Source organism: Gavia stellata, chromosome 1, assembly GCF_030936135.1.
Source record: "Gavia stellata isolate bGavSte3 chromosome 1, bGavSte3.hap2, whole genome shotgun sequence".
NCBI classification, from domain to species: Eukaryota; Metazoa; Chordata; class Aves; order Gaviiformes; family Gaviidae; genus Gavia; species Gavia stellata.
The window spans coordinates 125,205,397-125,267,324 of NC_082594.1; the positions used below are offsets into that span (position 1 = coordinate 125,205,397).

A 61,928-nucleotide genomic window follows, 5' to 3' on the forward strand; every position below is an offset into this window, starting at 1 on the left:
CCCCTCCCCATTTTTTCACCTGCAGCAAAAACCTCGTGTGAAAGCGGCAACATATTTGTCACTGATCTACGTCGCTATTCAACTGTGGCTCCATTGCGGAGAGTAAATTATAACCCATGGAGGTGAGATCAGGGGAGCCACACCAAGACAGGCATTTCCTCCAAGCTGGCAAACTCCTAAACTGTCAATACTAAAGTGAATGTGTTGAATACCTACTTGTGTCAGGTCATCGTTTTCTAAATCTCCCTTAGACTCCCTGAAGCCGCTGGCTAAGTAGCTCCCTGCTCCCCAGCATCTCATTTTTACTGCGCAGAGAGAAAGAGAAAACAAAACGTAACCCAAGTATCACAATCAGTGTCTCTCACTTTCTATCCAAAGCCTTTCGTCACGTGCCATCTTCTTAGTTAAACGTCTTTTATTTTAGCATGCCCCTGAAAGCCCCTAATAAGACAGGCAAGATTAAAAAAAACCATGAAAAATTAAAATCAGGAGGATGCTGCTCTTGATCTTACCCACAAAAACTATGGCCTAGCTTTGCTTTTACTCAGCCTGGAGCGAGATCTCCACCCGCAGTGCAGCTCAGCCTACCTAGGTTCAAAAATTTTCAGCTCTGTTTGCTCTACTAAGCACCAAAGTTTGTTCTGAAACTCGATACCGTATCTGACAACGCTGTATGTACTTTACACAGCATTAACAATGGGGCTGGGCACACACGCGCATCCGCACACACACAAAGCAACGACCTTGCAAAAATACACCTGAGGGCACCAGTTTATTCACAGGAAAATCATCTCTTTCCATTTGGAGCATTCAAAGTTTCACTTGAAACAACTGTGAGAACATCTTCAAAATACAGCTGGCACTTTAAAGGCATATAAAACTTACGACAAATGGCAAATAAGTGTTTACCAATACCAAAAACAGATGCTGAGCTTCGTATGTTCTTAAAAAATCAGACTCCACTTAAAAGTTAAGGTACTTATACCACCTCCCAGGGCATTGTTAAAAAGGAAAGCGTGGCACAGGAAACAAGAGGTACCACGCGCTAATTATTAAACACCAAAGTTGTGATTCTGTATTATTATCACCAATACAGTCACTGGAAATGTCATTTAGTAATATCTTTCAGGCACTCTCGGATTCGTATTTAGTGCAATAGTTTGTGACCGTCCTTCTTAAGTCCTATCTCTGTACTTCCCTTAATTATTACAGCGAAGGAAAAAATACTTTCCCAACAGAAAACAAACAAACAAAAAACCCTAAAAGTCAGAGCCAGAGCTTTCAGCTGCTGCACGTTGTCCTGCCCGCTTTGCGCGTACTTTGGTACCTTAAAGCTGGGTCTTTCTGATGGTGCAGCGTTTTGAGGGGGGTGGCCGAGAAAACGCAGGAGCATCTTTGCTGTAAGATGCTGCTGTCTTGAAATTCAGCAGGCTGCTGGAAAACAGGGCAGAGGAAGAAGGGATGAGACCATCTGACTTTGCAATTGATACAGGAAGAAAATTGATGGGAGGCACTGGGTACCTATACAGTTACAGCGTTACCAGGCATTGAAATAAAGCCGGCAGTACTCTGGGATTCAAAATCGGCAGCTTTGCTGCTGCTGGTGTGATTAAAAAAAAAACAAACTGGGTGGCTTTTAAAGTGAAGTTTCAAGTGCAGAGATTTCACCTTCAGGCATGGCAAAAATGGAAAAAGAAAATCTTAATAGCAGCTCACTCTCAGAAAAGGTCACAGTATTTGGAGTTAGTATTATTGCTTTGAAAAAAGTCCCAAGGCAAGTCTTTGGTATTGCAAAACGCCTGTGAGAACGCATGCCCGGACAGAACAGGCACTGTGATCTGTGGGCGTTACTGAAATGCGCTACATACAGATATTCTTGCCTGCGTGAAGTTAGTGTAAAAGCGACAGCTGTCCTCAAGGCGGAGTAGCAGAAATGACCGCGTGAAGCGGGTGACGAAGCAGGGCTGCTGTACACAGAATCCGAACGAAACGTCTCAGCGGGGGGGAGAAAATGAATCACTTGGGTCACTGCTCATTATCAAAGAGAAAAGCTACTGGCCTGCAAGCTGTGCTTCCAAAAAAAGAAACTAGTACCACGTAGTTTATCAATGGTATCAGCTCTTGGCTCAGTCCTGAGCGAACAGGTCTGGGACAGTAACCTTGGCATATGCGGACTCGACATCCCTGCAGGAGCACAGAAGTGGGGGAAAATCCATCCCTGGGAGTACTGCTTAATTTCAAAAATAAGTCAGTCATACAAAGGGGGAGGCTTATTAGGAAGAAATAAAAAGGAGCAGCCGATAAGGATAAATGCTTGTGGACAGCGTATTAAACGTATTGAGAATATCAAACATCATAAAAAAATAATCTTAGGGAGACAAAAGCTGGTGTAGTAAAAAAAATAATAATAAAGGAGTCTATCTTAAGTAAAAGAGTTTGGTGAGGACACCACTTGCTTGCCATAAAGCCTTTTTTGCAATTATTTTTGGGGGATTCTAACCACAGCAGAACAAACCCCCCCCCCAAAAAAAAAAAGCAGAAAACCTCCTGGGAAAAAGTTAGGAGAAGGAATCACCTTAGATTAGCAGGAAGAATATTTCCGGAGAGGAAATAAAGCAGAGAAGGTAACACCCTCAGAAGTCCAGCTCCCCACCCACCTCCTGCCACTGCGGCTGGGGCGGAGAAGCCGAAGGAAGCAGCCTGCAACATCACAGGAACCAGGCACCGCGAGGAGAGGGCAAATTCAACAGCTCTCCTGGAGAAAATCCCCTCCGTCAGCGTACTGCGTGACAGTACGCGGATGTGGCTGGATCTGTGCTGGCAGCCCATGGGACAGCTGGGGGACCCGGCTCTGGGAGCGACCGCGGGATTCAAGAGGGAAGAGAGCCCTCCACTTCTGCCCGGCTCTGCTCTCAACAGGGTCCGAGATCTACCACGGAATTCTACGCAGAGAGAGCTCGGACAACACTGCGACCTTTGCAAAAGGCCTTACCTCGGCATTTTTTTCATGTGGAATTGCCGTTGTCAGTAGTCTAAATCACTGCAGGTCTGAGGCTGCAGAGTCACATACAAACCTTTTTAATTAACTGAAATCATCATGAGAAATAAATGCCGATAGAGACCAAGACAGTAGTGTCACTGTTTTCTGATGCAAACCCCCACCTGTTTGTATTCAGGTTTTTAAGCAAAGATCTCCTCAAAGCCTCAGAAATGTGCATGTTTAAAAAAAAAAAGAAAAGAAAAGAAAAAAGGAAATGCAAATAACTGAGTAGGAGCCCTTCTGCCACCTGGTGAAGAAATTCCAGTTTCCTCCATTTCCACCACCACAGTCACCTGCTGCAGTGCCCCAGGACCTGCCGCGCTCCCCTCTCCCCCACGCTCCGACCTGCCGCCCTGCGCAGGGCTGGACAAGGGGCCACCCCCTGCAGCAGCTGGGCCCAAGGGACACCCATCCAGCTGGCAGGACACGGTGGCACAGCCTGTCCCTTGCTGGGGACACATCCGGGTCCTTCCCTGCCCCCTACCACAGCTTTTTGTGACAACCGGAGTTATTTCAGAGATGCCTCATTTGCCTGAGACAGACCAAAGCTCAGGAGTCATTCGGCTGTGGTTCCCCTCCAAATCGCACTGCCCTCACTAATTCCCCCATGGCAGAGCCAAGGAGCTGAAAAGGGAGAGGAGAACTACGGGAACGTGGGGTTTTTTTTAAATACCTATTGCACTCTGCAAGAGAAATAGGAAAAAAGAAAGATGACTCTTTGGTCACTTCAATGCTTATTCCTCTACATTGCTGCAGCAACGAAATTGCGTTCAGTATTCTTGTAATCCTCAGCTTCTGAAAACACAAATACTGTGCTCTTGGCCGGCTAGAGGTTTGTTTTCTGATTGTAATTGTTTGCACTGCTCCTAAACATACTAAAACTCTCTATAAAATTTTATTAAAAAGCAGCAAAGGTTTTTCTACCAACTTTAAAGACTTTTTTTTTTTTTTGACATGGACTTCTTTGTGGTTTCTTTAGGTGTCATTGATCAAGATAACAACAAGATCTTAAAACAAATCTGCCACAATTAAAAAAAAAAATATATATATACAACCCCCCATGAGAGAATTGGAACAGCATATTACTTGTTCTTCTTTGACCATTGTCAAGGGCATTCCCAGGCAGATTTAACTTATTCAGCAGGCTTGTCTGAGACAAACCAATACAGCAAACAAACGTCCCATTAAATGTTTCAATTAAAATCCCGAGTACGTTCCCACTGCTAAATTATTTAGTTCAGCCACATCCTTTAAACCTAAATGTCAAGACAGGAGAGGTAAACAGAAGCCAAGTGATAATTCAGCTGAGGTACATCTTGGATATGCCCTAGCACATTCTACTGCCAAAAATGGGAACATTCATTGCTCATATTGACGCATCTCAAAGGCGGAAACGCGTTACAGCATCAGAGAAAGGAGACTGCGCTGGTTTGGAAAAATACACCTCGATTCTTGGGGTGCGAACAGAAAGATACATGGGATCCTGTCCTGGAGATGTAGGAATCCAACAACCGTTGGCTCTAAATTTAAACTCAGGCGTAAACATCTCTGTCCCAGCCCACGCTTCTGCTGTGGTCTGGGGGAAGCAGCGGACACGCAGGTAGTTAGGACAACTCTTCCGTCTTCATACTGCCTCTTTTCTAAGTCAAGTCACCAACTGTAAGATTTATTGGACACACAGCATGGGGAGTATGGTTTTCCATAAATGGGGTACAATATGAGCATTGTCAATACCAACATCTCCACAAATCAGATGAAAGGGTCTTCGCCTTCGGCAAAAGGCAGACAGCAGTTCAGAGTTGATGGCCAAGTGCAGAAGCTGTGGCTTCTTTGCTGAAGATGGACATTCCCTCCTCAGCAGTAGGGCAGACCAAAACCTGTACACTCTCTATGTTCCTCCTTCTCCCAGACACACAGTAATGACGTATAGACATTTTTTTAAAGCTGTTTTCATACTGCAGGAGAAACATTCAAGACTTTACAGCCGTCTACTAATTAAACACTGGTCGTCTCAGTCTCTTGACAGCATAACTCTTTTGGAGGACAACATCAGAAACAAAAGTATTCCAGAGAAGTAATCATTTGGAAAGAGTTCTTGCTGATAAATAAATGATGTGCATCACATTTTTATATATCCCTGATACTTCCAGCGGGAAGTTTCATGGTTTTCCCATTATTAAACAGTTTCACAGAAATTCAGTTAACTCTGTTTGCAATAGTCCATTACCCTCAGGCTTAGAAAAAGCTTCTGCCTTGGGGAGGTTTCTGTGCTCCTTTTAAACAGTAAACAGTTATGCTGCACTTAAAAAATAAAAATGTCATACAAAAAATAAAAATTTTTCATATCTTGAAAATAGTGATTGTTCTTGGTATTTTCCATTCAGCTTTCACGTCAAATTGACCACAAAATTCTTGTCTATAAGCTTCTTCAAAAATTTCTGCTCAGCGTTGATGTTGTGGTATTCATTCTAAAAAGAGATGTGAGGGAATAATAAAAAAAAATTAAAATATTACCAGAAGCATCACTTCATTTTTTTTCCTTTTAATTACCTGTGATACTTGGAAGATGCTAAGAGTAGGAAAGCTCTGGGGAAAAGATTTCTTAGAGAAGGCTGTAGCACAGTCTCCCAAGAAAATAGGTGAGTGACTCCATTGCTCAAAACTAGATTAGATTTTCCATTAGGAGAGAAACCAAAAGGGATGATCCTTCAGTGGCAAGAGTGGGTGAGACGTGGTCTCACGGAAGTCCTTCCATTACTAACTCTCCCAACTCCTCCCCACGCTTGGAGGGAACAGCTGCATAACCACATTTACAGCACAGTCAGAAAATGACTAATTCTCAAAGCTCATTGCAGGTTCTTGAAAAGCACACGTCAGGCATTTGTAAATCGGATGCATCCTGCCGATTAGTTTCAACAAGCCAAAACCAACCCATCTTCTCTGCTGTATCCAGATCCTGGATACACAAGAGGCCACGGAGGTTAGCGGAAGACAGCACAAGGGAAGTTAAGTTTACTGACAGTCTTAGACACTGAATCCACTGAATTAAAATGAATACAAACACTGCATAAAAGGTTATACATATATAGTATAATATTTACAACTTAATGCCACTAAAGAATTAATGATAAGGTTTTTGTTTAGTTGTTTGGGTTTTAAAGTTTTGAGATTTTAGTAAACTTACGGATGTCTATTCAACTAGTGATCAACCTTACCCAAGCTTGGTATACATTGCAAAAAAGCACCTGCAGAGAGGAGCCTCAAAATGAAGGTGAGTTCGGTGTCAAAGGAAAATTAATTGCAGAGCAGCAGGCACCTAGGATTCCTCAGAGAGACATGAGAGGCTCCTATGCGCATTGCCCCATCCTTTCTTTTCAGGAAAGGGAGGAGGAGAGAAAACGGTCCCGGCGTGCACTGGGCGTGCACATGGAAGAAAAAAAACCTGTTCACATTGAGGTAAAGGGCTGATATGGAGTTGCTGGGAGTACAGAGCTGAAGACAAGAGAGACAGAGACATGAAAGAAAACAGAGGCATGAGCGTAGCAAAGCAGGAGGGACGAGAAGGCATCCTTGATGTTTGCCAGCCTCCTGCTGCTCCCTCTCCTGGTGAGCTGTGTCTTCCCCCTCCTGGAAGCAGTTCCTTCTCTTCCTACCCACCCCCAAGAGCTGCTTTTCTTTTCTACTTTCTATTTCTGAAATTCAGCTCTTTTCCTAACTGCAAGTTTGCAAGTCTTAACTCCTTCCATTTCCCTTTGCTCTTCTTTCTGTTTTTTAAGAAGTTTGGCAACTATGACAAATGGTGCAAGTAGGTGTCAAGGAAAAAGAATGAGAACAGAAACAACGCTATTCACGTTCTGACAGTGCTAGCAAATAGCCTCTACAAACAAGAGCTGCGCAGCCTAAGGATAACGCCAGCAAAACAAAACAGAACATAGAAATGGATGCATCTCGTGCAGATGTTGCAGAATATGGCGTAGCACAAGGGACACAAATACCATTATCCACATTTTTCAGAAACAAAAGCAGAGATTAAGAGATTCAAGCAATGTTAACCCATGAGCAGCTGAACCAGGAGAAGATGGGAGGCCTTTCTGACCTGCAGTCCACCCTTCTGTCTATATTGAATTGTCTTCCCCAGTTACCAGCTTTCTCTCAGCGTAAACAAGTGTTTGTTACCTGCATCATCTGAGACATTGTGTCGTTGCCGTAGTAGTGCAAGGAACTGTTTCTGTCAGTGAAATCGTACTTGAAGCCTGCCAGGTGAACCTCATGGCATATGTGAAATGCTAGTGTAATGGCAATCAGTCCCGTTGTTGGATGCTTGGGTTTCTAAAACGAAACAGAAAGAGCACGCATACATAAATAACTGGCAGCTTGACGGGAACAGCAAACCTAAGAAGGAAGACAGCAGAAATCAGGCAACCTGGCTCTTCTACGGATGTTTGGGTTTGTAGTTTGATCCCCTCGTGCCCCACAGGGAGTAAGGTACTGGCTGCAGGTTTTCCATGACCGGGGTGTCTGCCACGTTGGCCTTCCCTGGGATTCTCCAGCTTCTAGTGAGGGCTGAGCCCATACTGTAGCCCTTCCCTCCACACAGACATCAGGAAGGTCTCCCCATCCCTCTGCTCAGCAACCTACTTTCATGAAACTGGTCAGACTTCAATATATTGGAGACCATTTCAGCCCATCAACTTTGACTGAATTAGCAGATGTGTTCAGAAGTTTCTAGATGATGGCAAGCCAGACAAACAGAACAACATAACATGCCTCAAATCTTCATAACACCAAACTAAAAAAGCATGAATGCTACTGCTACATAAATTTGGCTGCATTTGAACTTTTCCAAAGCAGGGAAAGTCCAGAAGAACATTGGCTTTAGACCTTCCCCCACTATTTCCATTAGAAGAAAAGAAACTGTAGATAAAATTGCTTATTTCTCCCTACAGTGAGACAGCTCAGAAGCAAATGCAATGTAAAATATCAAGAGCGGGTCATAAACAGGTTTTAACTGTGCAAAATTAAGAGCACCTAACTGAAAATCAGCATTTCTTGCAAGAGCGTAGAACAACTTATTGCAACCATCTGTCCTATCTTGTGATCGAGTACGTGACACTTTTAGCAGCAGCAGTGGCTAAAATGATCTGGGGAAGTAAATGAGGCAAGGTTTGTAGAGAAAGGTGAATTCTTTCATTAGACCAACAGATGAAGCCGAGGGGAGAAAGTGTCCCCAGATATGGACAAACCTTTCAGGCACTGACGCCCTTCTTAGCTAAAACAACAATTTTCTCAGAGACCAAATGAGCTATGCGCTTTCGGTAGCTGCAATCAAACCTCAAACTGAGCACAAAATCATGTGCTTTTTTGAACTCTTACCCAAGGCTCAGTTCATTTGCCTCTGAAAATGAAGCAGACAAACCTGTACTGGATAACTCTGTGCAAAGAGAAGGCAGATGCACTCGATGATACAGAAAAATATTTCTTTGTGTCGTTATGACAGAAGAACAAATCCCCAGGAAAAAGTTACTAACATCAGCTCTGTAAGCCTAATTAAAATCACAGAATTGAACTACCACCTTTTACGTAGAATTCTTTGTACCTTTACACAACTCCTGGAGTAATCCAGAAATAACATCAACTTAAACACACACCACTGCCCAGGGCTCTTGCCAGTTAGCAAAATAACTTTCTGCCCTGGGGGCCCCGCTATCATAAACTTACCGATGACTCTTGCAATGTCCATACTAAGCAGAACCCCAAAATTATGGTAGGAATGCTACATGTCAGGATTAGTGCTATTTGGAAGTATCAGGAATATCACAGGTTGCAACTAGCTGTGTTTACCTTTGGCTATCATAAAGTTCACCTCAAAAGAATATACTAAAGAAAGCAACACTACTTTTAAAAAGTATTGTCACGCTGGCGCCCTAGCAATACCCAGATATCCTCAGCCTGTAAAGAAATTTGTTCAACCAGTCATGTTTAATGGGAATAGGCTCAGCCCTGGAATGACTCTGCAACACTTTCTGCCTTAAGTGCCGCTGGGGCAGCAGATCTGATTTTACATTTGTTCTTCCCGGCTCTGCTAACACTGCCACAGTTGCTAAGAAAGAAACAAATGCTTGCTGGACTACGTACAAATGCACGCAAAGGGAACATGAGATTGGCTTAATGGAAAAGGCAGAGACAGTTGGGAAAGCAACAGTGGTCTTCAGCATCTCCTGCAGCAGAGGGGGCTGAAGCACAGGACAGCAAAGGCAGCACCAGCCCTCCCCAGGGACACACTACGGGACAGAGGGCCCCAAAGTGGGTCCTGCAAAAGGCTGCCCTGCCAGTGGGAGCACCCAAGGCACGACCTGCAGCTTAACCAAGCTGTGCCAGAGCCACTGCCGGCTCCCAGCCATGGCCCGCCTCCGAGATGGGAAGAAAAGTGAGGAAAAGCATGCCTGAGCTTGACCATTGCTGCCGCCGGGGACAAGGGGCTGCAAAACCCCCAGGATGGAGCAAGCGGGATGTGGAGGGGGTGGAAAGGGGCTGGAAGCACGGACGCGCTCTGCCCCAGCTCTGGGCAGGGGCTCCCAGCGAGCAGAGGAGCAGAGGGCGTGCATGCTACCCAAAGCATCCGAGGGGCCTGTGCCTCAGTACCAGCTCCAGGTCACCGCGCACATCTCTCTGACTCACTGGCAGCACTCATCTTAATTTTACTCCCACTAAGAAGGGAGCACAAGAAGAAACGGGAGGGATTTCTGAAGCCATGGAGGCCAGGGATGTTCTGTGGCCCTTTAGAAAATAGTTAGGTGCCCAACTACTATGCTGCTTTCTTCCCACCCTCGGCTGATGAGCTGAAATGCCACGAAGCCCCAGCTAGCATGCAGCCAAACTGGGTATTCCAGTTTGAGAGTTAATAAGGGAGGAAAAAGCCACTAGGTAGGCTCAAAAAAAAAAAAGAAAGAAATTTAAAAAAGGAAAAAAAAAAAAAGGCACAAAAAACCCCCAAAGCAAAAAACCTCAACTCCCTCAAATATTAAAAAGATTAAACCAGAAAAAAGTTGTGGTAGATACTCCACAGCGACAGCCTGTCAAACATTTCCACATGTGGCTGATCCTGATGAAGCAGCTCTCTGCAAGGATGTGACTCCAGGGACCCGTACTTGTGCTGAACAGCATGTGGTCAGCCCCGACTGCGCAAGGGAGGTCTCCAGCTTAAAGCCTTACCTTTCATCAGAAACATTCTTCAGTTATAAACTGACAGTTAAAATGTATTTTTATGTCCAAATTGTCGGTTAACTCAATACAATGCTTGGCATCAAATCAGTAAGCACAAGGATGCTGCTAGACATATGTCATTAGCATGGGGCTGGAGTATCGTCTATGCTTCCTAGTCCCTACCCACCCCCAGCTGCGTGAAACTGCAGCAGTGTTAGAATTACTGGGTTGTTGGGGTTTTGGGGGCTTTTGTTTGTTTGGTACGGGGGTTTTTTGTGTTTTGTTTTTGGTGGGGGGTTTTGTTGGGGTTTTTTTGGTTTGTTGTTTTGTGGTGGCTTTTTTTTTTTTTTTTTTTTTTAAGAAAAACTATAAAAAACCCTACATTTAATAATTCAAAGCTCTTTAGTATTTCCAGAGGGTCTCTGGATCTGCCATGTTCCAATGCCTGTCTGCTTTCCCAAATTTTGTAAAAGGCATTATATCTGTTTGCAAAAGCGGTCTCATTTAACACTAATTATAGAATGCATAAAAAGAGATTTTTGGCATACAAGGCTACCCACTCTCTTTCTGGATTCCATTTTCCCATCTTTTTTGAGGACCGCCTAAATGCAAACTAATGCAATGTGAACCTAAAAGATGTTCTAACATAGTCCACTATAATAAAGAGATAATTACCTCTGAGTACACATTTGGTTGCACAAAACTAAAAGGCACAGAAGAAAAAAGCCTACCTCCTTTTTGGGAAACCTTGTTGGGAAACGGAGCCATTCATAAGCTGTTTTTCTGGTGATGCTGGGATCAAGAATCCTGATTTGACTAGCTTTGTATATCATGTTCAGAGCCGGTTTCTTCCAAAAGCCTTTAGCGCTCTGTAACAGGCAAGAAAATACACATTTTTAACAGCTATAAACAGTTGATTTTGGTTTTGTAGCAACTCTAACCAGAATAAAATCCAAGGGCAGGAGGTTGAGGAAGAAGAAGAGGAGCGTTGAACCTCCCAAAGTTCAACAAAAACACGTGCCAAATCATACTCCTGCAACAGGACAGCCCACTGCAGCAGCAGAGGCTGGGGCTGGCTGGAAAACAGCTTTGCAGAAAGGCCCCTGATGGATAACACGCACCGTCAGCGTGCCCCGGAGGCAGTCAAGGCTCATTGTGTGCTTGGCCACATTAATAAGAGCATAGAGAACAGGTAGACAGAAGTTATCATTCTCAAGTACTTTGTCCTGCGCCTTTCTGCCGTCTCACAAATGCTGTTTTGGGCTCCCCCCTGTGCAAAAGAGTGTCGAACTGGGGCAAGCTCAGCAGAAGGCCACTAAAGCAGCCAAGGGGCCAGAGTGCACAACAAGCAAGAAGCGCCTGAGAAGGCTGGGTTTGTTCAGCCCATCTTCAACTATCTGGTAGAGGTTCACAAAAAGAGACAGGACAAGACTCTTCTTGGAAGGACACAGTGAAAGGATGAGGAGAAATTCCTTCCTGTGAGGGTAGTGCAGTACTGAAACAGACTGTAAAAATATCCTTGGAAATACTCAAAACTTACCTGGATGATGCCCTGAGAACCTGGTATGGCTTTGAACTTGGCCCTGCTCTCTTTCAACTGGGTTTTGTACTAAAGACCTCCAGAAGAGAGGTCCCTTCCAACATTATTCTGCTATTCCAGCAAGTGTACAGGATAAAATTATCTGGGAAATGGCTGGAGCATGCATGTCAGAATATAAAACAGTGCTAGGAAGAGGATAAAAAGGTATTTCCAAGAGGACAACTGCTTTGGGGTGAGGAACTGATCTGAGGAACATGGGTGAGAAAGAGGACAGAATGAGGAATTTGTTACGAGGAAAGGCTGAGGTACTTGGGTCTTTTTAGTCTGGAGAAGACTGAGGGGGCGGATCTTATCAATGCTTATAAATAATTAAGGGATGGGTGCCAGGAGGATGGGGCCAGCCTTATTTCAGTGGTGCCCAGTGACAGGACAAGAGGTAACAGGCACAAACTTAGTCATAGGAAGTTCCGTCAAAACACGAGGAGGAACTTCTTTCCTTTGAGGGTGGCAGAGCACTGGAACGAGCTGCCCAGAGAGGCCGTGGAGTCTCCTTCTCTGGAGATACTCAAAACTCGCCTGGATGCATTCCTGTGCGATGTACTCTAGGTGAACCTGCTCTGGTGGGGTGGTTGGACTAGATGATCTCCAGAGGTCCCTTCCAACCCCTATCATTCTGTGACTCTGTGACAGAAGCATTTATGGGAAAGCGATAGTGAGCAGACTGACTGGGACATCCAGTGCTCCCCCCAGGTAGGGGGACTAAGGTTAAAAGCAGAACAGATATTTCACAAGAGGTGTGTGGCAAGCTGAGCCAAAGTGCATGAATAATTAAACTCACTATTTTCTGACCACCTAGTATCTCCCAAAGCCACTTCAAGTCACGGGGTTTGAAGACGATGAGAACAACAGTCGTGTTAGGGTCATAGTGGATTGGATCTGAGAAGATGGATTCCGGGTAAGAAAGGCGGAAAGTCGTCCTCCTCCCAACATCCTCTTCATACCCTATAACAGGGCCATTATTCATTCTGCAGAGGACAGAGACACAGAGATAACAATGACTACCCCACCCACATCCTTACTGTGTGGTGGCTGGCACACACATTAGTCTGCGGTAATCTGCAGGCAGCGTGTCCGGGTACAGGAGGGTTTAGTGGCCCAGCATTTACTTATCACATTACGTTGTAGATGAGCAATTATCATGTGCACTCACCCTCTAACTCAGAGGGATCAAGCACGTACGGGAACTTGGCCAAGGTGGTTTAGAATACAATCACCCAATTGCTTATCGTGCGTCACTTGAGCAGAAGGCCTTCTGATTTGGCTCAACCACAGAAACTGGAGAAGACTAAAGAGAGTATCTGGCTTGGAGAATTACCCACTGCTCCATTCATACTACTAGATGATCCGAGTCATGCAGGAGGCAATTCAAGGATGCTTTAATATCCTTCCCTGTCTATAGCATACAGGAACAGGGATTATGACTGTACCTGTTGCCGATACATCTTTATGTTTGCTTTTTTTGTTTGTGTGAGGTTTGGAGGGGGTGTCTTTTCTTTTTTTTTTTTTTTTTAAATATTACTTGCACAGCTGCCACTGCCTTGGGATATAACAGATTAGTAAGCAGTGAGGAGGTGGATAGGTGTCTCTGCTCTGCGGTGTTAGAGGGGCTATGTTTAAGTCTCCATCTTGCAGTTTTTTGCTTGGTGGGTGTGTTGCATATTCTTTGGAGAATTCAGGCAGTCTCTATATACTCCATTCCTGCCAACGTGACTGACTGCTCAGAACAGGAGGCATGCTGCTTAGGAGCAGATGTTTGCAAAACAAGGTATGCGGACAAGGGACTATTTCAAAGTTTTATCAGAAGTTGTCATTAAATACAGAATGCAAACACCACCTCTTCGTTCATTCACAGTAAACAAATGCGTACTATATTTCTGAAACTGTTTTGAATTTAGAGGTGTTTTTAAATGTGTGACACCAGTCTACACAAAGGTTTCCATTTTAAGAAGAGCAGACAGATCTACAAGGAGCCCCAATACTTGAAATAGCTTAAAAATAATCCATGGAGCTTCCTTGCATCATTATACTAAAGTGAAAATAAGTGCAAGGTGGGGTTTTTTTGTAAAGCACAAAGTCATCAGGCAAGTAAAGTTTCCTAAGAATGGGGATATTACCTGGATCACTTTCTATAGTCTTAAGTTTATAAGAGGAGCTACAACTGAAGAATTGCATGTATTCATTTCCACCTTATCAGTACGTTTTCAAATGCATGTCAAACTCCAGGCTTTGTATACAACTTTTTACAGTAATGCTTGAAGACTGAAACACTATTACTAAAATGAGCATTAGGATTGATGGCAAAGTAACAAAAAAGAGATTTTGTCCAATGTTCAACACAACGCTGAAGGAAACAAACTGAAATGGCAGCTCAGAGATTTTAGTGAAAGAGAGTTCAGGCACACTGTCTGACAGGGTACCTACAGAAAGAAGGGCTGTTTAATGAGTTATCATCTTAGTTCCTGCAAAGGAGAAACTGATTTATCTTTTTCTTAATATGCAGAAAATTCTGTTATAATTAGCCAAATAGTACATTTTCAGTTTGCTTGGCATTTGAGCTTCCCCCTGTGCCCCAGCCTTGCCCGTTCCTCTGAGCACTTCCCCAGTTTCCCTAGTTCAGACGCCTCCTTCTTCAGACCCCAGCATCCTCTGGTAGGTTGAGGCATCTCATAAAATTCCAATATGAACTAACATGCTTGAGAGAAAGAGGCAGACATCAACATCATCCTCCAGCTGACACGTGCCTCGAGATGGACTTCCCAGCATAAATGTTACATTTCATCCACCCTGAGCAATGCACATGCCGGCACAGGGGTAAGAAGTGTGGTGTAGAAGGTAAGAGGCAGGGCTGCCGGGGATGCTGGCTCCCAGAAAGGGGCACACACAGAGCTCTGGGCTGTCACATGCTTGGACCCATCCTTGATGGCAGCATCTTGCACATGGGTGCCTGTACACAAGGCAGACTGACGACCCAGTGATCCTTCCTCCCGTGTATAAGTCTGTGTAATAGAACACTGACCCATTTTTTTCCTAAAATTTTTTAAATGAAGGCTGTGACAGAATAAGTAAAACAGGAAGTTTTATACATTTTCATTCGTATAATAACTGAACTCCAAAGCTACGGGCTGACAGCAAAAGTTTGTTAATTTTTTGCATGTAGACTAAATGAAAAGGAGATACCATTTACCTTATTATCACGTCGTATGAGTCAATTTTCTCCCCTAACGTCTTATTTCGAAGTACTCCTCCATTACCAACCACAACACACCGTCGACAGTCGATGCTGTGGAACAAATAGAACTTTTAATATGCACGGCTTCCCTTGCTTCGTGTTGTTATTAATGATATGTTTGCATTTAGCTGGCTTATTTACTAACGGAGGTCCTGTATCTTTTACACTCCTTGGCCCCTACAGAGCAGTCTCAATTCTGTATCGCACGCTAAGGCTGCTTTCAAAAAATGCAGTTGCATTATTTCAGGGACTGCCAAAGTCAGGAAATGGCTTCTCTCATGCACAACTGTTTTTATACATGTCCTTCTTCTAGTGGTTTGCTGTTTAAGATCATCTAACCAGTCGGTGATATGTGTGCCATTAGATAAACGATCTTCCACAAAGCTTCAAACTTGTCCCAGTCCGGGAGTATACCAACCAGGATAGAGTATGTCTGGAAAAACTAACTCAAACTAAGGTCCTTCTGCAATTTTGTACAACTCCACAACTCTAGAGATCTCCAGCATAAAGCAGCAAGATTTATGTTCACCATTTACCTTACAGGCCTCCAAATTGTACATGTGAAAAACCTTAGCCCAATGACACATGCGATGGCTTTTCAAATGAATGTAATCATGTTGATTTTTCTCCCTCTACTTCGAAAGTGCTGTCTGAATATGTTTAAACATGTGATGAAGTGCATGCTGTCACGACACAGCAAGAGGGATATGCTTGACTAAAAGTTGCATTCTCATATGACTAGATTCAAATTAGACAGCATTATGAAGTATATAAAACACTGTGAACTACAAATCAGATCTTATGCTACATTCAGTCAAAACAGTAATTCCTTTTGACTTCAGAATATATTCAGACTCAAAAAGCACCCAAAAAAGGTATTATGCAAATGCTAAACTTATGAAAGTAAATTCTAATGGTAAGATTTTCCAAGTTACCGCACGTTTTCTAAGTGTATCTTTTGCTCTCTACTGTCTTATTTCCATGCTAGTAAAATACGTGCTTTGCTAAAAAAAAAAAAAAACAACCCACAACAAAAAACCCCACCAAAACCACAAACAACAAACATAAACAAAAACCCCAGGCTTGCTGGTTTTTTACTCAAGACATTTTGCCTCTTTAGAGAAGGTTTATATCCAATGTATACGATTGCAAACTCCTCCTTACAGAGCAAGCACAGAATTTTTTGTTGTAAAAATGCTTCTTTATTTAAAGCAACAGCTGTCCAACTTGGTTGCTGCAGGAGCAATGACAAAAGAAAAATTACGGTATTTTCTTCAGACACAAACAGGCTCACAGCTTACTGACGATGAGACACCTCCCAACATCCCACTCCCATGGTTCTTCAAATACAGAAAAGGCTCTATGCCGTTTCTTACTGCCAGGCACCCCAGGACTGTGTCCCAAAGAATATTATAATCTGTAATAAATGCCCAGTGTGGCACTTTATGCAGACTAATTAACATCTTTCTCCTCAGATAGCCCAACCTGTTTTTTCAGCTGAGGAGAGTATTATTCAACATCAATGCAAACACCCTGTTCCAGCCGAGACTGACCGACATCTCAACGTACTAAGCAGTTCCCTATACGCCCTACAGAACTGTTAACACAGTTACGCTATACTGCACGTGGGCTAGGGAAAAGAAACTGAGCCTCAAGGCAATGCTGAAAACCTGAAGCTCACAGGAAAGGTGAAATAAGTGCCAACCGTAAAAACCACTGTATTTCAGAAGAAATGCTGGGATGGCACCTTCTCACCTGCTGCTCTAAGGCCACAACTGCAGAGGGAGTTGCCTTTAAAAATTTATAAAAATAGTGCTGCTAAACACGGCTCTCAGGGTGGGGTGACACGGAAAAAGCTGGCACACTTTTCTCTAGTGTTTCCTGAGCAGCTTAGCAGAAGCCAAGCATTCATAAAAAGATTTCCAGCTAATGCCACAAGTCCATGTGACTTGGTACCTCGGAAATCAGAGGGGTGAAAACCTGTTACACCATCCTTTCCTCAGTAACCCCCACCCACAAAACCCTTCCCTCTCTACTCCAGGACTGCTTCAGCCCCTTCATTTTCAAATGAGTTTTTCAATCTAGTTTTAAGATATCCTGAGAAAGCAAGCTGATGAACATACACCTCTCACAAAGTTTACAGTGGGAGGAAGGAAGCAGAGGTTAGTTACCTTTTTCCTGAATTACGCTCTGTTACTTGCAGCTATATCATAGAGCTCAAAGCAAGATCCTGGGCTACAGAGAAGCAACAGTGAGGAGAAACAGGAAGGAAAAAGGAAAACTGGACAAAAACATGATCAGTAAGTGACGAAGGCGGAATGAGGGAGAGGGGAAAAAAAGTGCAGAATTAGCATATGGTTGTATCGCATTTTCCTGTCACTTACAGCATGCCACTGTAAATCACTGAAAGTTTCAATCATCTCAAACCTCTGAATTCAGTGGTTACGTGAGTTACGTGGCTGCAGCTCACCACCACAATGCAAATCCTCAACTGCTACTCATACTCCAACTCCTGGTGGTACCTCCTGGCTAAAGCATCCATCCCCAATGCTTGGTGGACACCCTGGTTTGGCAGTGACTGACGCACCATGCACGAACTCTTCAGGCCTTAATAAAAAGCCAGAGAAACTGCTCCTAATCATGCTGAATATTTTCTTTTATAGTCTCTGACTACTTGGTGTGAGTTCACAAAAACTATGTCAACTCCATTACAAGTGGTTTGTATTATTCTGACCATGATAAGAAGCCAAAAAGTTACTTCGAAGAGGCACTGCTTGTTCTGTCCCTTGTAGAGACTTTCTTATTAAATACTTTGCAATTTTTGACAGAGGCTATTATTTAAGAGGCTTTTTCACTATGTCAATCCCTAGCTATTGAAATAATGCCTCCACTCTGGTAAAAAAGTGAAGAGATTTTTGGTTTCTCCTCTTTGCGCTGTGCAGTTGTGATGTAGCAGGACACACTCAGGGCAGGGAGGGTAAAATAAAACATGACTTTAGAGCTGGGCAACTGAGGTTCGCGCAGCTACAGAAGCTGGGTAGCTGCTAAGTCAAATCCAAACACTCCTCCTTCTTACTAAGGGATGCAGACCAGATCTTGTTCATGGCTAAGAATTGACTAATACTACTTGGATGGAAAACGGAGTGAAATTTAAGTTTTATTAAGTTTTCAAACTTCAGTGCCCTCAATAACATGCATACTCAAATAAAGCTACCAGCTGCCTTCAAATAACCAATAAAGCATCTAACATTGGTATGTGAACTTCTGAAATGGATAAAGTCAACAAGTAGATCAAATACTCCTGATGAACTGTACATTAATACAGTCCTAAATACAGCCAAATGAATTAGAAAAAACAGCTTTTAATCTGTGTCAAGCTCAGGAAGTCAAAGTAGGCCAACTCAAACAGGAAGTCTGGCACAAATGTGCTGTTTCTGAATTGTCTCCCCCCCTTAGCCTCCCCCCCCCCCAGTATTCAAGTGTCTCCAGTTATGATCATAGGTCTATGTCCACAGTAGCACAGATTCCATTAACAATAAGCACGGAGGGAAATGGTCCATGCTAGAGTGAAAAAACAGAACATAATATCATAGGAAACTGACATACGAAATGGAGATAAAGAATACATAGCAAGGCTGAACTGTATTCAAAGATATTTAAGTTCAATAAATTGACCTGCACCTACTGTAGACCACAGAAATCAACACGTTGACTTTCAGCAGACTGGTAATCCCAGATATTTTACCAACCCCACTTCTTAAAGTTCCTTTTTCATAATGTTTTCATATTAAAAAAAAAACCCCAAACACTCATTCTTTGTCCAAGTCAATAAATTGGCAAGAAGAGAAATAAATTCAGATGTCCTTAAACAACATCAGGCGTGCTACAAGTGAAGTGTAACAGACTGAAATGTCCAGAGGTCAGGCTTACAACCACCAGCACAATATTGATGAAAGTGAAAAATATTAAGACCGCAGCTACAACAATTACTATAGCAATGGTTTGAGTGACTAAAGGATTGCATTTAGGTGTTAGAGATCTACTTAAGAGTATAAATGGATGCTGATGCAAATCACATGGTAACTGATCTCCAACATCTAAATGCAATCCCTTTAGTCACTCAACCCGTTGCCCTATTCATGTGGTGTACAAGAGCCTCTTAATCTCAAGGCCAGGCATTAGTTTACATGTTTTGTTTATATGGTGAAATGCTAAAAGAAACATTTTCCTAGTCTATAAAAGAAAAATATTGTTTAAATGGAAATGTAGCCTTCAAAGGTCAAAAGGCTTGCATCCTCCACATTCCACCGAAATACCATTTCTCTGGAAAAGGAAAAAGAAGATCTCAACCTCAACTCCTTTAACACACACCCCCGTAGTCAGTTGAGGAATGCAAATTATTTCCTTGGAGGTTATTTGGTAAAAGCAGGATGCAGAGGTCACATTTTGTTGACTCAGGATTGTGTAAATGCATTTCTAACAATTTACTGCTGTTGAGCTTAGAGTCCTGAGAGTGCCTAGTGAGCAATTATAAGAAAAGGGGTAGAGCGGGTGATGGGAGGTTACTCTGTGGATATACCCCTAGCCAGGAACACCCTTCTCCTACGGGCTATTCCGCTGAAGTCAGTGACACTGTTCACTTCCACACAGTTTTGGAGATCTAGACCTTTACACAGTGAGAATTCCACGGAAGTTTGGAAAACGCACTGTTTGGAAAAAATCCTTTGTAGCTCACTATGTACAGTTTTACCTACGTCGCACACAAATACAGCTATATGAGCACCATACATTTGGTGCTCATACAGCCTAATATTTGTTAAAATACTTTATAGCAGGTTCCCCCACTCTGCCCCAAGAAAAGTTTATCGGAAAACCCGGTTTTCATTCTGCCAAGAAGGCTGAATTAGGCAGCAGCATTACAGAGCTGCCTAATAATTCTGAATTACTGGAGAATGTTGTTAGGATTAATTCCCGAAGTGTTCCACATTTAAAAGCCACTGTATCTCAGTTAAATGTATATATAAAAGCTCTTCCTTACTACAGTGATTCATGCCTTAACAGTGCCATACACAAAACCTGATGGATCTCGAAAGAATATATTGTATGAAGTCACTGTACATTTGATTTGTTTATACTGCCTATTAAATAGTAATATTTCTCATTTCGCTTCAGTACTACTGTAGTATATTACTCTTATTAAAATGAAGCATACTTCCCAGAAACACTAAACATATCTATATCTCAAAGAGTCTACTTTCAAAGGATAAGTACCAATTACCTTACTTTTGATCTCTAGGACAGACACTTCCATTTCAAAGGTACGATGCTGTACTGCAAGTGTCTCTACTTTACAGCCAAAACGATTATAGTGCTGAACTTGTGATTTCAGGAAATTTCTAATACAACATTTGGCATTCTCCTTCAAACTCCAGACAAAAGACTGGCCTTTGCCAGCCAATTCTGTATTAATTTCCCCAATTATCACACTCCTGATAGAAAATAGGGGGGGTTTCCTCCCACCCCCCCCAAGAGTAAACCTGAACATCCTAGAAATAGATACTAAACACAGGGAAAGGAAAGAGTACAGTAGGCGAAGAAAAGGAAAACTGGGTATTAAAGCCAAGATAATTCTGAGGCTTGAACACCAATTATTTTGTTCATATTCCACGCAAGTTTAATTAAAATGCGATCCCGGCATTGGCTTGAAGCAACAATCTTCTGTTTGATCTCCTTGATTAAAAAACAAAACCAAGTACAGCCAACCTCAGCATTATTTGCATTCAAGCCTATTAAGAAGTCTGCATGTTAACATGATACATTGCAGGTTGTCAGCCCGTTTGCTAGACTGCAAATCTAATAAGTCATTTGCATCACTTGGTAAACACAAGATCTTAGTGTACTTGCCAACTCTACAACACTACCTCCAAAAAATCCCTGAAGAACCCAAACCAAAACAAACCCCAACAACAAGACGACACACGCACAGAAAGACCCTCCAAAACTAAACAAAAAATCCCGGTAGAAGTGGCTTCTAACCAAAAGATTTAAACAGGGCAATCTAACGCATGGGAAGCAAGTTATCTAAGGCATGCTCCACTCCATGCCACACCCTGGTTACTCCCAAAACACAGCCAGGAAAGGCTTTTCCTGGCTGCGTCTCCCTCATTCAGAGGAAAAGGAAGCTAAGCATACATACGAAAAAGGGTGTGTAGCAGGCCAGCGGATGCAGTGGCACAGGGATATGTGAAGATTTCTTTTGCGTAGGAACAGGCATTGCTTTGCATCTGCTTATCTCAAACATTCTCTAGCTTACGCTAATAATGACTTTGAAAGAGGAAATCACAGTCAATTTTTAAGGGGTGGTTTCACTTTCCTCAAGTACAAAAAGATACTACAGAAAGATGGGACTGCATTCAGCTAGCACATCCCTAACACACTTATAGAAAGAAATCTGTAAGTTTAAGCTCCCTCATAGAAAAAGTATTCTTGAATGCTGGTGCTACGTATGTTTAAAACCAAACATTTAAATGTTGGAATCAGTTATATCTTGCTTGTTCTCAGTCAGATTTGCATCCTGGCTAACTTGAACAATTTCAGGATAATGCCACTGACATTCCTTTTCAGATAAATATTAAATACGCAATGAACAGAAACAGTAGCAAATAAACCATCTCACCTGTCACCTTCATTGGAAAGTCCACAGTTCTGCAGTCTTGAAAGGGCTAAACGAAAGAATTGCTCTAGAAAGCAAATATAAAGAAGATTAATGAAAATGTTCAGTGGTTTCCAATATAAAAATAAGCATGCCACCCTGACTACAGCATTTTCAGACACTAGTTTTTACACACTGTGCATAAACTCAAAATAAGAACAGGAGTAATTTAGGGCCACAGGTCAATCGATGCCAAAGGAATTCAGGTTTATCAGAGCTCCTCCCTAGCAAGCTTTTCCTGCCCCAACACTCTCCTGTTGGAAAACAGCATGGGATTTGTATCAAAAAAATCTTAGTTACAGTAAATAAGCACTGGAAGAGTTTCCAAGATCTGCATCCTAATTGACTTTTGTTTTTCTTCTACTCACCTTCAGCTGAAGCAGAAGCAGCCTTGACCCAAGAGGAGGGGCCGCACAGCCAGGGACAGTAACAGCATTACATGTCTTGGGAGAAGACGCCAAACCAGCCTGCGCTCACCGGCAAAGCTGGGCACAGGCACCTTCCCAGCCCTCCCTCGGTGGGCAGGCAGCTGCTGGACACTCAACGTGCCTCTAAGTGAGAGGGGGCCTCAACTTGTTCCCAAACATACTTTTCCTCGCTGCAACCCCAGAGGTGTGGGAAAACACACCATCCTTGTTACACTGATGGAGGGCAAATCGAGAGTCTAAAGCCCAGATCCGCAGGGTACTAGGACGGTACGGTGTTCAGTGTTAAAATCTCTGAGACCTGAGATTTTACAACCCTTTCCAAAAGGGTGACTAAGACCCTTAGGGTGTCTGGCCCTGTTTCCTCTGCCCTGACCAACGCGGGCAGCAGGCATGAGCAGGCAAACACTTCGCACAGGTACAGCAGCCATGCAACAGCAGGAATACCCCCTGCAGCCCCAGCGACACCTTCCTCGGTGGGAGAAGCTAGCCCAGTAAAAGGAAAATTTTGCTGATGTAACTGCCCCAACCTGGAGAATTCTGCCTCAGTAGGACTCTGGATCCCAATCGGCTTAGGTGTGTTGATCGAACGCCATCACACTGACGCAGCTAATATTTCACCTAGCAAAGCACTAGCTAAATATCTTTAGCACTCCAGCCTACATACAATGAAAGGAAGCTGAATAAGCTCTACTCCTCCTCACTCCCACCTTTTTGGAGCTTCTCTGCTAAGAGGGGCCACCCCAACACAGTGTTTTATTTGTTAAAAACAGGAAGGTGCCAGGTCAGAGGGAGTAAATGAAACCATTAAGTCACTGCTAGATACCCCCAAAAAGGACTGGCATCGGTGAACAGGAAAGACCAGGGCCGGAGATTCAGGTGGCTTTACACGCCATTAGGTATTTCTGTTTAAAAACAAGGTATGTGGGAAACACAAACCTGCTCTCTTTATTCCATAAGGCAGTTCAAACTTATCGCTCCCGTGGAACTCCGCCACTCTGACAAAATCATTAGCACACAGGAACGGGTATATTTTGTCAACACTAATGAAGGGAAAAAGAAAGAAGTTTCAAAAATCCACATGATGTATTTGAATAAGTCAATAATTCATGCAATTGCTTTTAAAAAAGCTTTCTTTATTCCACTTCAAGTATTATTAATTTTTAAAAGAAAACTCATGAACACAGGGGAAAACAGCAAGTGACAGAAAAGGGGAAGATTTTATAATGGAAAATATAGGTAGAGAGTCAGATAAAATAATTTCTCTCCTACTATAAGTTATATAGAGTCATTAAAATCACATGACTTAAAGCTTACACCATGACACAGCATATTTAAGAGAATATGTAACCCAGGAAGACAATTAATAACTTCAGGTTTGAAAAGTACGTAACAGAGGCAGCATGGAAAATTAAGAGTTATTATTATATATGCCAATTTAATAAATAAGAATGGGATTTGAAACAAAGTGTTTTAACTTGAAAATACCATCTCGCAAAGACATCAGCTTATTTGAGATGTGTGCCATTCCAAACAAGCGGCACTTCATGGCTGTGTTGACATCAGTAAGTAGTTTGGGGCAACAGGAGTATATCCATACAGTAAAAAAGTATGGAGTTCTCATGTTCACATTAAACACGTCTTGGGTTTTTTTGACTCCGGACTAACTCTAGTAGGCTCCCACAGATTGAACAGCCCCTAGCAGCTGCAGCACATCAGGTGTGCTCCTGCAGTGCATCATCTGGCTTAGCCACAAGCCAGATGTCTGAAGGGAGCCCAGTGCACATATGCCAGGGCCACCCTGTGATGAGAAGCGTGGCATGTGGGGTTCACAAGGAAGTTTGCCTCAAAAGTGCATTCCTCCTGCAAACTAGAACATGATGGCATCACACCCTATAAGCGTCAGGACAGAAAGAATGGGTCACTTCTTTCTTCAAAAGGCAGTAACCACAGACAAGGGTCATCTCATGGCAGATATGGTAGTAAGAGTCCCTTCCCTGCTAAGTCAAGCCAAATGAATCAACAATAGACCCAATCCTGTCACACACTACCATGCCCTTGGCTTCACCTTGGAGTTAAGTCAACACGCATTCACTGAATTAGCTGACTTTGTAGCGATCCTGCATACTAGGTCTTATATTAAAATATTAACACAGAAGTATACACAGTGAGAAAACCTGGTGTTGATCATAAATACCCACAGCCAGCACATGACTTGGTTCTCCATTAAGAGTATTAATAGCTTTTAAAAAAAACCCTCCCTCTGTTTCATAAATCAAGTATCTCACTCTAAGCTCTACGTATTCAGAAGATACTAACAGTAAAAAGGAGAAAAACAAAACAAAAAAACAACAAAACACCACAGCCCAGGCACCAAGAACTGGGCCATAGGTTAACTAAGCAAGACCAGCTAAGTTTGAGACATCAGGCACTAAATACCCATATTAAATTTAATAACTTGCCTTGCTGTTCCGAAGCAGCTGGTAAGCTTAGACATAATAAATAATTTACCTACTGCAAAGAGATTCTTAATTCTAGCTCTTCTAGCTCTGGTTCCTTTCTAATAAATAATTCTGCCAGGTTAGAAATCCTTTCAACCTCCCCAGGCTATTACCGAAGTGCACAGACCAGATCGCCAGCTCACACTAACTATCCCTGTAAAGGAGCTATGGAAATACGCAAGAGACACTGTTCTAGCTCTGCACCTACCACCTTCTCGCTGCGCATCTCCGAGTGCCTGACACAGAGACAGCCCAGGCACACTCTGTGGGCAAGGGACCTAGGTCCACCTCCCTGGGCCAGGCAGCTAACCAAAACTCAAAGACTACAGGACTGCTTTGGGCAGGACAAACCTGAGATCCTTCCACGTTCTTTAAAATAATAATAGCACTGAATTAAAGCCATGTTTTCTTGTATGCAAAAAGGACCCCCCCCCAAAAAAAAAAGAAGCAATGGTGTCTTTGCTTAGAGCTTTAAGACTCGTTCAGCCAGGACTTGGTCTAAACATCTTCCCAAGCCTTCTCAGGGCCTTACTCAACGTTTGCTCAGGTAAAACGCAAAGCCAACAATATAGCCTGTCTGCTTCTGGTCTTGTAGCACTTCCTTCATCTCTCTCATTTAAGACTTGTGCTTCTAATAACAAGAACTCCCAGTATTTCCTCACAAACATCTTGGATGCGCTTTTGTGAGCAGACGCCTCCTTTGTTTTGTGTTGAAGCTCTTCCTTTTTTCATCTGACACAAAGGAAGCTTCCTATGAGAAGTTATGGATACTCCACCTGTACCTTAAAGTGGAGGACACCTACACACAATTCAAAATACTATCAGAGGAATAAAACCATGAATAATGCCAAATTTCATTAAAATTAAAATTCCATTGAAGGGGAAGAGTCTTATATCATTAAAGATGGGATGAATTTTTGCACATTTCATACTCTTCTTTCCAAATAAAATCAAGAGATTTTCAAAACTTCTCTGGTCCCTGGCTGCTACAGAAATACTTAGCTACCAAAAAAATCTTCAATCATTTAAGTCCAGGTTCTTAATAGCAGAATAACTGACTTTCAGTCTTGGACACGAAGGCTTCCTTTACATGAAAAGCATGGGGGAAAAAATATTAAGGCTTGTATTTCAATCCTTAAAATAGTTTCACTGTTACTACCTACAATATCTGAAGAGAAAGGATTTACTTATTCAGTACGTACACCAGCATGTTGAGCTAATTGTGTGGTATTGCTCAGATGCTGATCAATGGCAAACTAAACAATTTGTGTTGCCATAACCAGAAAAAGCAGCAATGAGCCCCAGCCCAAAAGCTGTACTTCCAGAGGTGAATCAAAATGTTAAATAGTCCAGGATGCGTAAATAGCCTATTTCTACCTCAGTCAGCACAGCCTTGCCTTTCCCCTCGACTTCCCACAGAAGACTCACCCCAGTAAAGGTTCAAATGCTGGTTTCAGGAGACAAGTGTCCAGCGTGTTCCTTCTCTCCACAGCCGTAGGTGGCAGCCTGCAAAAGAAGAATTTCAAAGAAACAGCAAGAACACAAACAGGTAGCAGCAACAAGGTAGGGAAACTTGGATAAGCCAAATTAATAAGCTGATTACTGAGTTAACACCGCACCAGATTTTCATGATTGCCTCTGTCTGTATCATAAAGATGGATCTTTCTGATTGTGGTACGATTACTTTTACTAGTAAAGGCTTTTATCTCGCAGTGCTGCTCCAAGGGGTCTGCAACCTCCCTTGCTCAGCAGCTATCAAAGCAGCCGTAACACGAAGTGAGACCTCAGGCCCACCTGAAGAGAAGCCTGACACATGAATCACCCCTGCAGCCATACCAGATAGCATCACCAGCACTCCTCAGAGAGGAGAGGGGAGTCGTCTTTGGAGAACGGAATAAACAGCACCACATTAGGGTACTTCAAGGAAAATGAGATTCTTTGGGGAGAAGTCATTACTCTCATAATAAGGCTAAGGTTTACACTTGTAAGCACATTCCCGCCTTGGCGATTTGGCCCAATTAAGAACAAATATGAAGCCCAGAAGGGAGGGTAAAGTTCAGCCTGAGCAATGCCTGCATCTGGGCTGCATTAAGAACAGAAGGATGAAACCACCACATTAGAGCCACAAGCTAAACAGACCATTAAGGTTAATTGCTTTTGGGAACCTCAAGTTGTCACGTGAATACTGACACTGAGAAAGCACCCTGTGAAATGTATCAGCTGGCCAGCTCGCTGCTTTCCAGCGTCAGCCTCACAGACAGCATTTTGCAGGATGGCTTCAGAGAGAACAGAGGCTTGCTTTTAAGTTTTAGCACAGGCGCTCGTTAGTCCCACAAACCTAACTGCAGGAATTTACTAGCACCAGATCTGCTTATACACGCATTTGCTCATCACAAGTGAACCACACCTCTGACTTACCAAATTTTAAGCACAAAAGTTGCCCTCGTAGCTCTGCTATTTTTATTCAGGTATAACAGAATTGCAGAAATTTGGAAGTTGTAAACAAATGTCCTTCCAACAATTCATTGCTTGGTACAGACAGTCACTGTTAAGTGGCCATAAATATTAACCAAACACTGGAAACATGACATGGACAAATTCCTTTCTGCCAGACACATTACAAGTGCGTTCATAACAGAAACAGCGAATGGACACAGCTGTACAATAACCAGTTGAACAGGGAGCCTACGGACAAAGGCTATGGATTTTAGTCTCAATCCCTCCCGCCTGCCCAAACCAACGAACCAAAAAAATCCCCACCACAAAAATGCTCAGCTGCTGAACTTACTGGGTAACTCCACTAGTCTCATAGGAAGGAGGAGCCCTCACAGGGGAAGTCTGTCCGTAAAAGCTAATCCTGCAAAAAGGGAAATGTCACAACACTGTGGTTTGCTAGAAACAGAAACCACAACAGAAAGCCATTCATATCAATTGTATGCTATAAACAAGACAAATAGAGGCACATCAATCACTACTTTTAAAAGCTATCACTATTATCTTCATAGCACAAACAGACTGACTAGTCCTGGTCACAGCTGTGCTAAGGCCGATGGAAATTCAACTTCTTCATTAAGCGCCCTGAATTTTAGGTCCCAAGTCACCTGTCCCATGCAGCCTGGAGACAGCGAAGGCTCACTTCCCACAAGGTTGCTGCTGGGACTTGGCAAATTTCAGCTTTTCAAAAAGTGCCCACTACACCTGCAGTTATTCCCATGTGTGGACCAGGTCTCTCCCACCTCGTTTATCAGACATCTAAAGGAACAAGCTAACACTAAACACATGTGGGGTGGGAGGAGGTATGGACACATGACACACAAGTAAGGTACCTCTCCTCACCTGAACACCTATTTTCATGAAACTCGGAGGGGCCCCTATCTCTGAAGTCCCCACCTCTCCATACAACCAGGTTCAACTACTAGGTTTAAAAGTGATGTGAGAGAAGGGGCCACAGGACAGAACTATCACATTCATTTCCTCACAGCACAAAAAAAAACCAACCACAAAACAAACACAGAGAGTTAATCACTTCTGTTGATTACTAGTAAACAGTTGTTCAGCAACACAGCAACTCACAGCCACATCTCTCATACAGCCATGAGGGCGTTTGCACTGTAAGTGAACAAAGCATCACCATACCAGTAAAGGTTATTTCTCCACAAATTTCCATGCAGTATACCGTACATAACAGCAGCAGCCAGGATAAAGAACAGAAGAATTCGTTTCATGACTGGTAGACCTGAAATGTAAGAAAAACCAAGAAATTTAAATCCAAGTTATCATATTCACATGAACTTTTATAAAGCATCTTGAAACCTGTGAAAGGAAATCATTATTACAGCCATTCTCCACCACCACAAATCTGACAGGGGATCACTCTGGTTTGATTTCTCACACAAAGTCCCAGTGACAGGAGCTAAACGCTGCTTTGCACCTACCACACGTGCATGCTCTGCATAGAAGCATCGAGAGAGGCTCACTGAAGGTTCTGTCTGAAGACACAGGAGGAAGATGGGCTCTTCCAGAAGCATGACAGAGTAGGAGCTCCTTTCTGTCCACTGGCAGCCCAAGGAAACCAGCCTCTTGGGTCAGAAGTTGGCCTTTACAGGTACCTGCACTTCTCTTTCTTGCGCCACCCACTATCAGTTTCCATAATTACACAGTTAAACAAGCATTGCCACTTTGCAGGAGGCAGACAGCCGATGCTGATGAAGCAGAACAGGGTATAAGCTGCCACAAATTTCTACTAGCTTTTTTAGGATCACTGAATATTCTTAAAGTCTGGTTTTGGACATTTAAAGCGGTCTGCTTACGCCCCATGTCCTGCACAGTCTCCAGCTCCTGACACAGGCCAGACTTCACTGCTCAAGGGACAGAAAAATACTATTTTCACACATCACAAAGCAAGGAAGAGAAGTTAAGACCCAATCTGTGGAACTTGCTAAATTATGGAGAAACAGCAAAGAAAGTGTTCGTTTTTCAGAGTTTTCACCTCATTGCACAGTCTAGTAAAAGAAAACCAGAGAAATATCAGAAGCTCATGTATCTGGCAAGACATGCTGGGGGGAAAAGCAAGTTATGCATTGCTCACGTCTAAAACACTGAGCTGCCCTTTCAGTAGCTATGAATGAACTGTTGTTGCTTAACCTTCTCTAAGTCCAAAATAGCCACTCTGGCCACAAGTTACTGTGGAAATTTACTTGAGAGCTATATCCTTCTATTATTTTCACTTCGCCCCCTATCACGGTAAGCAGGTTCGATGCACATAATGCATAAACACCTACTTGCATATCTGTATTTTAAAGTGAAGGTAACAAACAGCTGTCCAGCAAAAACAAGCCATGTCCAGACATACTGCTGCATTTTCCAAGAGCAGAGCCTTTGGCTTTATGGTTTGGTTTTTTTTTATTATTTTTTTTTTTAATTCCATATTGCTTTTTAGAATATTTAGAGTTGCTGTGATTTTAAACAGCCCTAAGGCAATAAAACTCAAAGCAGATACAGTCCAAGTGATTTACAGCAATATGCTTTATGCTAGTGATATCTTAACATCACACCTTGTGTTAAAGGCCAAGGAACAACTAGAGAGCTGCATTTTGTTATTAGAAATTGAGAAGCAAACTACTGCCACTCACCTAGCTTCACCCCTGAAGAACTACCTAACAGTGAACTATTTGTTACAATGACTTGAGTGCAACAAGCCACCACTTCCTTATCCCCCCCCCCCATATCCTTCACAGGAGTTTAATTGTAGGGTCAGAGATGGGGTTTTATAACAGCATCTACCAGTAACAAAGCCATGCAATGAACAAACTATAATCTACCAACCTTAAGTATATCCTCCAGGCTGTCCTGCTCTGTTCTGGATGAAATACTCATAGGCTGCAGCTGTTGCAATATCAACCTTTCATCCTTCCTTGGGAAGTAACACTGCCTCCCTTACGGCTCCAACTCCCTCGACTTTTCTCGAAGAGTCACTGCAAATTTTTTTTGACAGTCAGTCTCAACTTCTAGAGCAAACCGTGAGTTTTTGCAATAATTTTGTAAGAGTCTTTCCCTAAAACTGCAAGAACATTACAAGAAAACTCACCCACTGGCTTTAGTCAAGTGTTATTAACAGCAATTGGCTAATTTACTTGAAAAATATACTGCACTCTTTGGGGTTTTTTTTCCTTTCATTGTCACTATTTTAACCCCCTCCCACTTAAATGGAAATCAACTGTTTACTTTTTACTCCCTAACTCAATCAATGCAAATTTCAGTTAAACAACAGAACATAATGAACCAGCTCTTCAGAGAAATTAACAACTGATTAAATTGTTGATTGTGCTGACTTGAATGTAAAAGAGAACCTTGCTGAAGAGTCAGACCAAGCTACAAAACAGAGAAAAGACAAAGCAAAGCTGCCCATAAAGGGCCTTTTAAAAACAAAAATATTATTCATAACATTCACAAACAGAGAAAAAAAATGTTCTGTTTGTAAAGTATTTACAAAGATATTCACACAGTCTGCAAAAAATTCATTAAAACAAGAGAATACAAGTCAACATCATTCTTCAAACAGGATCATAAGGAATCTGTAACAACTTTCAGTATCTTAGGTAGGACGTTCAGCCTGGCACACACATGAGAATGTAGCATCGTTAAGCATGTACCTAACTCAGCTCTTAGGAACATAAAATGGTCTTTAATTACACAAGTGCCTTCTCACCATCCCATCCCCCAGTGCCTGGTTCTCTAGTAAAGAAAGACAGGCTTTTTAATGAAGACTTTCTAATGAAGACTTTCTTAACCTGGTTTAGTAAACAGAAGCATTGCCTTGTTTACAGAAGAAATTCTTCTGGGTGGATTTTTAATGGTGACAGCATTTTCCAGCTCTCCCTTCCGATTTTAAAACAGCTGAGCGTTATAGAAAGTTAATCAAAGGAAAACAAACTCCTACAATGCAAATATTGCACTAGAAATATTCCCACAGATGCAAGAAATTAGGCAATTGAGAAGACACAGTTCAGATGTAAATGACAGTCGTGTTCCAGCTTATTTATCACAACACAAGAGCGAGCATCTTGATTTAAGCCCATGAACCTGACAGAGGTCATGGTGCCCTTAGGTCAAGGTCAGTCAGAATTAAGCAAAACAAGGAGGACAAACCTGGAACTCAACTATTCAATTCCCTCCTCTTTCTAAAAAGCCTGCAGTGACCCACACAATGAAAGGGGCGAGGAACCCAGCATGCCAACGCCAGATGTTCACGGTGTTGGCCAGCCAATTTTCTGAAAGTAAGCAAGCAATCAGATGCCTAGTATTGTAAAATGATTGATGGGCATTTTTTAATAGGAATCTAAGCTAACTTCTGCTGTTCAACTTCCCACCCCTGCCAAGGCAGAGCTACAATTACAGAATTAGACAAGACAGGCTCTGTTATGGTTTTAAGAGATCTGAGATCAGCCTGCATCTCCTATGGACAGATGGGTCCACCCCAGCTCCCACCAACCCACCACAGAGACGCATTTGGGTATATGACAAATTAGCTGTATAAGCCCAGAGGCTAATTTTTTCTTCCCTCGGTGGAAGTGAGGAACCAACATCCTTGTCGGAGGTGCATCTTTACTTACAGTTAGTCTTTATTCTGCTACTTCAGTAAGTGCGGTATCTGATACGCGCCACTACCTCATAGCCTCTGTTTATCTTTCAACTTACATACGCAGTTGATGCAGCCATGCCACAGAATAAAATAACGCAGGAAACTACAGCTGTTGGACTGGGCTACACTACAATCACCTTTTTTCATAACACTTGTAAACCAACCTTCTGTTTCTTGCTTAAAATTAGATTGTTAATAATACAATGCAGGAGGCTTTTGCATCTGTCCTACTTCATTTGTAAAGCACCTTTGACTATTACTAAAAAGTGGTTACTACTAAATTAACTACTACTCATCTTAAAACAATCTCAGTTCTGTAACTAGCCTTGTGACAGTTTAAATTCTTGCTGCTGTAATTAACTGACAGCATGAAAACTTCAGCTCACTCAGACCTCAAATTCCTAGCCCTTGTAGTTGTGGGGGAGGAAGGGAAGTGAGCTTGAAAATGCGCTTTGAGTGGACCCTGACATTTAAAGGAACAGCAGAAAAAGCACATAAAAACCTACTAAAAAGAAGCATCAGGATTTTTAAGATGCAGTCAGTATTTTGTGGACTTGCTCATGATCACCAGTCCTGCAGCACTGCTTCCTTTTGGTCAGAATGTATTGCATGCCTGGTGGAACAACTATGCAGCAAAAGGACAACCAAGGAGGGAGTTTTCCCACGTTGTCATTTGTCTCAAGCCGCCAAAACGTGAGCACGTTATGGCACATATCTGTATCTTTCTTCCGCCCAATCCATACACTATTCATCATTAACTCTTCCAGTTCTTGCTCTAAGTACGTGCATAGCTCATTCATTCTCCCCCTCTTCATGAAGGAAACGCTGTAGCGGACAATACAATAGCACTGCAGCGGAGTCTTACGTGGACTGAAGTGGCTGACTCAGTCTAGTGTCTTCCCTCATACACTCCTTAAATTTTTCAGCATTTCCAATGCTCCTTTTCGATTTTAGTTTCTTAAGAAACAGAAGTTCTCAGAAATACTAAGTTTAAATGAGGAAGGTAGATATATTGGATTATCCTAGTAAAGTTGCGCTGAATTAAAACTACATTTCTAACTCTCCAACAACAGCGACGTGGTTTTGAAGTGATAAGTTTAACAGCATCTTAATTGGAAAAGATTCTTGCTAACCTGCCTCACCCCACACAAAACCAAAGCAGTCATTCCTGTTCCTGAAGGCCTGCACAAACCACGACACCAAAAAACTAAGGTTTTACTGTGTCAAAATGTCATTGCGGACTTCCACCATCACGCTACACGTACAATCTTTACCACCAGTTAACGATTTTTCCTGCACTGGAAGATAAGACCTTTTCAGGCTCTTTCTGCCCTAATCTCTTTCAACAATGAGGGGATAAGCAGTAGAGGAGGAGTTAGCTGACTATGAAAACTGGAGCCGCCTTCCCTTCCAAGAGCAAACTGAACTAGCCATTTACTTCCACAGCATCCTGGTAACTGCGAAAAAAGACGGTCTTCCTCCAGAGACAGCTTCTCTTTGTTAAGGAAGGTTTCCACTGTTTCCCCTAACATTTCCCCTTTCTCTCATTACTGCAGAAGACCTGAAAAGAAATAGCAAGATAGTCTTTTCTCTAAGTACTCAACAGCAAGCAATAATGTCCAGTAGATTTAGTATCACAGGAGTAGTGATGTTTAGTAGATTTAGTCAACCCTTGTTCTTTATCAGCTACTAGAGCCTGAAATGGAGTCTCTGCTGACATTAATGTACCAGGGAAAGATGTAGACTAGAGTTGTGTCTACCTTTGAACTTTTGCGCGGCTGCACGCTAATTCAGGAAAGGCTGCAAGAGTTAATAGATTGGATTTAGGGCCTAAGTGCCTGCCTCCCTCCCTTCATCATCCTGCTAATGGTGAAACCTATTCTGTACCACAAGAGATAGAAATACATTTATAATTTTGCGGACGATTCATGATTATTTTATGCCATTTTTGTCTTTCAAGTATAGACAACAGTATTTTGCTCCTCACCAGATCATATCCACCAGCTGGTTCAAGCAAGGAGGAAAAGCAACTCAATCAGTATTTTTCACTGATGATGGCCATTTCAGTTTGCTTCTGTCCAAAATCTTCAAGGAATCTCTGCATCACTTTCCCTCTTGTGTGACTCTCCGGTCCTACTTACAAGCTTAGGAACTCTCCCCACGCAGGCATATCCTTCTGCTAAAAGGTATTGATAAAGAATCTGAGTCCAGTAAAATCTGCTGTATTTTCACCCCCTGCAATTTTAATGGACCTAGACAGGACAGCTGGTGAAAGAGGGAGGTCAGCTTCCTTCCAGAAGGCTGCAGGCAGGCCTGGGAACAAGCACGGTTTCTCTCTGTGCCTTGGGCATAACAGGTAATGCAGCACCCACACCCCTCCAAACCTTCACCTCCAGCCCCGTGCTCTCTCTCACCTCGTTCTCATTACCACCTTTAAATGCAAGAAATCAGGTATGGCAGTTTGTTCTAACCAAACCTAAGCCCTTCAACATTTCAGGCAAGATCTGAAAAACACGAGTTTGTAGCCTTCCAGGAAGACGTGCCATCAATAGGGAGAGTTTGGCAAAAGCTACAAAAGCAGGTCCTGACTTACTCTTAGTCTTATCACCATGCTCTTGTTCTTGCCTCCTTTTTATCTAGTGCAGCATCATCTGTTCAGTGGTGTAACCATTTTCACTCCTCTTCCCTCCCTCTGCCTAAGCCCCCAAGAGCTTTTACGTGTACCCCACAGTTGGGGCAGGAACAGGAAAAATGAAAAGGCCAGAGAAAAAGAGAGGCTGCATGCACTCATCAGACTGTTTCTTGGATAGCAAGACAACACGTGTACCAGCCTAGGTCAAGTTACTGCAAGCTTGTTAAAGCTTACTGAAAGAGTCCTCCTTTTGGCTGCAAAAAACTGCTGTGATCCTGTTCTCAGAGGTACCACAATCAATGATGTGCGTTGTTCCACAGAGATATCGCTTTTGGGCCTACCAATGCAAAATTTAATGTCACTTATACTGGCACCAAATAATAGCTCCACTGATGAAAAACAGGAGTGCAAAGCATCAGCCAGTGCATCCTGCCAGAAAAACCCTGATGAGCAAAACGCTATGGAGCACAGGCATTAGGTATCAATAAGAGCAGTATTTGGTGCAACTGTCTGATGCCAAGTTAATTAGCCCTGTGAGAGGCAGAACATGTTACCTCCAGCTTGGGGCTATCACAGGGTTGCCATGCCATCCTTGAGATCTGAGCTAATATTTTGGCTCAGATTATCACAATGCAATGTGGATGCCTGGCACCAGTTCAAGGTGACGGCATGCTCCATTGCATGGTGTAGACACACAATTAAAACTGCAAGCGTAAAAGAGATAGCTGGTTTGATATTTCTCAGCTGGTGAATATTGGTTTTAATTATTTTTCCCCTCCACAATCGAAAACAGTATTTCCCAATGTTCCAAAATGGCTTGGGGCTCATTTCAACAATGGACACACTTTTTGTAGCACAGTTAAGCACTGCTAACTGCAGCCCTGGATCAATTCAAATCCAACGTGTAGCTTTGAGGGGAAGAGGAACAATAACTACCACTGGATTCTTATCTAACTGGTGCTTTCTAAGGATCACAGATTTCCAGAAACCTTGCCTATAATTACAATCAAGAATAAGATCAAGTCCATAGCCTCAGCTTCTTGCCTGCTTTCATGCCTTGAGATGAGAACCAGAATGAAGTGGCCAATTTATACAAAGGTGCACCTGAGCTGGCAACAGACATTTGCATATGCTTTCCCTGTCCTGTCCCCCCAACACACGTCGCTTTTTTTTCCCCCCCTTCTTTCTTCCACCAGTGCACTTGAACACAGACCAGCGGTTACTGCCATGCCCAGCAGCCACAGAAATGCAGCGCAGTACAAAAAACGACGACTTTGGGTTCAGTCAAAAGCTAATCTGTGCATGCGAAGTCCAAAGCAGGTATGAGCTGAGCACAGATAGCTCTGCTTCCTCAACCCCCAAAGCTTTAATCAAAGCAAACACCACAAATCCAGCTCTAACTATACCCTTAAAAAAAAAAAAAAACACCAAAAAAAATTACAAATTCAGTAACACAGCCTTAGGAGAGGTTTCTTCCAGCCCTGTTGTACTCTCCCACATCAACCTTTAAAGCTTTAGCCAGCCTAAGCTAGGCTGCTTTTTAGAAATTACACATCTTAGGTGTCAGTATAATACATGATAGAACAAAATACACAGAGAACAGCTGCTATAAATCCATGCAGCTCCTCCTGCATACTGCGGTGGCAACACCATTCCTTCTCAGCCTGTTTCCCTCTACCCTTCAGCTCTTCTTCCAGAAAGACTGGAATATAAACAAGCCATGCAACATGTTCTGGGGGTCAGAGTTCAAGTCATTTTCGTCTCGTACCTTGACTTGCATAACTGAAAAGGTTTCTGTCAACTTGAGCTGCTCTTCCTGGGGGAATAGAGCATCATGGGTTTGAGTTGTTTTGCTTCTTCATCTCCTTATAAACAAGACAGACACACTACACAATGCTTGAGAAAACAGAAAATGATTAATAGCTATACCTGCCACTACAACATCAATTACTCAATTCACACCCACTGTTCTTTGTCCGTAAGTGCCTGTAGAGTCAGAGGCTCGAGGTCAAACAATCCAACCTCCTTAGGTTTCCCAAAGAAAAAAGATGGAAAAAAGTGGAAGGAGAAAAGGCTGGAAATAGCCAGATTAGTCAGGTTTCAAAACAGTTCAGTTACAAACCATATCAGCTCACCAGTTTTTTCCCCCAGAAACCATGATCCATCTAAGTAAGTAAAGGTCCAACCAGAGAATTTTATCTGTATTATACGTACGCACTCACTACAGAATTAAGTTCACCTTAAAAGAAGGCACACTGTGTCTTCTAATAATGCCTAGGATATCTAAAACATCCAGCTCTGGCTGATTTGGAGCTCGTGATTTAACCTCAGCTCTCACAAAAATGTCTGGGAATTATGAAACTAAATCTACCAGCCAGCCTGAGGAAAAGAAAGAGTAATCTCAACACTAGGCTAAAATAAATCACCAAAAAACCCCCAATCAAAAGCAAAATTAGGGCTCTGAAGGGCAGAAGCAATAACACGTTTGGGCTGTTTGGGTTTTTTTTGATAATAAAAAACCCAGGATAACTGAGAGGGCTAATTTACTTGCTTCACCACCAGCACCTGGAGAATGAAATGCTCCCCATTTACATCAACAGTATTTCCCAAGTAAATCAGACTAATTCCTCGCTTAGTCATAACAGTATATATTGTGATCTGTACTGGTGTCAGGATCTGCCCCTAGAGACACAGGTGCTTTTTCCATGACTAGTTTTCACACGAGCGTTTGCAAGCCCTAGTCATGATTAAGTCCAAATATGCACGGACTGCCATCATCTGATGCCACAGCTCTCTTTACCAGAATTTTTAGTCCCCATATTTTAAAAAGCAGCAGGTTATGTTATACAGGTTTCTGTGGATTAAGAGGCCCAGCAAATAGGTGTGAACATGCTCCTACCAGCATACAAAACCAAACAGTTTACTTTTCATTTAAACAACATGCAAAGCATGCCTGTGGTCAGAGCCCCAAACATATTATATTCACTGATTTTTGCTGTGTTGCTCCCTATCTTGCCTCAACTGCTTAAAAAAAAAAGGGAAACAACCACCCCACCCCAAAAAACCCCAAACCCAAAGCCCCCAGCTGTTTTGAGATGGAATTTTGCCCAACAGCAGATTCTGCAAGTCAATCCGCTGCAGTGCATGTGTGCCACCGGAGAGCTCTGGAATTCTCAGGAATGCAGCAAAACAAGTCAGTAAAAAGTGTAAAGCTAAATTAATTCAGGGAGGGAGGAAAATGGAGATAAGTGGTAGCACTTACCCCGCACTACTACTAAGTCTTGGAAGTTTCCCAGGGCAGCGATCCTGCCAGCTCAGGAGAAAGCTGCAGGACACCAAAGGTTTGAGCAGCTTCTCTGATAATATTAATGCCTTCCATTTCCAGTGCTCTCAATTCGGCATTGCAATGAATACATTCACACTGCCTTTGGATCTTGAAAATTGATCAGGATACACACATTAACTGCTAACTACCTTAAGAAAGCTAAACCCAAACTGACACAAGCAAACTGGAAAAGCTTGAATATTGTAAATATTAAGGCTGTTTTCAAAAGCCTTCTTTATATGTAGCTTTGTTTTCTTAGCACTAAAGCTCAGAAAATATTATTTACGACAACAAACCCGTAAGAAGAAAAGCTCTAATGAGCAACTTCGTAACTATGAGAATGCTTTGTGGACGTAAAGTGTTTTTGAGCTAACAAAGAACTGTTGTACAGGTTGCAGCAGAGCCTGTATCTGATCCCCTAAAGGCTTTTAGGGCTTTGTTTCATTTCTTAAATGTGAATACAGGAAAAACCACCACATGCAATATCCAAATGGTACTTATCCCGAGGATTCTGAGAGCTATGAGATACGTAGCATAGTTGAAAAATGTAGTCCTGAAGAACATTTAACACAGTACATAAAGTCCTAACTGACATCTTTTCTGAACAGGAAAGGCTGCCAGTAAGTCTACATGTGTTTAAACAACAACAAAAAAAAAAGAAAAAAGGATTTATTTGTAAGGTAATGAGCTTTCCAAGAGGAACAAAGATGTAGGTGTATCTGACATCAGCATTCAGCGTATCATTAACAGTGTGTTTCCTTAGACAAAGCTGAAGTCAAATTCACAGTAAAAACCCGGGACAAAGGAGCAGGCTAAAAGACATTAAACCAGAACTGGAATTCTTCACAGAGCAACTGTTAGTTGCTGTAAGGGAACTCAGCTCCTTATGGAAAAGTTTGCACAAGTTCATTTACATATTTCTGTGTACAGAGAGCTATGACATGACACTACAACAGCCCATATTGCAGTGCCTACTTCCAGTGGGTATTCATCCTGTAGTGGAGTTCATAGCCCTGAATTATGCACCTTAGTTTCCTTACCTCTACATGAGGAAAGCTAATTATCTTTGATGGTAATCTTCAATTGCCATCTGTCTGGGAGGAAAGCAGCCTAAAGTAGTCAGTGAGGAATGCTGGGAAAGCTTATATGCTTTTTTCAGTGCTACACAGAGATGCTCATTCAGGACTTTCAGACCTCAATCCTCACTGAAGGTTAAACACAACCCCTTTCCTCCCTAAAACTGAAAATTGATGTATCACTGTTTTGGGGACTTATTGTTTGGTGGGTTGGTTTTTTTTGGTTCTCTTTCTTTTTTTTGAAAAGGACAGTCCCCCCCTAACACTGAGTGGAGTCAAAGGTGCATTTCACCCCATCCACGCATCCTCTTTCACAGTCTCGCAACCCTCCTGCTGGGGTTGCGCTATAGTGGCCAAAATGCCTATGAGCCCAGCTGAGAGCCAGGAGGTGTGCGGGCAAATAGCTGGGCAGCCTTCCTGCCAGGGGTAGAGCAGACACGCAGCCCCATCCCTGCCGCGGTGGTGGCTTCACACAGTACATTCTGCTGCACGTCATCAGCTCCCTCCATCAGTTCGATTTGTTACTTTCTAAGCCAAGTCTAGTTTGCTGTAGGTGAAAGAGTGTCCGTTTTTGCTGTTGGATTCTCAGTTTCAACAATCCTTAAATACTACAGCAAAACTGACAGGAGTTTCTTCAGGAGTGTAGTATTTTTAAACAGATTAGCTGTTCTCCCCTACCTGATCTTTGCTGAGCGTCAGATTTACCCAGGGCTGTACGTGTCAGTATCTCCTCTGAAGGTAAGAGAGTAACGGGTAAGCCCTGAGACAACGCAGGGCTCACCTCCCCATGCATCACAGCAGGGCGATAGACTTCTTTTGTGGCACAGATCTGCTCTTTCATAACCAAACCGGCCCGTGTTTTATCCCTGCTGCAGCATGAAGTCTGATATTTGCTTCAGCGTGGAACTGGAAGTCCTCCAGAGCAAGATACACTGTAAGCAGGACCTGATGTGTTGCCTATTGACATCTTTTCCTTGCTACTCTGACCACGCCAAATCCAGCTCAGCCTCCAGCATCACCATGTCCTGTCAGATTGCTATTCATGCTGCAAACGATGCAGAACTCCATTAGAGCGTGAAATGCAGCACAGTAAAAGGCTTTTTGTTCTGTTATAGCGCATGTGTTCTTAGCATGAAATGAGATTTATGCAATCATACCCTGTATGCATGCGTGCACGTCCTTTCCTTCCTTCCCAATAGAACTTCTGAACCCCTTTGGCCAATTTCAAATTCGACGGGGCATTATGAACTTAATGCATCTGAGACCTCCACAAGTTTTGCGAGAATAAACAGGCAGCTAGGTAGAACAAAGAAACCCTGTAAGCTCATCTTTCATTAAAGATCAGAAAGTCTACATGCAAAAAGACATCTGCAACCTGGTTTCATTATATCTGCTTGTCGCACAATTGTGTGGCAGAGATACTATAAGAGCCTCTGGCCATTAAAAAAAAAAGTGCTAAAATTCTGAAAAGCCTTGCACAAACATGTAAGCGTCCAAATTTCCCAAAACAGCTGCCTGAGGTTAAACACTTTAAATATCCTTTTCAGTCACTTAATAGTGTTAGCTGACTTCAATCACCCAGCTTCAAAAAAAGTCACTCTGACACCAGCCAGTATTTATTATAGGAAATATTCTCTGTGAAATCTGAAGAATGATATGCATACTCTATTTCACTTCACCGTTCTTTCCAAAAAAGCTCTGAACAACATTCTCAATTTAGATTATAAATCTTTAAACTAATACAAAACCTAAGGTTTGAGGTTAAGCCATCTAAGAACTGATGTCCCAAGTTGAAAACAAATTATGGTGTTCCATTAGCACCGAAGAAAGAAGGAACGAAAATAGCTATTCCATTCAAATTGCTCCAAGGAAAATGAAGTAACAGTATTTCCTTAACATGTTTTGCAAGAAAAGGCAGTCAATCTTGAGAAACTGTGCAAATGGTATTTACACTGACCAGTATTTTAACCATCTGGCTACTTAAAACCCAGTTTACACACCTGGTCGGTGCTCCACCACACAAGGGGAGCCACACAGGTACAAGAAATGCTCTGCTATGTCAGAACAACGTCCATCTAGTCCACTAGTCTGTCTCCGGCAGTGACAGAGGGAGATGCTATTTAGGGACAGCACATTGTGGACATTTTGTGGTTCATTCCCCTTGTCCACACATTCTCTCCACAGCACCTACAATTGTTTAGTGCATTAGTTGGTGGATAACATTTCTGCCTACTCCTTTTAGCATCCTTTTATGGACATGCCAATGTCTACACTTGGGAACCAGGGCAGAAAAAAGGATAGGAAACCCACCAAAGGAGACTGAAGTGGTAATGCTACATCAGAGCTGCTGAACCACAGGGCACTTTACTACAGACACAGTCCTGAGGTCCTCGACTTTTTGAGAACGGGGAATTAAAACTGCCATGGGTGGTTATAAAATTGGAAGGGGAAGGATAGGCTTATATATAGCCTTCCAGATTCTCAGCTGAGGCAAGTAACAGTCACCTGTCTCATTAAATATTGCAAAACATTTGGGCAAGCAGAGCTAGCTGTAGTTTTCCCTTAACTGTTTCCAGCAAAAAACAGGCTTTTCCCAGCTAGCTGAATGAGAAGGCAGTAACTTGTCTACACAAGGGGCACAATCAAGACTAGCTACCACATGCTAGCAAACCCTGTACGCGTTCACCAACATGGACAAATCCTAACTTGCTCTGGCACTTCATCAAGTGGATTTAATATTGTAGCTCCATTTAATCTTGTGCAAATGTTATGTTCAATCAAACCCTACAGGGTATCTCCCACCTACACCACTAACCCTCCTCCTGGTCTCAATCCCACACATCGACTTCAGACTACCTGAAGCTCTGTGAAGATCGAAGTGATAATGTTTCCAGGGTGCTCAGACGTGGCAGTGGTGGAGGACGTAGACGGGCAGGTTCAAGAACTTCAAAGAAACAGGAAATATCTATATTGACTGCCAAAAGATGAATAAGGGTTTGGTTTCATTCAGCAACAACAGCTCTTAAGCAGCAAGCACCTTCCTCTCTCCTCACTGCAGGGGGGGAAACCCCACAATCTCCTTTCCCCACTGTTCCTTGTGTTATGCTAGGGTGCTTGTATGCTCCTTTCCTTAAACAGATCATTTCCCCCCCACAGGCCATCGTGTAGCCAAAAAACTGTGTCAGCGCAATAAACCTGCAAAAATTACCTGCCCAGGAGGGAGCTACGTAAATCAACAATTACATTGGAAAAAAGAAAAAAGATAATAGTAAAAACACAACTTCAATTCCTTTCTTACCTTGGGAAAAGGACTCCTCCTCCCCAACCCACATGCCGTATCATTGTATTTTATACACACACGCACATTTTGTACTTACTATTAAATGGCCGCTACCTGTGCGTATTGCCACTGCCTGCCTCTGCTAAGGCTGCAGGTAAGCCGATGATGTGCCCCTCACACCGTTCTCATTTCACTGCTGGCCAAAGGTCTCTGAAAAGCACTAGTGAAAGCAAGCAGCGGCTGGCTACCGCTGCGCTGCAGAAGTGTCAGCCTGCAGCTCCAGCCTAACAAAGACCTTTTGGGAGCTCTGCAGCAGCTGATCCTTATTTTAGCATTTCCAACCTGTACTCACAAGGGCCAGAAACTGTTGTTTTAAAAGTGAGCTGAAGAGTCTGTAGAAATCCAAGAGTACTAGTAGCTACCCCCCTCACAAATAAGGTTTCCCAGTGGCTAGTGGCCCAGAAGAAAGCACTATTCCTGCTAGGGGAATGGAAACTTGCACTGTAAATCAACAGATATCAAGAAGAGCTTCAATGATTAAGTCTGAACTTCATTTCATTCCTGTCTGCTCCTAAAACCAGTTCCTTGATTACTCCATTCCTGCCCTCCTAACAAGGAGAGAGGAACATCTTTGCAGCTGCTCAAGTTTTCCAGCCCTCTCTTCCCAGCCAGGGCAAGTGGGGACTATTCAAGTTTTTGCCTTACTCCTCCTGGCTCCCCACCGATGCTGGGATGTAAAGAATAGCTCTAGCACAACGTACTCCAGTTTTACTGCCGCTGCCAGGGCTGGGAGCAGAGGCGATGCAGGACAGTTACATGCAAGCTTTGGGTATTTTCTGGGGGACGCTTAAAATTTGCTCACTCTCTTGCAGTGCTGTACAGGGTCTTCCTCTCAAAATATCAAGGCTTCACTTTCAAGACCAAAGAATGACCGTCTTTGAACACTGAAGAGCCACCGCATCCTAACAAAATGAACTTTAAAAGGACGTGGTATTTCAAGATGATAGGTACAGAACATAGCAACCACCTTCTGCACCTGCATTTGTTCAACGCATTTTTCAAAAGGTGATACTGCATGCAAGTCCTATTTTTGCTTCATAGCACATGCTAGCTAATGCTGCCCATTACTTTTCAGCTTTTCAAGCTTTCTGCACAAATAGCAGCTACTGATATCAGTGATTAATACCCTGAACCACAAAGTGAGAGCAGATTAATTTCCACACACTACTGAAAGGTGACTTGTAAAGGAAACAACAGCTTGCACATCACATTTTCCTCCCAACCTCAATACACATCAAGAAAAGCTGAGGTTTTAGGTTCTTCTGTAGCAGGAGGGTAAAAGATAACACTTCAAGGTGTTCACACACCAAATAATAAAATAAATAAAAGAAGTTTTATTTTAATTTCCCTTGAAGACTATGAATAGGTACAGAAGAAGTCATATGTTACATAGCAAAAACAGAAGAAATTGGATTCATGGGGAAGTTCAGGGGGGTTTTGTTCCGCTACAAAACTCTCAGTCTTTTGAGTACATAGATGGTAGAAAATAGAAACTCTGAAAAAGAAAAAACCCTGTACACTCACTTATCCCATAAATTAATTTCCCAATATTATTTACTAGCTTTTCTATCAGGCTAGAGAAATTAATGAACAAATTATTCAAGTGAATGACAAACAAATTGCCATAAGCTTAATAAATTAAACTCTTAAATGCACAGTGCACATTTCAACTGTGCAAGCATCTGTAAGGAAAGATGTCTGTAAAGAGAGGTATTTCAAGTAATCTTGAGCTCATTCCTAAAATGCACTAAACTAAGGAGCCACAGTGGAGTATCTCACAGCACACACACACCAGAAACAACCTTTCATGCTTCTAAGTAAAATAACCTTAATCTTAACGTACAAACAAACCAAGATGCTGTGCTACAGCTCAAGCTATACTGTGGAGGAAAAAAAAAAGAAGAGAGCTTTTCCTTACAAGCCGCTTTGAGTCAATGGTGTGGACTGCCTCATGGAGGTCTTCAAGTTATATCTTCAAATGACTCCTCTGATTGCTTCCTCTTCCAGGACAAAATACTTCAATCAACCCCTCCAGCAGCATACGAAGCGCCACGCAAGAAGCGGAAAACCACAAATCAGCCAACGCAGGTTTATAAGAACTTTCCCAAGCTTGTCTTGAGAGGACAGATCAAACCTTTACTGAAAGGCACTAATCACGGTGTGCCCAGAAACTAACAATGAAAACAAGCCCACGATAAAGGCGTTAATGGCACAAAGAAGCTATCATGGGACAGACTATTCCTGCTCCCTGCCTTCTATCCAAAACTGATCACTCAAGGAAGAAAGCAATCATCCAAAATCCTCTAAATCCGCCTCTGCTTGTAAGCTTTCAAAGGTCTGAGGAGGTGGTGAAGAAGCACCTCAAGTGCTTGCCACTATGAACGAGACCCGTCACCACGTTGGCTGCTCTATTTCCCTCCTCAGTAAGGCAACTCCCCTGCGTAATTGCTAAAGCCATTATTTAGCGGCGTGCACAGCACATATCAAATTAACGTCTCGCCAATCACCCTGTCTAGCCAAAACACCATAACTCACCTATTTCCCCGCTTCTTTACAACTCAGGACTCGGGCACTTGTGATCTTCTTGCCAGCTTTCAGGTTTTGCTGTCCTGCCTACACACCGTGCAGCCGCTCCCACGGGCACTTCCCCATCGGACAATTCCTCCCACAGAGAAACTTTCCTCTGTTTTTTAACAGCGGGATGTTTGGACACTGGGAGTCTCATGAGTCTCAGGGGATGATTCATACATCCCACAAGCAGGAGAGGTCTCCTACGGCCAAGACGACCCTCAGGGACGCCATGGGACTTACCCACCTTTAATACTGCTGCTTTAATAAACAGCCATAAGCTTAAAGAGTAACTTAATTGACTCTGCATCAGTTCAGCAGAGAGATAGGCATGCTAAAGAAGCAGTTAGTGCATCAAGCTGGAAAGAAAGAGCTGTAGATTCATTTCATGTAGGTGGGAAGAAAAACAAGGATACAGCTGGTGCAATCTTATATATGGAAGGAAAGTTATTTTAGTTTCAGAAATATCACTTCTGTGACCTAATCAGATTAGAGTATTTCCTATCCAGAATTGGATGGGTGGGAAGCCTCGCTCCATACACATTTACTTCTGCTTTAAGCCCTTCCTGAATTTAGATTTTTAAGTTTAGGAGTGACCAGTCTAGTACCGTGGCATTCTCCACAATGTAAGTTACATATTTTTATGTACAGCATTTTTAAACAGTTGAGTTGCAACAGAATTAACAGGTTAAAACAAGTGATCTCATCCCATCGCAAAGTTCACCCTTTCTGAATAGTTTTGCAACCACATCGTATGTAAGAATAGCTCGGCATAAAGCGGGTGAAGAAGAGCGAGACAAAAACTGAAGAAACGCGGACAGAAAGTTTCAGCTGGGTAACGGGAGCGCAACAGCCACAAATCCCAATAGATCAACTGCTCATCGTGCTGGAAATTTTAATTTCAGAAAGGACAACAGGGCTGACCTCACAGCTTCCAATAATCGAAATAGAAACACCACCCCCACTGCCAAATAATAATCCAAAGACTTTTAAAAAAAGCAGAGAACACAAAACTTCCACGGTTTGTTCCGTCCCTAAACTACCAGTAAAGATTTGCATAGCTTAAGGCAGAGCCTACCCACGGAGCCATTGTTCTTGCCCGAGGCCTGCGGCACTCCCCAGGGGCAGTGCCCCCCTTTCGGTACCCCGCGAAGAGCAGCCCTTATCGGAACCTGCCTGACCGGCGGCCATGCCGACACGGTGAGATTACCAGACCCAAGCAGCTTAGCAGAAGCCATGAATTCCCCCCTCAAATTTTGCTTACGGACCGCTGCCGGCCGCCGCCAGCTCCGCCGGGAAGCCCCCCTGAGCCCGCTGTCCCCCCCGCCTTGCCCTGCGCAGCCCCGGACCGGCGAAACGCCGCCCCCCGCCCCGTTACCGCCCGCGGGGCCCCGCCGCCCCCCCCCACCTCAAGGCTCGCCGCGACTCACCGCTCGCGGGGGGCCCCCAAGGCGGCTGCGGGGCGGCTCTCGGCGGCATGCGGCCCGGGGGCGGCCCGGCGCGGCGGCTGGCTGCGGGGCCGGCTCCGCCCGCCGCCCCAGCCCAGGAGCGGGGCTGCTCGGGGAGAGGCGAGCGGCTCCCCCCGCCCCGCGGCCGGCTGGGGAAAGGGGCCGGCCCCTTCCCGTCCCTCACCTCCCCCGGAGCCCCCGGGCCGCCTACCTGGCTGGGCGGCGGCGCCCGGCAGCCCCCCTCGCGGCGCGGCGGGGGCGCTTCCTCCCGCGCTCCCCCCGCCGCCCGCTGGGGAGCGCCCCCCCGGTGGGCCCTTCTCCGGCCGGGGGGGAGAGCCGGCCCCGGGCAGCGCCTCAGCCCGGCCTCTCCCCCGGCGCAGGCGGTCCCCGGCACCGGCCGCCTGCGTGCGGCATCAAGCGCGGCCAAACGCCGCCCGCCAGCCGGGCGGCGGCGCTTCAGCTTCTGTCAGGCTCATCCCCGGCGGTAAGCGGGTCCCTGCTGCGGCCGCGATGGTAGTTTTGAGCAGGAGGTTCCCAGGAAGCTCTGGGACATCTCGCCTCACCAGCTCGCAAGCCGATTAAAATTGTATTCTCTTCAAAGGAGGCTTGTAGAGGCAGGCTCCATCCCTCTGGAAATTTAATTAATTCCTTGAATGCTTTCACCGAGGGACACGCTGATGTATCAGCATAGGCAGCTCTGCCTTCGAGTACCTGGTGATTCACATCGAACAGCAACGTTGTCGGCAGCTGCTGCCATCGGTGCTTTACCTGAGGGAGGTTTTAGAACTGGAATCAGGCACAGACCCTACACGAGGTTAGCCAGAAGCCTTCCCGTCTGAAACAACGCCAAGAGCGTGGCGAGAAGATGTCGCACGGCAGGAACGCCGCAAACTCGGGAACAGCACCTTCGGGTACCATCCACAAGACCCTCTCCACCTGTGCAAGAGTTTACAGAGCCAGCTACGCTCTACAGCGAGGCTGTTCACTTACCAGTTGTCAACGCGCCGATATTTTATCTGCAATTCGACGGAAACAAGACGACAGAACTCGTCGCTTCTTATCGGGGCCGCCCAGGCAGCCTCTCCCTCGGTAGCTGCAGCCCGGTTCCCGCGCGGTGGTGCTTACGGGGAGGAGGAGGAGGAGGAGGAAGGCTTCTTTCGGCTGAGCCCCGTCTGCAAGAGAAAACGCAAAAGGAAGCACGCTGCCGGTTTGGGAGGGAGATGTTACTTGGCTCGAGTCTGCTGGAATTCCTCCTCGGTTTATACCAAAGCCTTCCAGGGGGAGGAGAGACTCACGTGAGGAAAGCTGAGGCGCTACTCTCTCTCTCTCTCCCCCCGCACCGTACTGAGTGCATCTCTTCTGACTGCCAGCTGGAGCCGCAGCCACTGTTCTTCCTCCTCCTCCTCCTCCTCCTCCTCCTCCTCCTCCTCCTCCTGCTCCTGCTCCTGCTCCTGCTCCCCCGGGCCGGCGGCTCGCTGAGGGCCGGCGCCTTCCCCCCCGGCTCGGGGGGTGGGAGAGCCGCGGGGAGGGGGCAGCGAGCCGCCCCCGCCGCTGCAAGAGCCTTTCGCGCCTCCGCAGCCTCCAGGAATTAACAGCTAATTAACGACCGGATCGTCACCTGGGGGCGGCGGGGGGAAGCCAGGCAAGCGGAAAGCGCAGCAGTTCTGCCAGGGGCAGGGCTCTCCCCGAGCTCCCCGCCCGCTTCCAGCCAGCCCCGGCGAAAGCCATGAGGGGAGGAGGTACCCCCCTGGAGAGCTGCTGCCGGGGGCAAAGTGAAGGCTCAGCCTGTGTGAGCGACCCCGGAGGGTGTCGTGGGGCTCCTGGAAAAGCTTCCTTCCACACAACAGCACCCAACCGCGCAGGACTGGGCATTACTCTTTGAAAAGAAAGTTAATAAATAATTCTGGCAGTGATAAAGGGGATGCAGAAAAAGTTTGCCTGGAATCGCGCGCTGCATCAGTGTTGTATTTTGCCCAGAGTAGCGTATCACGCTAGAAGAACTCTATGGGGTTGGTAATAATCTCAGCGTCCTCTCTTGTTTCAAACGTTACGATCCTGTCCACCGACCATCTGAAACTTCTCTAGGTGAGGCTTCAGGGAGCTTGCAGTACGTTTTTAGCATTGTATCAGAACAAGATGCTTCCTTTATTGGAAGAGCAGCTCCTGGTTTTTTCGGTGGCTCTCACTGGGAAGGACCAGAGGTGGAGTCCGTTCTCAGCAGCAGTTTTATACAGCCTGTACGTACATGTAATAAAAATAACAGATTAAAAGCAGGGAGGTTTTGTCCACTCTTAAGGGACTATCCCACTCTGGAGCATGCTGAGACGGCTTTCAATGTGTTCTGGGCTGGGAACCAAAGTTCAGTCCTCTGTAATTTGTCTTGCCTCGAGCTGAAAATACCTTCGTGCTTTGGCCCCTTCTCCCATGAGGTTCCTCAGGTCATCACCCTTCACGTCCTGGCCTTTACAAAACCAAGCTGCTTCAAAGTATATAGCTAAATTATCTGCCTTCTAAAATTAGTTTATTTAACTCTGCTGTATCTTTTTCCTATTAGCTCTCATCTTACCCTTCAATTCACCTAAGTATTATAGGCACAAATCCAATTAAAAAAATCATTAAGGTCACACAATGGAGTCAGAAGTTAGGAAATTCCAGATGATGGGTTATGTGACTTCACTTTGGTCCCCTTGCTGATACGTTTCATGATAGTCTTAAATTACGCAGTCCAGTACTATTTCGTTCTGGCCTTGCCTTTGTTTAGGATACAGGATGGACTTACTCTCGGGATGTGCCAGATTTCTGCAGAACAAGATGCTGGGACTATTCACCGAGGAGGAGCGTAGGAAACCTTGAGGAAATGGATGCTATTCCTGCCTCTGTTCCAGACAGGATGCGTGTCCTGCAGCTGCATCTTTTGTGCATGAGTTCATGGGCGTGAGCTAATTTCACACCAGCTAACCTGGGTATTGGTAACAGTCGAGCATGGATCTTTGGGCAGGCTGAAAAACATAGCGGTAAAGAACACGAACGTGCTGTTAGCAGGACGGAGCCACTGGCTGAGAGGGGCCAGCTCAAGTTACCGATGCACCTCTGAACCTAGTGAGACATAGGCAATGTTCCTATGGTGATACTATGTGATAACTTAAAAGAAGTCATTTGATTTCACAGCTGGCTGTAAGTTGTATGCTTGCCAATTTTCTGGGAGTCTTGCACAAGGCATCTAACTCTAGGAAGAGCTAAGCATTCACATTTGCAGCCAAAGTCCATAGGAGATGTACTGCTGTGAACAGAGGACCTGTTGCTCACAGTTTTATTCCCTTGCATTAAAGGCAGTGTGTGTAATAAATACAAAAAATTGTATCTAAGATACCTGAATACACCTCTGTCTGGAATAAACTGCAAAATCCCAAATTCTAACTACATTGATCAAATAATGTAATAATCTAATTTGTAATAATGTAATTTCACTTCAGTTTCTTCTGGCAGCTGTAACCATCCAAGACAAGCAACAGAATGAAAGCTGGTGTTTGTTGTCATCTAACTATGTCAAACTAAATTCAAGGATTCAAATGGCAATTTGAACAATTAATATAGTGCAAAAAAAGTTTAGTTCCTAGCAGTTTTCAAAACAACCTGTACAAGCAAGAAGTTAATAACTAACCTGAATTTATTTGCCACAAAGTGTAAGGAATCACTTCTCTGGGATATATTCTATTGCACAGAAATAGTATCAGCGATGATTTGACAACAATGAGTAGCCTTCAAAATGCTTTGGAAAATGACAACTAGCAGGAAGTCAAATGAATGCTCCTGTAAGCAAAAACAATGCATGTGACCAAAAAGTCAACAGATTTTTTCTGTTTCAGTTCAAAATCAGCTCTTCTGAGACACAAACCTCTCCCCAAACCAAACATAAAAGCCCCAGAAACCTTTAAATGTGAAGCAGTAACTAAAATAAATCCAAATAAAATGGAGTCTTATTTAAGTTCCAGGAGAAACTATGTACCTCCTGAGTCACTACTAAACTAAGGAAATGTTGCAGCCAGACTCTACCCCAGCTTGCAAAACCAGAGAAAAAAAAAAGATAAAAATTATGGGAAATGGAAAGAAAAAACTGTTGAATGTGGGAAAAGCAAAACTGTGGAGAACACAGAATAAACTGAATGGAAAGTTGCAGCATCATGAAAGTGATTTCCTCCCCAGCAATCCAATAAGCAAGATGACTAATCAGGCTCTGTGTACGCAATGCACCATGCAGTCTATCATACACCTCTGGTCCTAGAATTAAAATGCAACAGAACTCTTTCCCTTTATTAATTATTTTAGGAGATGAATGCATTTACAGAAATACAGACTATCACAACATCCTTTCTCCACTCATTTTCTAGCTTTACTACTCACTGTCATAGTCTGATCCTAATTTTTACGTCGCACCATGAGAACAGCCCCAAGTCCCATACATGCCCCAGTCTCTGAGCTCCAAAACCTGTCTCAGCACAACGCTGTTTCGTAGAGTTTCTCTCAGATTCTAGGGGATACAAGAAAACAAAACATATGACAGCAAGAAATGTCATGGAGGTAACCTGGGTAGGCTGAGATGGCCTCCCTGCCAGCCGATCCAATGCAATCTGAAATGGTGAGCACATCAGGAAGCACCACTTGCCAAAATTAAGCCCTCAACAGCATCTGTAAACCCATAAAGAAATACATTATCCAATGGGCGCTAAAGGTCCTAAGCACGTGTAAGGGAAGAAAGAGGTCAAAACACACCCACCTGAAGAGCATTGCTAGCAAAACAACAGGAAGGAAAAGGGGAAAGGGTTTGCAAACTTATGGAAAAATAGGTCCTAAGCATCTAGTGGCTTTCACAAGGTCAAGAACAACATTAAACCACAGATTCCTCCTCTCCACTTGTTGCCTTATTTCTATTAAACTATACTGTCATGTGGAACTCAAGTTTCCCACTTGTGCCCTCCATCCTTGCTTGTTGCTAGTATACTGCCATGACTCCACCTCTACATGCATCCAAGGGTAATCCAAACTGAAGCTTCACAGCACTGAAAGGAGCCCCTTCCTCAAGGAAAGAGGGCAAGAGCTGATGCTTCCTCCCTTGGCAGGAGACAAACCTCTCAAGATCCATCCCTCTCACCCATCTGACGGGGACAAGGCAGTCACCTTCCCACCCTGTAGCTCACGGGCACACAGTGGACTGCTGTTCACAAAGGACGCTGGCTGTGGTCTCCGGCACAGGGGAAGGCTGGGAGAAGGAGAGAGATGAAGTGGTGCATAGGAGGGAGTACCCACCCAAGGGGTGGAGGGCGGTGCGAGACCCTCATTTGCAGTCTGCTCCTAGGTCACAGCCCGGGTGCCAAATGCAGACGGGCTCAGAGAGAACAAGAAGTCCTTGAGCCTGTGGCTCTGGGTCCCTACCCACGTGGCCTCGTGTGCTAGGCTGACTGACATAAGCTGCTTTTGGAAGGGGAAACACCCGTCCTCTTAGGATAGCTCTGTCATTTCTACAGTACCCTGCCAGTACTCACTGCTCCCCGTCTCCCTTCCAAGGAGAAGCCAGCATGTGAGATGCCTTTGCCATTTTAAGCACAGCTTAATGCCCAGTTTCTTTCTCTGTGCATTTTATAAAAAAGGACCTCCTTGTTTTTCCCTCTGGCTCCCCACTGCACAGCCTGTCATTCTGGCCTCCAGATCCCCAAATTTCCGTCCTGTGTCCCACTGGCTTCAGCTGTACCACCAAGTCATTATTACAAGTGCTAAGGCAGCTACTGCAACTCTCAGATATATAACCTTTCAAATTCAAACTTTTGGCCCTCTTCTTTGGCCAGTGTTAACTGGCCTGGATTCCTTTACTGGTTTGCAGCAGCCAAAAATCTGGAAACAGGTGCACATGTTTTCCTCCAGGTACTCTTCAGATAGGGTCTGTGCTTGAAAATACGATGTCACAGGACAGGACACAAAACAGGGCTATGAAAGTGATACAAGTAGCTATGATTAGACTCCAAGAAGGAGGGTGAGAAGGCTAGGTGAACTGCTATAAGTCAGCAATGGCATGACAGAAGCAACTAGAAGCCTTGTCAGATATGAACAGCAGGCTAATTTCAATGAGAGACAGATGTGGGCTGAGGTGAAGAGTGCTTTGCACGTGTCTTACATTTAAGAGTTCAAGCCGCACTCAAACTCTTGGATGTAGGTACAACAGCTGGGAAAGTTTTAAATGCATTTCTTCCCATGACTGACTTATCTGCTTACAACTTCTGCCAGGTAATGACCCTTGCTACAGGCCAAACGGCCACTTGAAACAGGTCGGAAGAATCCAGTACGTACCCACACAAAATAGGGCTGGCAGCACGGGGGAGGGAATCCTTCCTTCACACCAGTCCGGACTGAGCAGAGCAGCCCTACGGCAGAAAAGGCTGGCTTGGTCTCTGTAACTCGGGACAGCAATAGCTCATGGAGCAGACTTTTCTTTTTTACTGCTCTGCTCCTGTTCCAAATGGGAGCCAGACCTGACCCATGTGCATATGATCAATAGGCCAATATCCAAGACACTTGCAATCTTAGTACAATACTCCTATTTCAGTGTTTAGCCATTTCATCCAGACAAGTGGAAAACATCAAGTGATCTTTGCAATTTATTAAAATATAAGCCAACTGTCATTTAACTCTTCATCATTTCATTCATCATAAAATTCCCTGTTGTACGTGAACAGGAAGCTCCACTTCCAGCAGCCCACACCACCTGCTCACAGCCTTTGTTTTTTGGGGGGTGGTTGTTTTTGATTTGGACACCTCATTGAAACCTGGCCTTTCTTGTCTGCAGCTAAAATATAATGGTGCAAGAACAGGTCTGTCATTGAAATGTTATTATAGAAACACTACTGGGAATTGTGCCATGGTCAACTTTAACTTCCCAGATACTATTTGGGAAACAAATGCTTCTAATAATAAACTTGCGCCCAGCTAGCCATGTGTACAATAGCTGCCAGATTTCTTCTCAGTAGTCACTGAGACAAAAAGAGACAACCCCAAATTAGTAAGTAATGAAGACACTCAGAAAATCCTGGTCATAGAAAACAGCATTGGGCTGAGTACATAGCAACTGTTTCCATCTACATTGAACAGAATAACAAACAGAGCAGGTTGGTAATTAAACAGTTCAACTTCAGAAGGGCAAACTGTCAAATTAAGGAAACTTATTAGTGAATTTAGCTGCACTGGAGAGCTGAAAGACTTGAATGTGGAGGGAGATTGGAATATATCTAGATCAAAGTTACAAAAACTATCCCATGTATATATTCCAAGCAAGAGAAAAATCTTGGAAAGCACTTTAGGCCTGAGTAAGTGAAAAACAACCCACTATAGAGAGATTCTTAGGAGTCACAAACAGCAAACAATCCTGGTCAGCAAAGATGGCTATGGTGCAGAGACACAGATGCATAGGATTAAGGCCAGATTTGTCAGGTCAAATGAGCTAGGACATGCAAAAGATGATTGAAATAAACAACAAATAAATTTTCAGCCATTCACAGAAAAGGAGACTATGCTCTAGGTAAGATAATATTTCTCAGGCAGGGAAACACTGATGCAGGTGTACAAAACTCTGGTGTTTCGCCCAGAACACCATACATGATTTGGGGTCTTACACTGGAGAAGAAAACAGCTCTGGAGAAGATGCAAAGAAGGGTTACACGGAGAATGGACAGCCTCTCTTGGGAGAGCAGCTAAACAATGCTGGCCCGAGAACAAAGGGGTACAAACTGGCTGTGAATTTAACGAATTCCTTGCCATAGCAGAAACCTGGAGATTTGCTGGTGCCCTTGTGCTACAGAGGAGCAAAAAGCAGAGCATTATCCTTTGGCTCTTTGGCCTTTTCCTACAAGCCTCAAGTTTGTTGTAAAGCATTGGAAAGGACCCTTGGCACAACATAAATTGGCAGGGTATGAAAGAAATGTTTTATGGACATTTTTGAACAAGAAACTTGTCATGCAAAGTTGCATGGCCATGCCTCAGACCTTCCAAGTCCCTGAGTACTATGGCTGGTGCAACATCTCTCCTCCTGCTCTTCACATCCACTCCCATAAAGAAGTCCACCCCATTAACATCACCCTCAGGTCTAGCAGTCATTGCCTTTGGTCTTGCTAGAGAAAACATTCCCTCTTTCTCGGTAACCCATTCGCACCCACCTTTTTCTGGGAACTCCTAAAAAGCACATGCATACGTCTAGCCTTTTCCCACTTTGTAAAATAAAGCCTACTTAAGCCTGCCAGCCAGGAATCAGAGCCTGGGGCTCATTTCCTTTCTTGCACCTATAAATACCCAAACAGCTGCCCTTCTGGGTACTTAAAATACCCACATGCCTGTTACATATAGTTGCCTATGGTAGTGGGAGGACTGAATCAGATGATACCAGTGGTCTTGTCGGTCCTGGTGAGCACTCGTTAACAGTGAGACTGGAAATTACAGGAAATCATAAGGATAATCATAAGTGAAGTTTGGGTGACCCCCCTTGCAGCACAAGGCGGGCCAAGAAGCCCTGCTCATTTCCTCTTGATTGGCATAAATAAGTCTGAAGTAGGTACCTGCACTCTTGGCGGATGGGACTCAGTATGCCTCTCCTCCTGTCTTGGCCTCCATGGTACTTTTGTCCATGCTCTGGATCTGTGTTATAAACAGGAAAATTATTGTAATCCACTTGAAATTAATGAAAAAAAATTTACAGCACTTTAGTATACAATAAAAAGGCAATGTCCTCAATCCAGACTCTCAGTGGTGTGTAGCCAAATTGTGCTGTACAAATAATTCAAACGAGCCTTTAGCTCAGCAGAGGAGTCTTGCCTGTTCAGTCGGCTCTCGCTGGGTAAAGGCTAAAAGCACTGGCAGCAGCTTTTAGGCAGCTCAGACAGTCCCTTCCCCCTGCGCTGACCTTGGCACAGGCTTGAACTACGCTCTACCAACTATACTGCAGGCTACTGCCTGCTACTCCAGGCATATTTAACCTTGATCCTTAACTAAATGTGGGCTCTTCAGGCAGCAGAGATGAATTCAGAACACTTGGAACTGGATTCCAATCTCCATGGAGCTACCAGTTTGGAAAGCACAACAATGGGATCAGAAGCGAGACCGCTGTTTATGCCATTAACAGTCATCTCCTTCAAGGAACAGAGAGGTGCAGGAGCAGCTCTCCTCCCCTGCAGCTGGCTCTGCAGGGAGCACAGGGTCAGGTTTCATCTTCAGTGTCTATTTTAGGAGCTATCTTGGAAGCAGCCTCACCAGCATACATTTAATATGACTCCAGCACAACGATGCCACTGAGGTTTCACAGCCTTTTTACAGAAATCATGATTTGCTACTTGGTTTTCTTTAGCTGGAAGTGAGATTTAGAAAGCAGATCAATCGTATGTTGAGGCAGATAAATGTAAGTGAACACTTAAGTGAAAACTCCCCAGTGTGAGATTCTCCCCGCATAATGGGCAGCATTTGAAGCCCAATGGTTTTTCACCTCTTTCCTTCATCCCTTAAAGCATGGAAGGGCTAAGTCGGAATACCTACAAACACACAAAAAAGAGGTTTTTGTAACTGGCCAGTGTTTGTAATGACCTAGCCGAGAAAACGCTGCAAACTCACACCTTCTCTTACAGAATTAAGTAACTTTCAGTTATGTTACTCTCTCCCTGGCACAGCTGATGCATGCATCATTACTCATGCTTTTGAGCTGGTCATTGAACTTGGTATGACCATGTGGAAGTGTCCATTACCTCCAGCAAGCACCTGTGAAACCCAGCTGTCACTGCAATACAAGCAGTGAACCAGATGCTGCCCTTCAGTTATTCTTCCATAAATCTAGATTTTATGTCACTGAAACAACTTTTATTTAAATCAATACAGCTAAGAGACAAATCCACCTCATTGCCTATTTTAAAAAACATTTTCTTTTTTCTTCTTCTTTTCTATTTCAGTAATTGGGAAGCTCAGTTTTCCAAAAGGCCTTTTCACTTTCTTGTGAATATAACTGAACCAGAGCCGATTCTTGCTCTGCAGGCATATAGGAAGAGGGAAAAGCTAACTACAGAATTAAGTTACCTGGGACAAACAGCCTTACTTTGCCAGTTTAGCCAGCTATCCCATAAGCAATTTGGGTAACACAGTATCTGGGATGGTCAGAAGTCTCTATTCAAATCAAGTCTAAGGTACATACATAATGTTTTTTTCAAAAGAATTCTACTTAAATACTCTGTTAAAGATTTCCCAATACAGTGCTTGGTAGGAGCTGCTAGGAAGTAGCCTTGTATCCACACAGCAAACAAAGACTATCTTGATGGTCTGTTGCCTGTTAGTTTTGCTTAAATAAATAGTTAGAGCTGAACTGAGAAACTCGAGGACACTTTATAGAGTGAAGAGCTACCTTTAGGTGACAGAAAGATTGATCTAAAATCAACAGTAGAGTCTACATCCTGCAGGTGAGTATGTTCTTGTAACTCCTCTGATGTTATAGCGTCATGAACATGTGGAATGAACATGACAATTACCCCAGTACTTCTGTGCCACTGTTGCTGACAAGCAATCACGAACAGTGATTTACAGTAGCGAACAACAGAGAAACAATGACAGAAAAATTTGAGAGCAGAATCTGAAACATCGATACTGCAAGCCAAAAGGTCCACTTTATTGGAAAGAAGGATCCTGTGACCTTTCCAGAAGAGGCAAATAGCATGGGACACTAACAGTTGCAGTAGCTACATGCACTTCATCTCTTCACAGAAGCAGAGGTGGTCTTTGCAGAAGTCATATCAAGGAATAAAGAAGTATTTTCAGAAAGAAGAGGACTCATAAGACTTTACCTTTTCCAGACAGAGCTTCTTTGCTTTTACTCTTTCCAGCGTTTCCAGTTTTCTACTCTAACCTGAGGCTGTTCTTCCAAAAGGGATTCATCCGCTGCTGTGTCTGCTTGTGAAGATACAGTGATTCAGTAAGTGTGGTAGGTAAGCAGCCTGTATTCTGAACAGGTTTTCTTCCATCTAAAATGCCTGCAAAGTGGGTGATTACTAAAACCTTCATACCAACTTAACTATCACTTGTCACTAGAGCTTACCTGATATTTTGAGAGTGCTCTCAAGATTTATTGAAGTGTCTTTCAGTGTTAAGAAACTTCTGCAAAATAAATGTGACTGAATACTGTAACGTACCACTCCGAGTGGAAACTTTTTGCTTTCTAAGAACAAAAAAGGTGATTTGTTTCCCCTCTTCAAAACACATGCCCAGTTGTATCTTGAACCAAGACACCAAACTGCTGCCACATAAACGATGACGTATATCTTGATTTTTTCAGGTCTTTCAGACCAGTAGGCAAACATAGAGGAAGGCGACTAGGCTACATGAAGGGAAAGAAAAAGGATGGCTTAAAACCAAACAAAATTATTGAAGAACTTTTCTTGACATTGCACAGGTTTAGGGTTTGGGTTTTTTTCAACAAATATTACCTGTTTTTTGACAATAACTTCTATCTATGTCCAAAGTGTCTGAAAAAAGAGAGTTTGAGCCCATGCTGCAGTTCCGTTCAGATGCATCACGGTCCAGATCCGTCTTCAATTGCTGGGATCTACAGGTCCTGTGGACAACTGTCAGATGACTCTGAAAGCATTTCAGAGCTTAGGAATAAGAAGATCAGGGCAAGCCGTAGCTATAAAACTGAGGAAGGGGATCAGTTTTGTTTTAAGCCAGTGCAGATCTGATGTCAACATGAGACACCAAGAGGCAGAAATTCTGTGAGAAGATTTGTATTCGGTGCATCTGACTCCGCAGCCAGCCCGCTGGTGACGTCCCCTGGGACGTTGGGCCATCGTTATACAGACCGCTTGCTTTCCCTCATCTACAATTACAGTTGTTAGTGAACTTTTAAAGGAATACATTTTAAAGCAAAGGCAAGAGGCACTTTTCCCTTGGGATCCTGCCTGAACTTTTGCTGGTTTACTCATTTTGCTCCGCAGAAGTTCAGCAGACAGACTTTGGGGAATGCTTCTGGTGTCTTGGCCCACAGGCAGCCTACTAAGCAGATTCCCCCTCCCCGCAGAGTGAGGAATATCAGGAGCCCTACAGATCCTGGCAGCCCTCTCGGGAAGCAGTGTCCAGCATTTTCAGATTCCTTGCCCCAGTAGTCTAGAAATCAGAGAATCAGATGCTCCCCTCCGCCTCCTGCCATCCCACTACGCGGGCTGAAAGGGAACAAACAAGCCCCAGCTTCTATGGCAAACCCAGGGGCTTTTGAAATTGGGAGCCTGGACTTTCTTAAACTTCCTCAGACCTAATTTGTTGAAATGAGCAAGACTGCTGTTCTGTGGAGAGCTTAGCAATTATCTTTCACCACAGTTTGGAATGCAAACAGAATTGCTGATTTTTAAAGTCATCTGCAATGTGAATTTACTGTTTTCTCTTCCTGCTTCTGGTTTGGGAGGTGTCAGAATTGTGTCTTTGGAAAGACAGAAGGGCAAATACAAGCCTGAACAAAAGGTAATTAATAACTGTCTGCAGACTTTGCAGTGGCTAATCTGAAGAGGAAAAGTCTCTAACAGATTAGAAAATATGCATTTCCAAAAATGGCTCTAACCCTTGCCATGAGACTAGAAGAGATTTAAAGGAAAAAACAATGTTAAAACTACAGTGAAAAAAAAACGTGGAGATTTGCAAAAGTGTATCTAGTATGACCACTGTTACAGCTGATTTCACCTTACTACTTTAGCACTTTTTTAGGGATCAGTTTTACCGAAAATGTTGAAAATGTAACGTTTGGCTGTTGAGCTGATTAAACTGAGCAAAACCAGCTTTCCCTAAACAACACGAGAAAAAAACCCACATGCCTTTGACTAGGAAATAATTTCTTAAACCCAAATACCATATCCCCAGAATTCAACAGAGAGCCTGAATCAGATTTATCTACCAGCATCTTTAAGACAAAGGGTATCCACAGTCCTCAGAGGCAATAAAGAGACAGACAAGCTGATTTAAATACTGGGCAAACAAACAGAATGCAGATCTGTCCAACCTGATGTTTGTCTGTGGTCTACAACAATTCTATTCCCACACATGTGTTTAAATTCTATACTATGAACTTTAAACAACCTTTTTTTTTTGTCAAAGCAGAAAAAACTAAGGATGAAAGATGCTCCACTTAGGAGTAAGTAAGGACTCATTTGATTAGTATATTTGATAGTTATGACTGCTGAAAAAGAACAGAAAATGCAATTCCCAATGTAAAAAAGAGAAATAAACAATGATTGGTATCCAGTCCATGGACCTTTCTTCCCTTCCCCCCCCCCCCACCCGTTGATAAAGCAATTGTGATTGTTATTGCTTCTTACTTCCAGCTAAACAAGCTACTTTTTTGGCAAAATTGGTACAGGTTTCACCTGTGCAGGATGGTCAGACTCACATTTACTGATGCTTGGGCTGATGGGTGTGCTTTATCAACTATGGGAAAAAAAAATGTCCATGATATACCAATGTTTAAAAAAAAAACCCACCACCAAAACTTATCCATACTTACAAGACAGATTTTCTGCTGGTCATTTATGTGCCTGGAGGCTCAGCTGCATCTAATGGTTTATCTTGCTATGTGTTTTATCCCTAAACATAATATGGTCATTTGTCAATATCAAATCTGCCAATAATTTATTTTGTAAAAAGCAAAAGACCCAAACCTAATTATTACAAATAATAGCACATTTGTGGACTAATGAAGTATGTTTTATAAGTTTATCTGTTTGTCCTGTTCTTCAGTTGCCTACAAGCAAATCTTGATACTGTAAATTTGCTCATTTGTAATTACTGCTGTAATTTTGCAGGAAAAATTACAGGTGGATTTGCAGCATCTTGGTTCAAAATTCATTTTAGTTGGCTCATACAAACATAATCACTAAAAACAAACAACAAAAACCCCAAAAAACCACGGGAGGCAAGCTCAGTATTTAGAGTTCTGTTCAAAATTGGACCTTGAGGTTTATAATACTGTAACAGTTGCAGGGATAGGTCACTTGGGATAACGTGAGAAACATTTTGTGGTGTGCAAGCAGGTGTGTGTACCTGTTGGGTGGGGAGGTGACAAGTAGCAAGAGGGACCTCACCAGTGAAACTCTGAATCAGGAAAGTCCATGAGTCAGATTTTCAAGGACTGTCAAACAATTGTAGAAATATGTAGCTGAGGTGACCGAACAAGTGCTTGTTATGTCCAGTCAAAGTCCTGTTGACTTGCTGAGAAGGAAAGAACTGGAATACATTGTTAATGCAAGTAGCTACAAAACCAGTCAAGTTTTCATTGCTTGAATTATTTGATGACCGTAAAGTTGCACTACAGATTCCTACAAATGAAAACACCTTCAGGAAACAAGAGTGGTCTCGTCTGTGCCACTTAACCCAGCTGGCTTCTAATACAAATGGTAAGAGTTCATGAAGTTTTGAATATCTCTGTAACACTAGGAGCTTTTAGTGTGCTTCTTATCAGGTGGCCCCCCACACCCCTCCTCAGGAAAGGAGGAACTGCAATGAACTGAAAAAAAAAGGTTGTTTCTTTAACGCAGCCAGCACAGCTTCACAACCCAGGTATTTCTGTTTGAACTTGGATCTCCCGGTAACATCCACAGCAGATGACCGATCACCACTACTGAATGGCCAAAGTTTAAAGGAACTGAGGCAAAACTGACATTAAATCTGAAACTGAAGTTAATAGTCATAGGTATTAACATTCTCCCTCTGCCCATGGAGCAGAAGCTCTGAAGGTTTTTGCACAGTAAGTGGCCACCTTTAAAAAACAGTTACAGCTACCTGGAAAAGCCTTAAGCTCTCCTTGATCTGTTTTATCTACTGGATGGTGCTTTAGCTCTCTGTAATAAACCCACAAGACACAGTCACAGGACAGTCAACTACACACATTTAAGGAACCACATGCATACACCCACTATTCCCCTTCCTCCCTTCATTATGGACATTTTGGGTTTTAAATCAGATCGCTTGATTAAGGTATAGCTGGTATACCACAAATTTCTTAGCAGTTGAAGACAAAACTAACAGAGAAGCCTAGTAAAGCTATTCTAGGCCAGCATATCCACAAATGAAGAGCTATACTCACTATGGCACCAATTTGTTCCAATTTGTGATGCCTGTATTTACTCATACATGAGCTGCAACCCACCTCTTATCTTGGGTGACTATTTTCCACGTGGTTGCCCTTTCAGTAGTCCTGTTCTGTTTCATATCCTCTCGCCAAGCTCCCTCCTTTCTGTGCTGCTCTAAAGCAGGCCCATTCACATACGTTTTTTCCTCAGGCATCTGATTCTTCAGTATCCTCTTTTTTTTCCCCCTCCTCCCTATGAAAAGAATAACACATGTACAAAAGGCTTCTCTCCCTCCTCAGTCCTTCCTTCACCACCCACATCCCTGATATCTGTCCAATTCTTCAGCCACTTGGAAAAATACTCCCCTGATCCCAGGATCTGCCCTCCCAAAAAAGCCCCTTGAAAAGTCAGCCCTGTATGGTGCTATACCTACTGCTCTCTGTTCTTAGCCTGGTGCATCCGTTTGTCCAAAGTCTTTTAGCTCCAATCTTGGAAGCCTTTGAAGAAAAACAAAAACTTTCAACAAAACTCTTCTACTACTATCAGTTGCATTTTTTAAAGATCTGTTTTAC

At 43.5% G+C, this 61,928-nt stretch overlaps 1 protein-coding gene across 1 annotated transcript; it reads right to left on the reverse strand.

The window, feature by feature from the left end:
• Positions 1-3,691: 3,691 nt before the first annotated feature.
• Positions 3,692-54,860, reverse strand: ST3GAL6 (ST3 beta-galactoside alpha-2,3-sialyltransferase 6). Its single transcript, XM_059818586.1, has 13 exons — positions 54,835-54,860; positions 47,231-47,412; positions 30,036-30,184; positions 28,347-28,446; positions 27,499-27,567; positions 26,139-26,216; positions 23,149-23,252; positions 21,749-21,812; positions 15,028-15,123; positions 12,622-12,808; positions 10,975-11,112; positions 7,217-7,369; positions 3,692-5,508 (listed from the first exon to the last, which is right to left on the reverse strand). Exons 4-13 carry the CDS (start codon positions 28,433-28,435, stop codon positions 5,428-5,430), a joined length of 1,059 nt encoding a protein of 352 aa, XP_059674569.1. The 5' UTR covers positions 28,436-28,446; positions 30,036-30,184; positions 47,231-47,412; positions 54,835-54,860; the 3' UTR covers positions 3,692-5,427.
• Between the last annotated feature and the right edge of the window lie 7,068 nt (positions 54,861-61,928).

Bases quoted from the DNA above. Each gene is read 5' to 3' on its own strand.
- ST3GAL6 (XM_059818586.1), bottom strand. From the start codon at position 28,435: ATGAAACGAATTCTTCTGTTCTTTATCCTGGCTGCTGCTGTTATGTAC. The intron at 26,217-27,498 runs GTAAGTTCAGCA...CTTCTTTTGCAG, and splicing joins GAGACTAGTGGAGTTACCCA to GCTGCCACCTACGGCTGTGG. The intron at 15,124-21,748 runs GTGAGATGGTTT...TTTGTTCCACAG, and splicing joins CTTTCCAATGAAGGTGACAG to CATCGACTGTCGACGGTGTG.